This window comes from Humulus lupulus, chromosome 8, assembly GCF_963169125.1.
Source record: "Humulus lupulus chromosome 8, drHumLupu1.1, whole genome shotgun sequence".
In the NCBI taxonomy this organism is placed as follows: Eukaryota; Viridiplantae; Streptophyta; class Magnoliopsida; order Rosales; family Cannabaceae; genus Humulus; species Humulus lupulus.
The window spans coordinates 131,943,070-132,015,158 of NC_084800.1; the positions used below are offsets into that span (position 1 = coordinate 131,943,070).

The 72,089-nt window shown below is 40.3% G+C and overlaps 2 protein-coding genes across 2 annotated transcripts; one reads left to right on the plus strand and one right to left on the minus strand.

Annotated features, from left to right (window-relative positions):
* Positions 1–26,666: 26,666 nt before the first annotated feature.
* LOC133798464 (receptor-like protein kinase THESEUS 1) lies at positions 26,667–29,828 on the plus strand. Its single transcript, XM_062236744.1, has one exon. The coding sequence runs from the start codon at positions 27,088–27,090 to the stop codon at positions 29,623–29,625; it is 2,538 nt and encodes an 845-aa protein (XP_062092728.1). The 5' UTR covers positions 26,667–27,087; the 3' UTR covers positions 29,626–29,828.
* Positions 29,829–30,059: 231 nt separating this feature from the next.
* Positions 30,060–31,785, minus strand: LOC133798465 (F-box protein At2g39490-like). The gene is made up of 3 exons (XM_062236745.1): positions 30,935–31,785; positions 30,677–30,835; positions 30,060–30,504 (listed from the first exon to the last, which is right to left on the minus strand). Exons 1-3 carry the CDS (start codon positions 31,748–31,750, stop codon positions 30,253–30,255), a joined length of 1,227 nt encoding a protein of 408 aa, XP_062092729.1. The 5' UTR covers positions 31,751–31,785; the 3' UTR covers positions 30,060–30,252.
* Positions 31,786–72,089: the final 40,304 nt, after the last annotated feature.

Sequence of the window (72,089 nt, forward strand, 5' to 3'; positions counted from 1 at the left end):
GAGCAAGCTAGTGGGGAAGTCACAATGGGACCAATATTTGACTCGGTGTGAGTCAATGGGGATTTTTGGTATTTAGCACATTACCAAAATATAGGGTAATGGGAATGATTATTTGATGATATATTGAGAGTTAGTGAGATCAGGAGGGAAATCTGGGAATTTTTATTATTTTACCCTAGGGACGTTTTTGGGACCCCGAGCATTAGGATTTGCTTGAGGTTACTTAAGCTTGAAGTAACCTGTCAAAAATATAGAAAAAAGAACGTTCAGTACGTTCTCTCTCTCCCATTATCCATTTTTGACGTCGTTAGCATTTTTGAAGGAAACTGGACTTTTAGGACTTGAATTCAAGCAAGGTTAGAGTCATAACGATTCTAGGGAAGATTAGAAGCTTATTATCCTAAGGATTTAATTAGGATTTAAGTTTTGAGTTTTCGAGTTTTTAAGCTTTGATTGGATTTTATGTTTTGATGAGTTTTTTATTTGATTGAGACTTAGGTTTTGATGGTTTTGGGCAATTGAGATGTTTGGGAACTTTGTTTTTGGGATTTGATTATGTTTGGATAGGTTTTTGGAGGATTTTAAATGGGAAAAAATGAAGAAAATGGCTAGGTTCGAAGTTGACTAATAGGTCAATGCCTTACGACCAGTATTCAGTGTTTTATTGTCATCCCTGACTAATAAGTCAGTGCCTTTCGACCAACACTCACCATTCTAATGTCATCCTTGACTACTAAGTTAGTGCCTTTCGACCAATGCTCATCCCTATTGCCAATCTTGACTAATAAGTCAATGCTAGGATATGTGACTATTAAGTCACCTCAGGTCTCTTAGCCATATCCTCTGTATAAGCATACCTGGTGCTGACCAACACTCAACGTGCTAAGGTAATTCTTAACTAATAAGCCAATACTAGGATATGTGACTATTAAGTCACCTCAGGTTTCTCAGAATAGATAGAAAAGTTATGTTAATTTGAAATGTAGGAACATGAAGTTCCAAGTGGAAGATTTTATCTTCCCTAGAGTATCACCATGGAAAGAGCTGAGGAGATAAAGGAAAGTGATCCCTATATTAGTGGGACCGTTTGAATTCCTAGAAAGGATCGGTCAGGTTGCCTATGGATTGGCCTTATCTTCGGCATTTTCGGCTGTATACAGTGTATTTCATATTTCCATTTTGAGGAAACATGTGCTAGACGAGACTCATGTGTTGAGTTATGAGGATCTGGAATTGGAGGCTAAGTAATCCTGTGAGGAATAGCCAGTCCAGATATGAGACAGAAAGAACAGGGTTTTGAGAAATAAAGTTGTACCTTTGGTTAAGGTATTATATAGAAACAGCAAGGTCGAGGGAGCGACCTGGGAACTAGGATCAGTTATGCTGGATTGATATTCCGGGCTGTTCAGATAAAATTTCGAGGACGAAATTTCTTTAAGGAGGGGATAGTTGTTGTACGCCCTGTTTTTCCCACGGGCTGATTAGCGAGCTGAGCTGCGGCCTAATCATGATTATCTCGTGGACATCCCCAAAACCGGAGCTTCCGTCATAAGGTCGTACCTCCTTAGCTCGAGGTAACCCAAGGGTTTGCCAAGCTTGCCTAAGAACTGAGTCCGGACTCTGAAGGCCAAAGGTCGAGTTAAGTATCCAGCTCGTGGTACGAGCTGGATATGGAGGCTATGACCCTTTGTAAAGTCAACACACGCAAGGTAAACGTGCATATATCAGACATCACGTGTCTGATATGCCCCTGACTTCTCGGACACGCAGTAGGAACGTGCGTATTCAGACACCCACGACTGGGTTGGCCCGTGCGGCCCATTATCTCCTTACCTATTGATTTGACCACACTCATGTGTCAGGTTTAGGAATTAATCATGAATGTCACAGAGTTGATACGATAGGTAAGAAGGTCACGGGATGGCCTTCTTACCAACTCCCAGGTGCCTTCTCCTATAAATATGGAGACCCTAGGAGTTGATAAGGGTTGGATTATCTCTTGTAAAAAATACCCTGTAATCAAATATCCAGTAAATAGCAATAATACTGACTAGTGGAGTAGAAGGATTTTAACCTTTGAACCACTTAAAAAATGTGTCTTGAGTCACCCTTTCATTTCTAAGATCATATGTCTATTTCGGTTCAACATTAGCACTAATCCCTTTCTCTTCTTTTCTTAATTATCTGTTGGCGAAGAACCGCGTCAACAGTTTGGTGCTTTCATTGAGAGCAAGTTCGATTAGTGTTGTCGCAAACGCCTCCAACTATGGTGACTACTCGTTCCAGGCACGGTAACGAGACAGAACAGCATGATGGGCAGGAGGCTCATCATACTGCCACCCCTGGTGAACAAGTTCCTGAAGCCCCGCAGCGGCCAGGAAAGCAGCCGGTGGGCCAAGATGACACCGGAAGTTCGGCCCCCCGGCCACCTAATCCAAACCCGTGTTACTACACGACGGTGGAGATGGAGAACGCTCAGCTGAGGAGCCAGCTAGCAATAGCTAATAAGCAGATCAAGGATGTGCTGGCCCAACTACCCCCTTTCACAACCGACGCTAACGTCGGAGAGAGGCAATGCGAGGCTCCTAAGTCTCGCCGGGGTAACCGGTCCAGGCATAGCCGCTCGGATAGACTTCCGACAGCCAACTCCACTCCTTCATCACACCACCGAGAGGCAAACTTCGAAGAAATGCCTGAAGCCAGGCAACAACAATACAGCCGTTCGGACAGAACGTCCACTCTCAGCTCCCAACCATCCTCGAGGGTGTCCAGAGGAGCTCGAGGAAATTCTCGAAGGAGATCCGGGGAGGGCTCGCAGCATCAGCCCGTCCCCAACAACCGTCCTGCGCCTCGTCCAAATCATCAGGCGCGGGACCAGCGGGTTGGCAGGACTGAAAGGCCCCCACCAAACTTGATCCGTCCCGACGAAACTAAGATCGCCTCTCCAGTCAGGCATCCTCCTTCTCCCATCAGATATCTGTCTCCTCCTTGGCCCGTCCGAGATATCCCAGCCTATGGGAGTAGTCGGAGAAACCCGTCATCAGCTGGACCTTCCCGGCGTAGCAGGGCGCCAAGGGAAAGCCCAAATCCTCACCATCAAAGGCGGACTCCAAGCCTATCTTGCAGGAGCCACTGGACCGACAGTCGCCGGAGTGATCTCTCTGGGGGAGACCTGCGTCAGCGTTTGAGTTCGGCACAAAGTCATCAAACCACCCAAGGAGGCGACCTTCGAGATCGCCTTAACTCTCATAGGGGGGAGCCAGCAGGAGGAGATGGCCACGCTCGCTCAGGAGGGGCCCTGTCCGAAGTACTTAATGGAGGGAATGTCCCAAATAACCTATCTCAAGATAGGAGGGGCAATAACCCACCAAATATGTACAATGGGTCCGGAGCTGTTGAACAGCCCCGGAATAACCACGGACATCAGGACCAAACCCTCGAGCGCCTGACTCAGATGGAGGAGCTGATGAGAAAGCTCCTGTCAGAAAAATAAAAAGATGAATATGATTCAGGGGACGAGATGGAACTCTTCGCCCCCAGTATAGCAGCAACGGTGTACCCATCTGGTTTCCGTATGCCGCACCTGTCAAAGTTCAATGGGGACAGAGACCCATCGGACCATCTAGGGATGTTCAACACCCTAATGATGGCCCACAACATTGGCCCCGAGTTGAGATGTTTAATCTTCCCTTCCACACTGACTGGACCTGCCAGGAAGTGGTTCAAGCAAAGTAAAAGACAGCCAATCAGCTCTTGGAAGACTTTCTCGGCAGACTTCAAAAGGGCATTCCGAGCCTCCTAGGTCGCCCGTGTTTAGGCCGACTCCCTGGCTAACGTGAGGCAGCAGCCCGGTGAGATTCTGAAGGCCTACCTGAGAAGATTTGCGAACGTCGCTACTCGAGCCAGAGACGCGGATGATAGCTCCAAGCTCATGGCCATGAGAACTGGAATCCTCGTTGGAGGAGATCTCTGGAAGGATATACAAAGGAAGGGAGTCAGCTCGGTTAACGAATTCCTTAACAGGACCCAAGAATGGATTAACTTGGAGGAGGCCGAAGCCTCAGCTGTGAGAACCAGCCAGGTCCTCGAACAGCCCGCTGGAGTGGGGACGGAGGTCATGGCAGTGACCCAAAACGTCACACAGAATAACCAGCCCGGTGGAGGCAAAAGAAAGGGAAATGGCGAAAACAGTCAGCAAGGCCAAAAGAAGAATAAGTCCGTAGACAAAGTCAAGCCCGTCTTCGCGACTTATACAGAGCTCACCCAGTCTAGGGAGAATATCTTCCTAGCTAACTCTACTCGAGTCCCCTGGAAGAGGCCGGAGTCATTAAAGCACCACAAGGGGAAGAGAAACACCTCCAAGTTTTGTCGTTTTCATAATGATGTTGGCCACAATACCGACGATTGTAGGCATTTAAAAGATGAGATCGAGACTCTCATCCGATCCGGCCCCTTGGCTCAATACGCACGGAACAGGGTTCCAGCAAGTCGACCTGCTCCAGAAGTCCCGACCAGTCAGCCCGGGCCTCGGGTAGATCAGGACGTCCCTCCTCCCGTGGTTGGAGGAGAGATATCCACCATCTCTGGAGGTCCGCATATGGCCGGTACGAGCAGAGGCGCCCAGAAGAGATACGTGAATGAACTAAGGACTCATAACAGAGTAGAGTTCGTCCCGGAGCAGCGACAGTCAAAGCAGCAGCAATTGGAGAGGCAACCGATCATTTTTCCGGAGGAAGATGCGGGCCATGTCCAGTTCCCTCACAATGACCCTTTGGTCGTGGCAGTTCAGCTCGCCAATCGGAGGGTGAGGAGGGTACTGATCGACAACGGGAGCTCGGTGAACCTCATGTTCTGATCCACGTTGAAGAAGATGGGTTTGACCGTCGCCGAGCTAAAGGCGACCTCCATGATGTTTTATGGCTTTTCGGGAGAGGGATCAGCAGCAATAGGGACGATCGAGCTGGTGATCACCCTAGGAGAAGGATCTTGGATAGTCTCCAAGCTCCTCGAGTTCGTAGTCATCGACTGCTCCACTGCATACAACTCGATCTTGGGACGACCTACGCTCATGGCGTTTGAGGCCGTCACTTCCATTCGCCACCTCACGATGAAATTCCCTACTTCCACGGGAATCTGCACTGTCCATGGCGATCAGCTCGCTGCCAGGGAATGCTACAGCATTTCCATGAAGGGAAAGTCTAAACCCGGGCAGCTGGCAATGGCCATTCAAGATGGTGAAGAGGAATCTCAGGAACCCTTAGCTGATCCTGAGATTGAAAAACCTCAAAGTGCCGAAGGGGAAAATGTCGTCTTAAGTGAGGATATTGACCCCCGAATAGGCGAGGATAGATCCGAGCTCCAAGCGATTGAGGAGCTCAAGGAAGTGAACATTGATCCGAAGAATCCATCACGGATGGTCAAGCTCGGGAAAAACCTCTGTAGCAAGAGGAAGGCGGAGCTGACTAAGTTTCTGCGGGATAACCTGGACGTGTTTACATGGTCCCATGAGGACATGGTGGGAATCAGCCCGAGTGTCATCATGCATACACTTCATCTGGATAAAAGCATTCCCACCAAGTCCTAGAAGCAAAGACGCCTAGGAACAGCTCGAGCTGAAGCCTTGAAGGAAGAGGTGGCCCGGCTCAAGAAATGTGGCTTTATCCGTGAAGCCAAGTTTCCAATATGGGTCACCAACCCCGTGCTGGTCCCAAAGCCCAACGGAAAGTGGCGGACCTGCATAGACTTCTCCGACCTAAATAAAGCCTGCCCAAAGGATTGTTTTCCACTACCAAGGATTGACCAGCTGGTAGATGCCACGGCGGGGCACGAGCTCATGTCCTTTATGGACGTGTACTCAGGCTACAATCAGATCGCCATGAATCCGGCGGACCAGGAGCACACCAGCTTCATGACCCCGATTAACGTTTATTGTTACAAGGTCATGCCATTCGGTTTGAAGAACGCCGGAACTACCTACCAAAGGTTAGTAAACAGAATGTTGGCAGGCCAGATTGGGAAAAACATGGAAGTTTACGTTGATGACATGCTAGTCAAGTCAAAGACTGCCGATAACCATGTTTTCGACCTGGAAGAATGTTTTAAGATACTACGGGAGTATGTCATGAGGCTTAATCCACAGAAGTGCACTTTTGGAGTCGCGTCCGGGAAGTTCCTGGGCTTCATAGTCAATACCCGAGGAATCGACGCAAACCCCGACAAGATCAGATCATTGCTCGAGCTTCCCTCGCCCAAGTTGCGAAAAGATGTCCAAGGCCTGACAGGAAGAGTGGCAGCCCTCAATCGGTTTATTTCCAAGTCCACCGATAAGTGTTGGCCATTCTACAACCTGCTCCGAGGAAACAAGAAGTTCGAATGGACAGAGGAGTGCGAAAGCGCATTCCTCGACCTGAAGGCACATCTGGCCGAGCCGCCCGTACTATCCAAACCCAAAGCAGGATAGCCTCTTTTTCTCCACCTGGCTGTCACCGAGGATGCAGCTAGTGCCGTGCTGGTACAAGAAGAAGACCGAGTTCAGAAACCAGTCTACTACATCAGCAAGAGACTTCTCGGGGCTGAATCCCGGTACCCATTGATGGATAAATTGGCGTTCTGCCTCATCACGGCCTCGCGAAAGCTCAGGCCGTACTTCCAGTCACACTCGATACACATCATGACCGATCAACCTTTAAAGCAGGTTTTGCAAAAACCTGAAGCATCGGGACGTTTGTTAAAATGGGCAATCGAACTCAGTCAGTTCGAGATTTTGTACACTCCGCGAACTGCTATGAAAGTCAGGCCCTGGCCGATTTTATGGCAGAATGCACGGGATTCCAGGAGGATCCCGCAGAAGACTCACCCCAAGTCACCTCACCCCAAGCGTCGTGGAGGATCTTTGTAGATGGTTCGTCCAACGAGAACGGCTCCGGAGCTGGAATCATTTTGATATCCCCCGAGGGACATAGATTCCACTCGGCGCTGAGATTCGGATTCAAAGCCTCCAACAACGAGGCCGAATACGAAGCTTTGCTGGCCGGGAAGAGGATAGCCCAAGAGTTGAAGGCGGGCTCCGTCCAGTGCTTCAATGACTCCCAGCTCGTGGTAAACCAGGTTCTAGGAGAATATCAAGCACGGGGACCCAAGATGGCCGCCTATCTGGCAAAGGTAAAAGCTGAGCTGTCCGCGTTTAAGCGAGGCTCGATCGAACAGATACCTCGGGAGCAGAACGCTAACGCAGACGCTCTTTCCAAGCTCGTCACCTCCGGGGAAACGGAGACCTTGGGGCTAGTGCCAATAGAGTTCTTGGAGAAACCAAGCATAGTGGATGTCAGAACGGAGGTCGAGATGATCGATGCCAGGCCAACCTGGATGACCCCCATCCTTGACTATCTCGTCGAGGGAAAGCTGCCTGAAGGGCGTAATGATGCGCGGTGAGTACTCTATCAAGCTCCCAGGTATACTATAGTAGATGGGTGTTATACCGGCGTAGGCACTCCCTGCCTCTCCTACGATGTGTTCTTCCAAGCGAAGCAAAGGCCATCCTACAGGAGGTGCACGAAGGATTTTGCGGAGACCACACTGGGGGGCAAAGCTTGGCCTTAAAAGTCCTAAGGCAAGGGTATTACTGGCCAACTCTGGCCAAGGACTCGATTTCATACGTGAAGAAATGCGACAAGTGCCAGCGGTTCGCCGTAGTTGCCCGAGCTCCTCCGGTCGAGCTAAAAATGATCTCGTCCCCATGGCCATTTTCCATTTGGGGGATAGACTTGGTCGGCGCCCTCCCTACTGGAAAAGGCGGGGTCCGCTACGACGTGGTAGCCATCGACTACTTTACGAAGTGGGCTGAGGCAGAACCTCTGGCAACGACAACGTCCAAAAAAGTGCTTGACTTCGTGGTTAAAATAATTATCTGTCGGTTCGGCCTGCCCAAGAAGATCATTTCCGATAACGGCACTCAGTTCGACAGCGACCTATTCACCGAGTTTTATGAAAGGTACAGAATTGTGAAAAGTTTCTCCTCCGTGGCCTATCCTCAGGCTAATGGCCAGGTCGAAGCTGTCAACAAGACTCTAAAGGCGAGCCTCAAGAAGAGATTAGATGAAGCGAAGGGGGTCTGGCCAGAACAACTCCCCCAGGTCCTATGGGCATACCGGACCTCGCATCGGACTCCTACGGGTCATACTCCTTTTTCCCTAACCTTTGGGAGTGAGGCAGTCCTCCCCGTGGAAATTAAGGTGCTTTCGCATAGGGTCCAATCTTATGACCAGGACCGCAACCACGAGCTACTGTGCAATTCCCTTGACCTAGTTGATGAAAGGAGAGAAGATTCGCAACTCCAGCTCGCCCATTATTAGCAGAAAATCACTCGCTATTTCAACTCCAAAGTCAAAAAGCGCGCCTTTAGCGTCGGCGACTTGGTCCTAAGGAGAGTTTTCCTGGCCGGGAAAGATCCCAAAGAGGGAGTCTTGGGACCAAATTGGGAAGGACCGTACCAGGTCATCGAAGTCATTAAGGAGGGAACTTATAAGTTAGCTCGGCTTGATGGAGGGACAGTCCCGTGGACTTGGAACGCCATCCATTTAAAGAAATATTATCAATGATTCACTTGTAAGGCCTAGGAGGGCCATTTTTTTATGTATTAATGAGAATCAGCTTTTTGTACATGTTTGCAAGTGTAATCTAAAGTGACCACGAAAGACCCTTTCCCAGTTACTTGGGGGGGCATATGGTACCTGGATATAACCAGGTCTCCTTAATGACTTAGAAGTTGATTCATATTGATTGACCGTTGTTTTTCTTAAAAAACGCGAGATATTGATAAGGGTTAACGCTAACTAAGTCCTGTCCTGGATATAACCGGGTCATAAAACTTAGAAGTTGATTTAAATCTATTGATCGTTGTTCTTCCTAAAGAGCTCGAGATATGGATAAAAGTTAACGCGAACTAAGTTTTCAAAAATAAGTTCCTGGTCATAACCGGGTCATAAAACTTAGAAGTTGATTTAAATCTATTGATCGTTGTTCTTCCTAAAGAGCTCGAGATATGGATAAAAGTTAACGCGAACTAAGTTTTCAAAATAAGTTCCTGGTCATAACCGGGTCATAAAACTTAGAAGTTGATTTAAATCTATTGATCGTTGTTCTTCTTAAAGAGCTCGAGATATGGATAAAAGTTAACGCGAACTAAGTTTTCAAATTAAGTTCCTGGTCCTAACCGGGTCATAAAACTTAGAAGTTGATTTAAATCTATTGATCGTTGTTCTTCCTAAAGAGCTCGAGATATGGATAAAAGATTAACGCGAACTAAGTTTTTCAAGAAATTGTAACCAAAACGCGTAAAGGCAAGAAAGAGGATCAATTGAAAGCATCGAATCAAATTGTCTCGAGGTGGAAGCACCTCATGCAAGGGTTACATAAAAAAAAGTATAATATTAAAAAATAGTGAAGGGCACAAGAGAAGAAACGCCCTAAGCTCCGCCAGGTGGCCCCTTGGAGGTCGCGGTCTCGCCTTGCTCAGCTGCGCCAGAGCCTTCCCCGGTCTCAGAAGGCGCCTCTTTATCAAGGCGAGCTTGGAACTTCACCAGCAAGCACTCCCAGAGGCTCGCTGACATGAAGGAGAAGTCAGCATCTGGATTGTAGGCCCAGCAATGGTAGAACAGATCTTCCAAGGACTTTTCCGAAGTTGTCCGCTCGGCCTCTAGGGCAGCCTGGGTGGCCTGGACCTCAGCCTTCGCGGCATCTAGGTCTGTTCGCGAGGTGGCAAGGGAGGTCTCGAGCTCTTGGACCTTCGAGCGGGTTTTTTCCAACTCGACCTGCGAGGCCGCCAAGGCATCCTTAGCCGCTTGCAGGGTAGTCTGGTGCTCGCCTCTCATGTCCTCGAGCTGAGTTTTGGTCCTGGCGATGCTCCGGTGAAGGGCAACGGCGCTCTGCGAAGGTGAAAAGACAACTGCCTTAGAAAAAAGAGAAAAAACAGGGCAAAGTGTAATAATAAAAAGCCATAAAAGGGTAAGTCAGCTTACCGTCAGGGTCATGCCCAGTGAAGACTCCAGAACGCCCACCGGGTTCATTGTCTCGATGGCCCGGAGCTCCTTCTCGGTAAACTTGTATATATGGCTAACGGCGTAGTTCGCCGACTCATACACCGTTCCCCGGAAGGCCTCGGGGATCTTCCCCAGGTCCTGCGGATTGACTGGGATGCGTACATCGGAGGGTACAATGGCCGAAGTCCCGAGCTCCGTTCCTGCGTCCCGGACGGCCGCCAAAGCTCGTGGAGGGGGTGGAGGCATGTTGCTTCCCCCCGCAGCAGGAGGAACCACTCCCGCGACCTGGGCAGCTGGGGCTTGCTCCTTCTCCTTTGCAGGAGACTTGGCGGAGGTCCCGACGGCGTGCTTGGACGTCCGAAGCCTCTTCATTTTTGGCCCAGCGGCCCCAGCTGGGGGGTTCCCCCCGAAGACCGCACCTCTCAGGCTTTCCTCGGGCTGAGACATCTCTTCTGTCAAAACAAAAACATGGTTAGTACGAGAGTTAGCAATCATGCAAAAACAAAAACAAAGGGGTAAAGAGAAAGAAATTCGAGTATATGAATACTAAGGGAATCCTACTCCCCGAGCTAGAAGAAGAATCTAAGTTGATTACTTCCCGAGCTGGCACAAGTTCTGGGTCCGAGGCTGACTCAGGGATAGACTCCTCTACATATTGCCTAAGCCCCAGAGCTACGGCACCCCTCCGGAGTGATGGCCATGTCCGAAGGTTGGTCCCATACTCCTCGAATAGGATCGACCTAAAGGCTAGGGTGTTATCTACTACTATGGTACCCCTAGGCCGGCTATCTTGGTAGTCCAGCACAAGCTGGTCGACACAATGGAGCAGGGTTGTGTTCAGGTCCGGATCACTTCGGTGACGATGGACGAGCTGCCTAGGATTGAACCTAGCCAGCCGGGGGTCTGCTGTGGCCCTATCTAGATTCCTAAACATGTAAGGGTTACCTTGGCCAGAAGGACCCGCGGCTGCTCCAGATTGGATCCTCTCCTCGCCCGTCCTTTGGGCGACCTCCAAAGCCCGCTTCCTGTTCCTCACGAGCGGAACTTCGTTGTCCTCGTCCTCCTCATCTTCATCCCTCGCGACCTCCTCCATGATGATGGGTCTGGTGTCGCGAGCAAGGGGAAGCCCCCGGGGCCTCTTTAGGTTCAAAGTCTGATTTGGGAAAATCATCTTGCACGCCACCATCGTCTCGTCCGTTACGAGCACGCGATAATCTTTCTCACTGGGGGGAAAGCCCGCCAGTGTCTCATATTGGGCCCCGAGGGTCACAGATTTCTCTGTCCTCGCGAAGATGGCTGCAGGATTAGTCTAAGTCAGAAAGGGATACGGGAGGAGCTAAAACGACACTTAACTTACAAGCTAAGGATAAAAAACACTTACGAGGAAGATTGAAGTAGTGGAGCTCGCAGTTTCTGAACCCCGTCGACATGAAGAACTGATCCTTGAAGTCATTGGGGTGGCTGGGCAGCTCGATGACCGCAGCTGTATTGGGAAATCAGGTTAAGTAGTAAAACACATCGCCTCGCCCCCGCTGGTTCAGGCTAGCCTTGAGGCAGAAGAAGTACAAAATGTCCGCTGGAGTGGGGACCTCCCACTCGTGCTTCAAAAATAAATATCTCAACCCTGCCAACAACCGATAAGAGTTGGGGGGGGGGGGGGGGGGGAGCTGAAATGGGGCCAACCTCACGTAATTCAGGAAGTCAGCAAAATACTGATCCAACGGGAGGAAGGCCCTCGCCTTAAAATGCTCGCCGCTCCAGGCCGCGAACGATTCGTCGAGCGGCGCACAGCTCCGCTCGCCTTCCGCGGGAGGTCGGGCAATCACTGACGTCCTCCCCAGCGCAATGTTGTGGGAGAGGAATATCTTATTGATCTTCGTCTGGTCGGTAATCTTTGAGATGATCATCTCTGCCTCAAAAAATGCATCAGGAGCCACCTCGAGCTCCTTCTCCACTGCCGGCCCAAAGCGGGGGATCGGGGAGTCAGGCATCACCGCTTTTCTTCTGTCCTGCTGGGAGGCCGAGCTGCCGACGGTCTTCTATGGGGCATTCCTCTTTGGTGCCATCTGGTCGCCTAGCAAACAAAAGAAAAGATTTTAGAAAAGGCGACCTAAGCATGGGGAAGAATCAAAGTGTTATTTGCACGAGCTGAGGTAAGCCCAGCCCGTGGAGAGTGAGACCACGCGGTTTTATGAACACGCGTCTGTGCTCCCAACAGATCCCAGATTACTCAGAATTCGTGTGTCAGGAGGGTCAGGATAGAATTTGCCTTGGGGGGAAAGTTTCAATAGGCAAGGAAGGCAAAACCGCCTGTGAAGCATGTCCCCTAAGCTACCCTGTTTTGCACCCAAAGTACCAAAACTTCTACCCAGAAATTTTCCCCAGAAAATGCATCCTGTAAACCATACTCCCAAACGTTTTCCTACAGCAAAAATACCCTAACCTAAAAGGCTTTCACCCTTCATACCCACAAAATCCAGTAAACCCTTGCATGTGGCTACAGTAAATATTTACCTAAGCTACAATGAAAAGTATTTTCAAAACACGCATGGTCAGGAGACTTACAGTGTTTGGCTGGGAGGTGGATGAAGGTGTCGCCTAGGTGGGAGCTTTGTCGGAGTGTTTGTTTCCAAAGCTTTGAAGGAGTCCTTACGCCTGAGCTTCTTGAACAACTGAGAATGGCTGTCACAAAGAAGAGCGTTTCTTTTTCTTCTGAGAAGAAGGAAAGAAGTTCTGAGAAATTTCAAATGAAAGGGTGGCCCATGCATAGGGTGGCCACCCCTTTTATATACGTGAAGGGTCACGTATAGAGGGCCGTTGGATGGCCCTGATGAGGGATCCGAGGCCCTCCACTCGAAATACGAAACGATGGCTGGGCATAGGCTAGGCCATTAAATGCGGTTCTCGTAAGACGTACCGTCACCAACCACGATGTTCCGCGTATCAGGCGCCTGCGTAAGATGTGGAATGTGAAGAGTTCATGGGGAAGCCTAAAAGCCCCTACTGTGGCCTTATCCGACGTGGTATACCACGAGCAGGGGCTTGGGGGGTAGATGTACGCCCTGATTTTCCCACGGGCTGATTAGCGAGCTGAGCTGCGGCGTAATCATGATTATCTCGTGGACATCCCAAAAACCGGAGCTTCCATCATAAGGTCGTACCTCCTTAGCTCGAGGTAACCCAAGGGTTCGCCAAGCTTGCCTAAGATCTGAGTCCAGACTCTGAAGGCCAAAGGTCGAGTTAAGTATCCAGCTCGTGGTACGAGCTGGATATGGAGGCTATGACCCTTTGTAAAGTCAACACACGCAAGGTAAACATGCATATATCAGACATCACGTGTCTGATATACCCCTGACTTCTCGGACACGCAGCAGGAATGTGCGTATTCAGATACCCACGACTGGGTTGGCCCGTGCGGCCCATTATCTCCTTACCTATTGATTTGACCACACTCATGTGTCAGGTTTAGGAATTAATCATGAATGTCACAGAGTTGATACGATAGGTAAGAAGGTCACGGGATGGCCTTCTTACCAACTCCCAGGTGCCTTCTCCTATAAATATGGAGACCCTGGGAGTTGATAAGGTTGGATTATCTCTTGTAAAAAATACCCTGTAATCAAATATCTAGTATATAGCAATAGTACTGACTAGTGGAGTAGAAGGATTTTAACCTTTGAACCACTTAAAAAACGTGTCTTGAGCCACCCTTTCATTTCTAAGATCATATGTCTATTTCGGTTCAACATTAGCACTAATCCCTTTCTCTTCTTTTCTTAATTATCTGTTGGCGAAGAATCGCGTCAACAGTTGTAATGTCTCAAATTTCCTAATAAGGCTTAGGGCCTTGATAAGGGGGTCAGGATGGAAAATTATGGAAATTATGTGATAATATGATATTTATGTGCATCATTATGTGATTATGTGAGTTATATTATAATATGACTTGATATGCATGCTTAGGTGTATTAAATATGTATGTGTGCCCATTTCTGATTAATTGGGCAATTGTTGTAATTTGTCCCGTTATGGGTATAGTTGACATATATGCGATATATGTGTGAGACCACATTATTATGTGGATATATTTGGGTTACTCGGCACGAGACAATCCTAGGGAGCAAGCTAGTAGGAAAGTCACAACAGACCCATATTTGACTCGGTGTGAGTCAAGGGGTATTTTGGGTATTTAGCACATTACCAGAATATATGGTATTGGGAATGATTATTTGATGATATATTGGGAGTTAGTGAGATCAGGAGGGAATTCTGGAAATGTTGACTATTTTACTCCGGGGGGCGTTTTTGGGACCCCGAGCATTAGGATTTGCTTGAGGTTACTTAAGCTCGAAGTAACCTGTCAGAAATATATATATATATATATAAACGTTCAGTACGTTCTCTCTCTTTCTCGTTATCCCTTTTTGACGCCATTAGCATTTTCGAAGAAAACTCGAGTTTTAGGACTCGGATTCAAGCAAGGTTAGAGTCATAACGATTCTAGGGAAGATTAGAAGCTTATTAGCCGGGGGATTTAATTGGGAAATGACTCAATTAGAGGTAATCCAAGATTTAAGTTTTGAGTTTTTAAGTTTTGATTGGATTTTATGTTTTGATAAGTTTTGTATTTGATTGGGACATGGGTTTTGATGGTTTTGGGAAATTAAGATGTTTGGGAACTTTATTTTTGGGTTTTGATTATATTTGGATAGGTTTGTGGAGGAATTTAAATGGGAAAAAAATGAAGAAAATGGCTGGGTTCGAGGTTGGGTCGCAACCTTGTTCTTGGAAGCCGCGACCTATGTGAACCCAGAACCAAGAGGGGTTCTGCCTAGGGGGCAAGTCGCGGCCCGCGCCTTGAAGTCCAGGCAGAGGGCTGTCTGTCTGGGAGGCGCGTCGCGACCCCCAGGGCCAAGTCGTAGCTCGCCTATGCAGTTTTGGCCAGGTTGGGTTTTTAGTCGTGGGAACTTAAGCTTAAGGGCTCGGGATCGATCCTACTACCTGGTTTGGTAGGATTCGACGTCCCGGGGGCTAGGACTCAGTCCGAAAGTCTTTATTTACTCATTTTTTATGGGATTCTATATTATGGTAGTGACTAGGTGATCGCTAGGGGTTCAGAATCAGGATCGTGTTCGAGGGTCGTTTATTGGTAACTTGTGCTTGGACCAAAGGTAAGAAAACTGCACCTAATATGTGATACATGTGATTATGGCATGCCATGAATGTTGAATATGGAATTGATCAGAGCTTGAGTCTCTGCAAATGTGCATGATTATGATTATGCTTGTGATTATCGATTAAGCATGCTGAATGCCTTATATCTGGATATTTGATATATGATATATGCCTGTTTGCATTACCTCATGGAGGAAACATTAAATTATCAGCCAAGAACGGCAATAGTACTAAGCTCTGGACGTAAAGCTCTAACTTATCAGTCATGAGCGGAAATAGTGCTGAGTGCTGGTCAAAGAGCATTGAATTATAAGTCAAGAGTGGCAATAGTGCTGAGTGCTAGTCGTAAAACTCTGACTTATCAATCATGAGTGACAATAATGTTGAGTGTTGGTCGAAGAGCATTGACTTATTAGTCAAGAGCATAAATAGCATTGTGCGTTGGTCGTATTGGTTAGGTTAACCAGAAGCGTCAGGTATGCTTATACAGAGGATGTGGCTAAGAGACTTGAGGTGACTTAATAGTCACATATCCTAGCATTGGCTTATTAGTCAAGAATGGCCTTAGCACGTTGAGTGCTAGTCAGCGTCAGGTATGCTTATATAGAGGATATGGCTAATAGGCCTGAGGTGACTTAATAGTCACATATCCTAACATTGGCTTATCAGTCAAGAACGACCTTAGCACGTTGAGTGCTGGTCAGCGCCAGGTACATTTATACAGAGGATATGGGTAAGAGACCTAAGGTTACTTAATAGTCACATATCCTAGCATTGATTTATTAGTCAAGATCGGCAATAGCGCTGAGCGCTGGTCGAAAGACACTGAGTTATTAGTCAAGGACGACATTAGCATGGTGAGTGTTGGTCGAAAGGCACTGACTTATTAGTCAAGGACGACAATAACACTCTGAATGTTGGTCGTAAGGCATTGACTTATTAGTCAAGCAGGGCAATAGTGAGCTAAGCACTGGTCCATATGATCTAGCCTAACTAGAAGCACATCATACACTTGACCGATCTATTAGTCGAAGACAGCCTAGCGCCGAGTACGCTAGATCAGCTCGAAAGCTGGTTATACAGAGGACACGGCACAGGGCCCCAGGGTGACTTATTAGTCCCATATCCTAGGGCGTCAAGCCAGAAAGATTCCAAAATCATTTATTTGTACTTGCCTGCATGCATGGATAGGGTTATTACTGCTAGGCATGCTTATTATGATTTGGTGACATGTTATTAACTACTTATGAGCATGTTTGAGTTTTCTTGCTGAGCCTCGGCTCACGGGTGCTATGTGGCGCAGGTAAAGGTAAAAGAAAGCTGGACCTTCCTTGAGTTGGAGAGCTTAGGTGATGATGTGTACATATGCGACTACTCGACCACCACGACAGAGTGTTTAAAGAGGAACTAGGTATAAAACCTGTTATCCCCAAAATTTAAAAATGATGATGTGGCAATAAAGGTGACAAATGGCAAGGAATGGTTGGGTAATCTGGCTTAGGAGTGGTCCGGTAGACCGGTGAAGATTTTTGACTGACCAGTCAAGTGTCATGTCCGACCGGTCATATGCTTGTCGGCCCGGTCAGGTGCTTGTCTGTCCAATCAGGTGCTTGTCCGCCCAGTCATGTCCTTGGCCGACCAGACAGGTGCTTGTCCGCCCCGTCAGGTGCTTGTCTGACCAGTCAGGTGCTTGTCCACCCAGTCAGGTGCTTGTCCGCCCAGTCATGTGCTTGTCCGACCAGCTAAGTGTTTGGCCGACCAGACATGTGTTGGCCGACCAGTCAAGTGTTTGGCCAACTAGTGGACTGCTTTGGCCCTTCATTTTTCCTCCTGGGTGTGATGTGGACCGACTAAACAGAGCGGGGCTACGTAAAAGATCCCAGTAACGGCTTCAACAAGAATTGGTCATACCTGCGATGGAATCTCTCAGATTATCCCACAAAAATAGTGCTTTGTTGTATTTTGAATATTATTACTAATTGAATATAGTGAGAATAGCAAAATATCCCGATGATGGGGGACTTCATTTGTACGATCCCGAGCCTATAAATATAAGGCTCATGGCATCATAAAGAGGATTCGATTCTAATTTTCTAAGAGAATATTTGTATCTGAAGAAATATTGTATTCATTTCATCTGCACTAAAGAAACTCAGTTGACTCAGGTTCATCTGATCTTGAGTGTACATCTATAATCATAACTATAAGTGGACTAGGCTATTACCAACACATTGGAGCTGAACCACTATAAAAATTGTCTGTGTCGTATTTTTCTCTTTAAGGTTTATTGTCATTTTGACGTCTACACGTCGTTGGCCAAAAACACGGTCAACATTTTGGTGCTTTCATTGAGAGCCTGAAGAGAAGAAACACATGACTTTCATATCAAGATGGCACCCAAGAATACCAATGTGGCATCCAAAAAGTCAGGTATGTCAAAAGTGTTGGAAAAAGCTTATACATGATCTTTATTTATTTTCATGTATATCTAATATTAAACAAATTAATACGAGATAGCCTAAAACATGTTTCTAAAATTGAATTCAAAGAGAAACAAATAATATAATACTTACAGTATACGCAGCGAAATTAAGAGTCCTTCCTTCAGTTTCTCTAACTCTTGTATCCTCTTTGTCGCAGAGTATTATCAAGAAACTGAACCGATCTTCTATTTTCTTCACGATCTTCCAATGTATCCTTAGAACCACCTAGACTAGTGTGGGCAATTCTCAACACATGAGATAGATATAGAGAGAAGAAGAGAAAATAACAAAGTGGCTTAGAAAAGGACTTGTGTTTAGAGAGAATATAAAACTATCAGAAAATCTGACTTATGACTTATCTGTCGTCTCTAAAATCTTCTCTCTAAGCACTCCTTTTATAGACTCAATTAGGCCATTTAATTTAATTAAAAAATCAATAAAATAACAGCCATTTTGAAGCCCTAGGTCGAAATTATCATGGGCTATAGGCCCGTGAAATTTCTCATTTTGATTATAAGCCCATTGGACTTAAAATCAAGGCCTGTATTATTTTCTATTGATTTAATTAATTGAATAATTATTTAAATCCTTTATCAAATTAATTATTTATAATTTGAACCTTGATTTAAATTTATTTATTAATTTAGATACCAATTTATCTTAATTAATAAATCTGCCATAATTTCTCTTTTCTTCTCAAAATTACACAACTCTGTGAAACTATCCAAAATTGACCTGATCAACTTTGATAATTCTAATTGATGATTAAATCAATTAATTGAGACTATCTAGATGATTTTATCCAAGGTACAATGGGGACCATGGGCCTATGAAATCAAGCTCCAATAAGTTATCATAAATCTAACAAACAAATTTACTAACTTATTAATTCCTCGTGACTCCACTATAGACTTGGAATTGCACTCTTGAATTCATAGAACACTCTATAACAAATATAGATACGCTATTAATTATCCATTGTTACAACCATAATTGTCACGCAATCCTCTATAGACGGTCTACAATGAGATAGGACTAAAAATACCGTTTTACCCCTCATTGTATTTTATCCTTAAAACACTTAGTTCCTTGTAAATGATATTTCAGTAAACTAATTTAATTACTGAAATGAGATCTCTATCATTTAACACCTTGAACCAAACTAAAAGGAAACCATCATTTCACTTCTTCATCAGAAGCTATAGATGTTCATATCTATGATTAACACTCCCACTTAATTGTACTACTGAGTTCCCAAGATGTAAGTATGGCTAGTCCGTAGGGTAAGGTGGTAACGAACAAGTCAAAGAACTCAAATAATACAATCAGTTAGAATACTAACCACTTAGAATTGAGATTGAATTGACCTATGGTCAACTATATGATATGACTAGAATAGATAATAACGGTATGTTTACTTATCTTATCAACTGTCAATATCGGTCCTGTCCGATGTAACAAATACATCCGATCTTATCTACTTTGCTAATGTTCTGGAAAGAACATAACACTGTAATGTGTAAGTAGATCATATCATAGATTGGCAAGTCAGTGTAAATCCGGTGCACTGACTAATCTTAGGACTAACTTATTTTGAACATATAATCATATTTATATTCCACTGTGATAACGTCACTATAAATAAGATTAGCTATATGCTCGGGATTTAATAGAAGTTTATATTAAACAAATAATCATGAAAATAAAACATGTGAGCAAAGTGATTGACCAAGTCAAAAAATGATTTCTATTCTTTTATTGATATTAAAATGAGATTACAAAGAATTTGGGTTTTAATTAGGGCATAAAACCCCAACAAAAAGAGCCTGCTAGATCTGAAGAGCCTGGACCGCAAAACCCAGAGACTGAGCCCAGGGTGTTTCTCGAGGAGACCACTCCAGAAGTTGAACAACTCCAGGAAGCAATAGGCGCTTTCCAAGAGGAGATGATGAAATTCAATGCTCGACAGGAGTCTTTCGCTGAAGAGATGGCCAAGCAGAGAGCTGTGTTAGAGCAGCAAAGACACGATATGGAGGCCAGAAGCGAAGAGCTCAGAAAGCGACAGGAGGAAGTCGACTGAAGACATCGTGAAGAAGCACTTGCTCTAGAATCGGCTACCCAATTGACCCAAGCCAATGCTCAAGCCGCGGCACAAGCAGCCACCCAGGGAGCAAGAAATAATAATGTTGGTCGGAGGACCACTGACAGAGCCAATTCTCGGGGACCGGACAGAAGCAGGAGTAACCCCCTGGTCAGGAAGATGATGGGGATCGATCTAGAACTGCCTCGACGTAAAGGGAGAACTCTAGAACCCCCTCTAGGAGCCACCGATCAGAAACTTCTAGATCAGGGAGTCACCAATCGGGCAGTAAAAGACTCCACCCAGGCAGGATCAGACCAGGACTCCTCGAGATAAAAGGACTTCACAATTCAAAGATGGGCATGGTCGTGATGAGGCTGATAGTCATCACACCGACCAATCAAAGGAAAAGGGGGGCAATGACCAACAAGGAGGAAAAGACTGCCCGGGACGTACCGAAAGGCCTCCACTGCACCCCGGTCAGCAGCATAGTGGGAGAGAGCAAGTCCCGCGTAGTAAGCCATCTGAAAAATTGAAAAGTACAGTGTTCGATCGGGCAGGAGAGCATGCTTCCCGGAAGGATCTAAGGGACGTTATCACCAACAAGAGGAGGACCGTCCCGGTCGAAGGGCAAAATCTGAACCGCCCTGCCAGTCAAGTAGAAATACTTGATGATAGTGCACCAGATGGTAATGCCCGACCAGGCAGTCAAGACCTTGGAACTTCATCAGTTGCACCAGCCATCCAAGCCCAGCTTGACATGCTAACAACTGCAGTGCAAGGTTTGTCAAAACGACCTTCCGGGATAGATGCGATAGACCACCGGAGTGGCAGCCCGTTTTGTGCCCGGATTAGAGCAGCCCAGCCTCCGGCAAAATATAAAGCACTGATTCTGCCAGTATATACAGAAAAGGCAGATCCCATCAAACATGTTGGGAAATTTGAGGACCGGATGGAATTTCTTGGAGTAAGTGACAATTATCGATGTAGAGTTTTCTCGACTACTTTGTCAGATACCGCCCAGGAATGGTATTGGAAGTTTAAACCGAACTCCATTACCTCTTGGGAAGCATTCAGGAAGGAGTTTTGTAGACAATTCAACACTGCCCGGACTCCACCAGTTTATGCCAATCACTTGGCAGATATCAAACAAGGAAAAGATGAGTCTTTAAAGAATTGTATAGAGATTCATGAGAGAAGCCAATAGATCAACTGCTGTAGGAGACGAGGGGAAGATGGTTGCAATATCCGCTGGGATAACTTATCGGAGCCCTTTGTGGGATAGCATACATAGAAATCCAATTTCAACACTTCAAAAATTTCTTGACCGAGCAGACAAGTATATGAAATTGGATGATGCAATCGAAAAAGAGGAGAATGACATAAACAATTTGGACGGATCAACTGACCCTCCTAAGGATGGTGGAAAGAAACGTGGAAATAACGGGTCTGACCACCATGAGGAAAAGAAAGCAAAGTTGAGTTCAAATGAAAATCCAACCAAGTATGAGCCTCAGTTCACTAATTACACAACTCTCTCGGTCACCAGAGCAGAAATATATCTTGCTAGTCATGAAGAGGTTCCCTACAAGAAACCTCCACCCATCAGGAAGGAGATGAGGAAGAGAGATATGAATAAGTTTTGTCGTTTCCATGGAGATTATGGTCACGACACGAATGAATGCAATCACCTCAAGGACGAGATATAATTTCTTCTCCGGTCGGGCAAGTTGAGGAAGTACCGTGCAGAGACATCCCAAGGAGAAGGAGGCAGCAGCAATCCTAGGTTCAAACGACAAAGATCTCCGCCCTTGCAGCCTGGGCCTGTGGAATTTACCTTAGACACTATATGTGGAGGTCCACACTTGGCTGAGGATAGCAACAAAGCAAGGGAGAGGTATGCCGAGACACTTCGGCATGAGCGGGAATGCTAGGATCAGGAGCCACTGGAACGACGAGCGTCTGTGAATATATTATTTCTAAATACCGCTTTCAGAGTGGTAGTTTAATTTCAAGTTGTTTAACTTGTTATTTATATTTGGTTTATGAGCTGGTTATTTGTTGATCAGTCATCTATTTTTGAACAATTTTTGTTGTTTAAGACTCGTTATTAGACACATATTGTCTTTTTTTAATTTACGAGTAATAAAAGAGATTACGCGCAGCATGGTCGATTCTTGCTACAAATGTGCATGTGTGTTAATTATCCGAACAGTGTTCAACTGGTCGGTAAAATCGGACAGTGTTCAACTGGTCGATACATTCAAGCAGTGTTCAACTGCTCGAATATTTTCCATATATTCTATGTGTTTCACGAGTAATTAACTACTCGAACAGATTCAATCAAGTAGCAAGTGACTAAGGATCTTTCAACCCTCGATCACTTAGGGGGCACATGGGGTATACTGGTATATAATTTAACACAGGCAATAAGAGCACGAGTTAAGATATCTGTTTTTAGGCTGACTTGTAAATTTTCGAAGTCCAAAAAGGCCATTAAGCTAACTTGTTTGACAAAGCTTAAGTAAGTTGGAATTTTTTTAAAATTTCAAGTTAGAAGCAAATATTCGTGTGACAATAAACATTATGCTCATAAAATGTTAGAGCAATAAGAGTGTGAGAAAGTATACTTAGTATGGACTTATGAAATGTCTAGAATTTCTAAGTTAGAAAACTAAGTACTCATGCGAAAATATAAGGCATACATCAGAGTGACTTTACTATTCACAAAAAACTTATAACTTTTTAAGTCTAAAAAGACTTAGAAAGTTTCAAGTGAACAAAGGAAAGTAAAGTATAATTGCATGAACCATAAAGATTTTGAGCAAACCCGAGGACATAAGGGCATGCATCCGAATGATTAGGTTGTGGTGTCCGAGTAGCCAGGTGCATAGCGAAGCAGCTATGCGTGTCCGAGTGGCTAGAGGTGTGTCCGAGCGATGAGGCTGCATGTGTCCGAGCGGCAGCGTGCGCGGCCGAGCAGCTGCATGCGTCCGAGCGGCTGGGTGCTGATCCAAGTAGATGGCGTGCATCCAAGGAGCCAGGCAACAAGAGGTGTCCGAGCGGATTTGGTGCGTTTCCGATCGGCTGGGAGATGGTGCTGCATTCGAGAAGCTGCATCCGAGGTTGCGCATCCGAGTGGATGGAGGAGCATCCAAGGGGCTGGCGTGTGTGTCCGAGCAGCCTGGGGTCTGCATCCGAGCGGTCATGCGCGTGTCTAGGCGGATGGTGGTGGGCGTGTCCGAGCAGAGCATGCGTGTCCGAGTGGCTTAGATGCGCGTCCGAGCAGCTTGGGGCATACCCATTGTCTGAGCGGTTAGATGAAAATGTCCGATTAGCCATACACATATTTTCCAACAAACCATTTCCGAGGAACTAGGCCTATCCTATCCTATCCTATCCTATCCTATTAGGCATACCCATTGTCCGAGCGGTTAAATTTCAAGGGTTTAATAAAATTCAAGATAACATCAATGATTATCCTATACCCGCGGGCCCGAAAGAGCAATGGAAATGAGAAACTGATAACTACTGTTTTCATGAAAGGAAAAGTTCAATCGTGGGTTTAATACAGAAATGAAGGTTACTGACTGGATAAAAGCTTTTGGATGACCTCAAACACATTTTGCTAGAGAAAACGTTTATCATACGAGTACATCGTATAATAAATTTGGGGGGCAAATGTTATCCCCAAAATTTGAAAACGATGACGTGGCAATAAATGTGACAAATGGCAAGGAATGGTTGGGTAATCTGGCTTAGGAGTGGTCCGGTAGACCGGTGAAGATTTTTGACTGACCAGTCAAGTGTCATGTCCGACCGGTCATATGCTTGTCCGCCCAGTCAGGTGCTTGTCCGCCCCGTCAGGTGCTTGTCCGACCAGTCAGGTGCTTGTCCGCCCAGTCATGTGCTTGTCCGACCAGCTAAGTGTTTGCCCGACCAGACATGTGTTGGGTGACCAATCAAGTGTTTTCCCGACTAGGGGAGTGCTTTGGCCCTTTAGTTTTCCTCATATTGTTTTGTTGACCGACTAAACAGAGCGGGGCTACGTAAAAGATCCCAGTAACGGCTTCAACAAGAATCGGTCATACCTGCGCGGGAATCTATCATATTATCCCACAAAAATAGTGTTTTGTTGTATTTTGAATATTATTATTAATTGAATATAGTGAGAATAGAAAAATATCCCGATGATGGGGGACTTCATTTGTACGATCTCGAGCCTATAAATATAAGGCTCATGGCATCATAAAGAGGATTCGATTCTAATTTTCTGAGAGAATATTTGTATCTGAAGAAATATTGTATTCATTTCATCTGCACTAAAGAAACTCAGTTGACTCAGGTTCATCTGATCTTGAGTGTAGATCTATAATCATAACTCTAAGTGGACTAGGCTATTATTAACACATTGGGGCTGAACCACTATAAAAATTGTCTGGGTCGTATTTTTCTCTTTAAGGTTTATTGTCGTTTTGACGTCTACACGTCGTTGGCCAAAATCGCGATCAACAAAACCTATTTTGTCGCTTAGGTCAGCTGGTTGTAAATCTTTCGTTGTAATTAACCTTTTAAATGTATTTTGGGATCTCATGTATACATTAAACGTTTTAGTGAAACGTTTATATCTTTGATTAAACTTTTTAATTCTAAACTATTAATCACATTTAGTTACGTGATTATGGCAAAATGACTCGTTTAGCGAGTTTATCACTATTTAAAATACACAGTGTAACGGTCCCTGGGTAGTAGGGCATTACAGTAATGAAGAGGAAAATGGACTATAAGAGCAGGAGAAGATTCAAACTCTACAATTTGAGAAACTTGAGGATAAGAGGTACTTGTATGCTCAAAGAAAGGATCAATGTGAATAAGATATGATTTGGTCAAGTTGTGAGTAGTGCTAGGAATAGAAAAGAAAGGTATATGCTCAACAAAAAAAACATGATGAGATACATATAATTTTTGAGAAGTTGGATCAATACAACGGTATCCTTTTACCATCACCATAACCAAGGAACACACAAAGTGTAGAGCGTGATGGCAATTTTGTACGCTCTACACTAGGACGAAGGACAAAGCACGTAGAACCAAAGACTCTCAAAGAAGAATAGTCAGGGATATGTCCATATAGTTTTTCGAAAGGAGACAAACCTGAAGTGATTGAAGATAGAATCTTATTAATAAGGTTAACTATAGTGAGAATTGCCTCCCCCCAAAACTTACTAGGGACAAACGATGACAACAAAAGAGAACGACCAGTTTCAATAATGTGCCTATGCTTTCTTTCAGCAACACCATTTTGTTCAGGGGTATCTGTGCAAGAAGTTTGATACACACTTCCATCTAAAGTAAGCAAACCACAAAATTTATTTGAAGTATATTCACTACCTTGATCACATCTAAATCATTTAATAACAGAAGCATGTTGAGATTTTACATAAGCTCGAAAACGATCATAAATATCATAGAAATCAGAATGACATGTCATAAGAAAAACCCAAACTTCCTTCGCTGATTCATACTTAGCTAGTTGGATACCCATTGAGTGTTCTACAGAGTTGTTTATCCATGTGGTCATTTCTTAATTATCCACTTCCCAATTTTCTAGCAAAGTTGCATAATTGACTTTGTCATTTGTAGGTTTAACCAAAGTTCTAGAGACATAGCCCCACATCTTTTTCCCTTTCAATTTTTTTTCATCACATAGTACCAATAAGAATAATTATTTCCATCTAACCTCACGCTAATGGATTGAAGGGAATCATCTCTATTACTAGCTATTTCAGAAACAAAAAACAAACTTCCAAACGCTAACTCAGACAAATGTTCCCAAATTTTACAATATGACAAAACCTTAAAATTTTAGAACGAACACAAATATTGCATACCAAGTTGCTGCAATGGTAATCCGCGAAAGTTATGGTTACGCTTAAGAAACTCAATTCCATAAACTCATTCTATGCAAAGATATAATCCATAGAACTCAAAGGGAGATAGTAAAAAGATGAAGAGAGAAAAAGAGATGTTAGACTATATTGTAAAAAGAGAGCAAAAGATTCTAGGTTACAAACTAATTAGCCAAACCTTTTATAATAAAAACAGGCCTTTTATAATAAAAAAATAGTAAAATAACATTAATTAAAAAAAACTAAAATACCCTCCAATAATAACTCTAACAAATAGAAAAGAATAGAAGTAGTAGCTTGCAAATAGCAGAAGCTAGAAAGAAAAATTCAAAACCCAGATGGTCAACAGGGAATCCTAGATCCTCTGACTGTTTGCTTTGAAGATAGGGAAGGTTAAGTGTTTTGGACATTAAAAAGTTTTACACCCCCAATAAAGCTAGCTACGTTCACCTTCTTCAAGATAAACAAACAAATAAAAAGAAGAGAGAGAGATACTAGTGAAGTTTGACTTGCATATGACCATCTATGAGCCTCCTCTCCTCTGCATATGGATTTCATTTTATATTAACATGTATATAGAAGATGCCCTCAGACGACAGAGCATAAGAGTTTAAAAAAAGATACAACCGTTTCTTTTCTTTTCTGAAAGATATTTAAAGATCTTGGACTTCTTTTTTAAATATTCATATATGGTTTTCTGCTTTGTTTGATAGTAAAGTGTGTACTTGTAAACATTTATTAATTAAGTGTCATGAAACTGTTTCCCATGCTGATGATAACTGTAAGTGCTAATAATTTTTGAAGGGTGATTGTACCAAAGTGTTATCATCTTCTTCTTTCTATTCCTTTTCTTGTAATATAAATTTAATTATAACTAGTATAGTTTCTGATGCATATTTTAGTATTAGATTTGTTAGGCTGGCAAGGGCATCATAGCATGCCTCTTAGGCCCCTCCTCTTGCCTTAATTGCCGCGAATACATGGAAAAAGAGACAACACAAGTTCAGTTAAGTCAGTTGCCCCAACTTCCCAAACCCACCTTTATTTTTCTTTTAAAGCACTTTAAAGCATTAGTTGGTCCATTTATTCACTCACAGACCACATCTTCGAAATAGCAGCTTTCTTCACTATGATTCATTCCACACAACCACCCCTCAAAACACCCTCTTTTTCCTTTTAACATTCACCAAACTCTCTCTCTCTCTCTCTCTCTCTCTTTCTAAATCACCGTTATTTTCTTTACTCATATCAGTTTCCAATCTAAGGAGAAAGTTATATAGATGTGTATTAAAGTTAATATATATATATATATAGTTTGAGTACTTTCATTGTTGTGTGTCCTGTTTCTACTATATACTACAGTAGCTAAAGAGAGAAACAGTGTTGTTTAATTAAAAGCAAAGATGGATTCCTCCAATTATAGGTACGTTATCTGCATTTTTGGTATTTTACATGTTACATTCCTTCCCCTTGTATGTGCTTCTTTTCTTCCTCAAGACAGGTTTTTCATTGACTGTGGAGGAAGTAAGCTGATGGAACTAGAGGATGGCAGAGTTTTTGAGCCTGACTCTGGGAATCCACATGTGACTGTGCCAACAAGCTCTACTGTTGTTGTTTCAGAGCTCCAGATGAGTCCTTCAAACGACATGAACCTGTACAATTCTGCTCGGGTTTTTGGAGAAGCTTCGACTTATAACATTGCCACTAAGGAAGCTGGTCGCCATTGGCTGAGATTGCATTTCAATCCGGTTGAGAATCCACAGTATGATTTGAGATCTGCTGTGTTTTCAGTTGTGGCGAATGGAATCACTCTACTCCACAGGTTTTCTCTCTCAAACACCGAGTACTCCACCCCTTTTATCAAGGAGTATGTAGTTGATTTGAGCGGAAAAAGTTGGAGAAAATTGGTATTAAAACTAAATCCATGGAGTGGTTCGGTTGCGTTCATCAATGGAATGGAGGTTATTTCAGTGCCAAACAAGCAATTTCCTTCTACTGCATTGCCTATTCCATTAGGGACTTCAGTTGAAATTCCTGCTGATATAGCTTTTGAAACGGTTTATAGAGTTAACATGGGAGGTCCTCTTATAATCCCCAAGAATGATTCACTTTGGAGAACATGGGAACCAGATGGGCCATTTCTGCTCAATGCTGCTTCAGCAAGGAGTGTTGCTAAAAATCCCAGCTTAGTAAAATACCCAGATGGAGTTTCAGCTGAGATTGCGCCGAATTGGGTTTATGCCACAGCTCAAGAAATGGCTGATGCAAATGTCACTAATCAGAAATTCAACATTTCATGGTCATTTAAGGTTCAAAATGGTTTCTCCTATTTTATTAGGATGCATTTTTGTGATGTTGTCAGCATAGCTCTTGGAAATCTGGTATTCAATGTTTATGTCAATAAGCAATCTGCTTTAAACACTTTTGACATCTCAAGCAGAACAATGGAGTTGTTATCAGCAGCCTATTATGCTGACTTTGTGGTAAATCTTCCTAAGAACTCGGATAAGATTTTGGTCCAAGTTGGTCCTTCAAACTTAGGAGGTTTTCCATCAAATGCAATCTTGAATGGTTTAGAGATCATGAAAATGAGTAGTCCTATTGGCAGCTTAGATGGAAACCTTGCAGCTGATGTTATAGATTCCAAGTCTTCAAGCAACAAGAAGTGGATGGTGCTTGCTGTTTCTTCCGCCTTAGTTGGTTTTGGAGTTTTGGTGCTACTTTTTGCCGGCTTCTTCTACAGGCGGCGAGTTGATCCAAAGAAGCCAAGGCGTCAATTTTCATCGTGGTTATCATTTCCTACTCACATGGGAATCTCCAACTCAAAAGTTTCCATTGGTAGCTCTTCTTCAACTGCGCATTCCTTCAGTTTAGGCCGCATTCTCTCTTTCGCTGAGATCAAAGAAGCTACCAATAACTTTGATGAGAGTTTTCTTCTAGGAGTTGGGGGATTTGGAAAAGTTTACAAGGGTGTCTTGGAAAATGGAACTGTTGTAGCTGTAAAGCGAGGAAACCCGAGATCACAACAAGGACTTACTGAATTTAGAACAGAAATTCTAATGCTATCCAAGCTTCGCCACAGACACTTGGTTTCTCTCATAGGCTATTGTGAGGAACTCAATGAGATGATTCTTGTTTATGAGTTCATGGCAGGTGGTCCTCTCAGGAAACACTTGTACGGCTCTAACATTTCTCCACTTACTTGGAAACAACGGCTAGAAATCTGCATAGGAGCTGCAAAAGGGCTGCATTACCTTCATACGGGAGCATCAGACATCATTATCCACCGTGATGTCAAGACAACAAACATACTTCTTGACGAGAATCTCACTTCGAAAGTGGCGGATTTCGGACTCTCCAAGCTAGGCCCTACTCTTGATCAAACTCACGTGAGCACAGCAGTAAAGGGTAGCTTTGGATATCTTGATCCAGAGTACTATCGCCGCCAGCAGCTCACGGAGAAATCAGACGTTTATTCTTTTGGAGTAGTACTAATGGAGGTCTTGTGTGCTAGGCCTGCTATAAACCCCACTCTTCCAAGAGAACAGGTTAACATAGCAGAATGGGCTATGAGTTGGCAAAAGAAAGGGAGATTGGAGAAGATTATAGACCCCCATTTGATAGAATCAATAAACCTGGATTCCCTTCGAAAATTTGGCGATACAGCTGAGAAATGTTTGGCTGAATATGGTGTTGAGAGGCCAACAATGGGAGATGTTTTGTGGAATTTGGAGTATGCTCTTCAGCTTCAAGAGACTTCCGTACAAACTGTCTCAGCTGAGAATAGTGCTAACTATATTCCTGATATTCCAGAATGGCTTCCCCAAAAAGAAGCTGATGACAATGGTCATGTTGCTGTGCACTTCATGAGTACTGACCAAGGATCTGATGCAACTTCTAGTGCTGTTTTTTCACAGTTGATAGATCCAAGAGGTAGATAGATAAATATATAGCTTAAGACCAAAGAGAAGGATTTTTTTTTTTTTTTAACTTTAGCTTTTGGCTTTTTTAGTCTATGTATCATGTATGAGCTCACTAGGCTTTATATACCCCCCAAAAATTTACATTGATTAAGCTTATTGTAAGCAAAATTTGCAAATCAACAATTTCTTTTATTGTTCCCCATTATCAATTTTTTAGTTCATGACTCCAGAAGTCTTGAACCAGTTGGCAATCCTTGGACACTGTTGGGAAATAATAAAAGGGGAATTATTACAAACATGGACAATGTCTCTAACAATTTCACACAAGTGTCTCGATATTGGATGACAAAAAATATATATATTACAACCTAGTCTCTTTAACATGCTAATTACAAAAACCTAATACCAGTAACACTAGATTATATCGAAGTTATGCTGACAATTTTTGAACAAAAGACACACAACTTGTCAACCTATCACCATTCAGAGTTCAAAATTATTACACACGCATCCTCTCTATAATATAAATTTGACAAACTTTTAACTTTTCACCCTTACAGTTTTACATAAATTTCCTAAAAGTTACCAGTAATCCTTTTTCATTTGGATTTATTAAAAAATAGATAGTTTAAAATTTTGTAAGTACTAAAGACTCATTTGAGCATGTTTAGGAGTAGGTGCTTCTGTAGAATGCTTGTCCAAATTCTCTTCTGATGCTGCTATAATAAGTGGCTCTACTGTGACCTGCTCTTTTATTTTCTTAATCAATGTAATCTCATCCTCTTGCTTCTTAAAACCCTCAAGTTTGACCACTTTGAGATGACCAAGTTCTGTATGCCTAGTAGATTTCTTTGAGATTGTACTCAATCTTGGCATAAAATAGCTTTGAGGATCAACCTGCAAATAAGTAAGTGACAAAAAAAAACATTATGCCAAGTTTATGAAATCAATATCTTATATGTCAATTTTTTTTTTCAAAGCAGTGGTTGAAAGTCATCTGTTTTTCAAATATTCCCAGATAATAGTAAATTTTAAATGAAAAAATAAATAATAAAAAAAAAAAGCTTACAGTTACAAATAGCCTTTCTAAGGCAGGACAAAGTTTTAGAAAGGCTATTAAGGCATCTGTGTTGTAATCTTCCTCTGAGTAATCGATCCACCAAAGCTCATGCAGCTTGTAGAATTGAAAAGTCTCTTCCAAGGGAAAAAGTGAGGGCCATATCAAGGTCTGCAACAAGTAAATTTTCATATAGAATTTTATATTATGTAATGATAGAAGTTAAGTATAAAGAAGAAAAAACATGATGAAGTCGGTTTGAGAGCATACCTCGAAAGTCCACCTACAGAGAGTAACAACTTGAGCATTTTTTATTGTTAACAAGGCAGGGTCAAAGTCACTAGTTCTACTTATGAGATTATCTGTACTAGGACCTTGTCTGAAATCGAACATGGCATCTGCCAAATTAAAATGATATTCAGGCCAAATCCTAGGGAGTTTCCCTCTATATCGAAAGGATCGAAGTTTGGAAGTTTTAAGGTGAAGATACTCTAGATGAGGACAATCCAAAATGGTCAAGTTTACAATCTTTGGACTACTGGACTCAATTTGGACAGATTTCAAGCCATTACACTCGATGATTTTCAAGTTCTCAAGGAAGTGAAATTTAGAGACCATAGAAGAAACAACCTCCTTGGTGGCAAACCCAACTGATTTTAGATGTAGAGTCTTGACATAGAAAGTAGTGGAGCAACAAAGACTTTTAGCAGAATTTTGGTGATTTAGCTGCAGTTTCCAATCAAAATGGCTTGGAAATTCTTTCTCCTTAGCTGAAAAATCAACTCTGAGTTTATCGTCGGCTGCAAGTGTAACTAAGAGTACTTTGTTTTCGCCATATTGTAACCGCAGCCGCCTAGATTGCCTTAACGGATTGAGTTTGTTAAAACGAGTGAGGAATTTAGTGACAGCAGTGTCAATGCCGACTACTGTTGATTGTTGAACTGAAGCTAAGTTCCACAGGCCTCTCCATCTTCTTGAGATGAAGCTCGTTTCGAGTGCAGTTTCGCTAGGAAGGAAAGAAATTATTTGGCAAAGGATTTCATCTGGTAAGCGGCCAAACAAATCTTCTGATTTTTCCACTTCCATATTTTACAACTTAGTAGAGGTGTTTCTAGAGAAAAGTTGGTTGTTTCGTATTATTTCATTACTTTTTTATAGTGTCTTTCTAGTAAGGATTCGTGCCTCGTACTTTACAGCCTACCCAATTTTCAATTCAGATATACAAAGAATAAGAGTCAAAGTTCTGAACAGTTAACATGATCTTGACTTTCAATGTAGTAACCGCATTTTGTGGCCAAGCCTATATTGACAAAGACCTTTATACTTGTACATGTGAATGAAAAAGATTAAAAGAGTTAACTTACTATTATAGTATGTGAATCGAATGGGGTTTTAAAAGCTCAGCTTGAGATTGAGTGTGAACTTATTTGATGACATGAAGTCTTCTCAATTTAAAAGTAAGACTATGTCAAGAGATCAGAAATGATATTTTTTATGACTTGAAACAACTTGGCATAGTAAACTTATTTGGTATTTTAAGAAAAGAATCTATTTGGGGAAATGCAAATCCTAATTCTTACTCTTTGAAATTAAACAAAGTTAAATGCTTTCTTCTCGATCAAGTAATGTAGCAGACAAACTGAAATGGTTAAATTCTACAACAAGAAATGTATAGAACAGAAGATAAAATCTGGTTTCTTTTCTCCCAAATTTTAACTTAACACATCCTAACAAATCTAATGGATATGTCTAGGCAGATGGAATAAAGACAAATCCATTTAACTTGGATTTGTAATGAAAATGAACATTTGGGCAAATCAGTTGAGAGAATTTACGTAGTCAAATGTGTTCCATCACCAACCCTGTCCCTGATCAGGATGACTTTTGTGCATGACTCCAAATTGTCATGGTTATAAGTAGACGTGCTTTTTCCCTATTGTTATCAAATCAGATCTATCTTTGTTTATAGTACTAAGACACTTGTAGCAAAATCCATATGAGAACAACTACTCCCATCTCAATGAGGTTATATCCACCGCCTTATCTAATGTCATCATTATATCATATACTCTATCCTAAGACCTAAGGTGTATGAATTTGAATAATTTCTATATCTGCATTCCCAAATTCCAATGCATACCCTATCTTCTTCCCGAATATACTGTTCTCTACATTTGAAAACAAGTGTGTCCATTAATAAAATTGGGTCAAAAACCATTCACAAAAAATTAAATTGAAGACATCAGTGCATGATATGAACTTGGACCATTCAGACGTGTATTTATGTATGAATGCATGAAGTGACAGAAATTATTTGTTTTTAACGTTCACATTAATTCACCTCGATTCTTTTAAGCTCATTTTGGGAAGAAAAACAAGGCACTAATTAGATCTAACGTTGCGCAAACATGTGAGACTTGGGAAAGTTGTCCAAATATCACATGTGTTGAATTTTCACTTAGTATGATTATCGGGTCAACTTAAAATATTAGTTAAATTCAAAGAACCTGAATAGTGGAAAGGGTTTCTAAAAAAAAATAGACTTTACCACAATAGATAATATCATGTTTTCTTTTTAAATTTTTTAAATAAATTTGGTAGAAATAAGAGCGCTATCCCTCTGTGTATGTGACCATAAAACCCACCTAAACCCGAACGTTTGAATACATTAAACGCGTCTCACCGAATGTAACAGTGTATTGGTAAATTTAATGTTATAAGCATGCTAGTTTAGTGAAGTTTTTTAATATGCTCATATAAGTTATTACGTTAAATATATGATAATTTTAATTTTTTGGACAAAAATATTCTTAATATTCTAACATTTTTTTTCTCTCAATTCGAACTCTCTCTCTAATACTTCTCATTCTCTCTCTCTCATTGTAATATTGTACATCTCGAAAAAAATACCAAAATTTTAAAAGGAAAATTTGACTTTTAATGCATTAAGTACTGTATAATAAAATTATACCAAGCCAAAAAAAACCTCACATTTTATTCTAGTATTCTTTGATTTCCCAAATATGTCCCTATCATAAATTTCTCTCTCCTTTTCTCTCATTGTCTTCTCCCTCTGTATCTCTCACGTTTTCACTCTTTATCTCTCAAGCTCTTGTACAAAAAAAAATAAGTAACTTAATCTATGCAAATTTTCGAGCTTATTTCAAGGCAAATTGTGAATCATTTCAAGGCAAGGACTTCGTTTTGGATTTCAGATAAAAAATCATATGGGTAATAAGTATATATTTATTATATATAGTGAGGAAACTTGTTTATCAACATTGCTTTTTCTATTTCGAACAGATCTGTGTATGCCTTCATGTTTTATTGTAATTTTTCACTGTCGGAATGAATTTTCGTTCCTTTCTTGGTTTTTTTTTTCTGGGTTTTTTGTCTGCCTCGATAGGACTCGATGGTCCTTGATGGACCTCGATAAACCCTCATATGTTTATATTATTTGTCTACCTTGATATGCCTCGATGGACCTCGATAAAACCCTCACATCAGGGGGGAAATGGCCACCTCAATGAGACTCGATGGTCCTCGATAAAAACCTCAAACTTTAGGAACAATGGGTACCTCGATGAGACTCGATGGTCCTCGATGGACCTCGATAGAGGCATAGAACTTAATTTATGTAGTGTATGCCTCGATGGGACTCGATGGGTTGACCTCGATAGTTTGATAGTTTGACCTCGATATGAATCGATTTTATGCTGTTTGATGTTATAGTTTTAATTTTTGACCCTTTTTTTTTGTTTTTCTGATTCAGATTCGTCTGTTTCCATATTTGTTGCATTCAATGGTGTTTGGGAATTGGAAAATAAGGATTGGATTTTCAGGGATGCTAAAAATCAAGTAATGCCTGTGGAGAAGGGTGTGACGTATGAGCAACTGCTTGACATTCTGTACGATGAGCTTGAAGTAGATAAATGTGTGCATGACTTGAAAATTGAGTTCCCGTACACATGCCTATCACAATCCGTCAAACCTATCATTATAAAAAATGATAGGCATGTGCGTGCATTCATTGGGTTAGCATCGAAATCTGTAGAGAAGCTGATTCCTCTATGTTGTGACATTGATTAAGAATGGAGGTATAAGAAATGCATCGGCTTCTGCCAGCGTTAATAAAGAAGTTTGATTTAAAGAGAACATTTCTCCTCCATGTCATGGTTTCAAAGGAACTCAAGGTGAGGTTGGAACATTTGTTCCCGAGACAAATCCAGACGTCATAGTCCATGATGATGTCCCAGTTAGAGATCCACCATATTTGCATGACACGGGAGAGTACGATCCTTATGGCTACGATCCTAATGTCAACGACGATCCATTTGCTGATACAACATATCTTGGTGGGCCAGATATTAGGGTAGATTTGCCAACACAGAGCTCAGATGTTATGGTAGCTGAGGAGCACAGAATAGAAGATCGGCAAACACCTGGGACCAACAGTAGTCGTCCAGGTCCAAGTAGAACCGATGATAGTCTTAGATGGACTTAGGTGAAGATCATAGAACATGGAGTGCTCCCATGTTCACCAAAGAGGATATAGAAGCCTCACATCAACATCATTCCTCAACCAGCAAAGCTTCAGGAGAATTGCACCTTGGCAAGTTCTTTCAGAACAAGCTTGAATTGAAAACCAAAGCATCCATATTTGCGATGAAGAATAATTTTGAGTTTATGGTGAAGAAATCTGGGACTGATGTGTGGTACATTACCTGCAAGGATCCTGATTGTGGTTGGAGATTGAGGGGTAAGAAAAAAATGTGATCTGAAATGTTCGAGATTACTGTATACAACGAAGTACACACTTGCTCACAAGAAAATAGAGATAAGGATCACCGTCAAGCATCACCGTGGGTTGTTGGGAACCTAATCAAGAGGAAATTTGCTACCGATGGTACTCGGTACATGGCAAACAACATTAGGGAAGACATGGAGCACCATTTTGGGGTCAAAATGAGCAATGAGAAGGCGTGGAGATGCGGAGAAAAGGATCCTTGTATGTCAAAGGGACACCTGAGGAATCATACTCCAAGTTACCTGGATACCTGTGTTAGTTGGAGCATAAGAACCCAGGTACAATTACTGATTTTGTAGTAGAAGATGGTCGTTTCTTGTATTGCTTATTTTCCCTCGGTGTTTCTAGGTGTGGTTTCCAGTACTATCGTCCTGTAATTTGTGTGAATGGCACATTCTTGAAGAATAAGTATGGTGGCCACATGCTCTGTGCTATTGCGTTGGATGCAAACAACCAGTTGTTTCCAATTGCGTTTGCATTGGTGGACAGTGAGAACCATAACTCTTGGACTTATTTCATGAGAAAATTGAAGGAAGCCTTAGTAGACGTTGAGAACCTTGCTTTTGTATCAGATAGGCATAAAATCATTAATCATGCTTTGGAGCTTGTGTTCCCAGATGCCTATCACGGTGCATGTTACCATCATATCTATATGAATGTGGTGGAAAAATTCAAAACTGACCACGTGCAAGACATCATGGGGTGTGCAGCGTACGCATTTCGAAGAACGTAATTTCACAAGTTCTTTGACAAGATTAAGGTAATTGATCCGCCCATTGCTCAATATCTAGAGGGAATTGGCTTTTAAAGGTGGAGTAATGCTTATTTTCCTGGTAACCGATACAATATCATGACGAGTAACTACGCAGAAAGCTTTAACAATAAAACCAAGGAGGCAAGGAGCTTTCCAGTCGCCACTTTTCTTGAATTCATAAGATTCACTCTTCAGTCTTGGTTTGCAGATAGATGTGAAAGAGCTGCAAAAGCAACAACTGTGTTATCACTTGAGATGGAAAATGATTTGAAGCAAATAGGTGATAAAGCAATTTTCCTGGATGTCCAAGTCCTTGGTCATCATTAATTTATTGTGGTCGATGGTAATTGTTGAGCCCAAAAGAGGGTGTTTTAATATTTAAACTCACAAGTGCACGAATCGTTTCGGAATATAATGTTCATGTAAGTACGAGGTCGAACCCATGGGAGTTGACTAACATAAAAAGAAACTATTTCAAACAAAGCAAGAAGATTCTAACCTAGTTCCAAATATTTGATGAGATTTTGTTTTAGAAAAATAAAAGACAAGTAATAAAAAGATTGAAGATTAAATAGAAAAATGGTTTTCAAATGAGATATGTAAAATAAGATTATTAAGATATTAAAATCCACAAAATGCAAGTTCAATAATATTTATAAGTATATTGATTCCCAAGTTTAGATATAGTTGAAATAAATCACACTATATTTTTTCAAAATACATTTTCTATTCAAGCACAAGTTACTTTAAAAAAGGTAGGATTTTTTCTTCACTTATAAAAGATATAATTTCTAAGCATTAGTTGTGTTACAACCTAATGAAACTACAAAAAATCAAAGAGATTATATTTAGGCAAAATATGATACTTATGCTCTAAGAATTAGATGTGAACAATTTAATGAAAAACATTTAATCAAAGAATATCATATTTTTGCATAATGAAGAACTAAGTGTAATATGCTTTAACAATCAATAATAGATGAAAAATGCATATCTTTGATAGAAAAATCCATAAACAATGTTGCACAAATGGAAAATCAACATACAACAAAAATATTATCTAGTTACATTTTGCTTCATCATCATCTTAATAATCTTGAAAAAGATTAGAAGCTCATAACTAGATTGAAATAAAAATTACAAAATAACATACTTGACATGCTCTTCAAAAGATGAAAATGGTAGAGAAAATAGTGAAAAGAAGAGAGAAAAATATGGAGTGTAGAAGAGGTTGAAAAGATGAAGAAGAGCCCCCTAAATGGTCTTACAAGACTCTATTTATAGGCAAAATATGGAGATTAAATTAATCAAATTAAAATAAATAAATTGATTAATTTAATTGTGTTGGGAAGTGGTAGGATAAATAGAGTAAGTGTAAGAGTATTGGAAAGATGAAATGTTTGGTTGGGTAAAAGATTAGTGAAAAGCTAGGGTAAAAAAAATAATTAGGAATGTTTATTTAAGTAAGAAAAATAGGGAAGAGTGAATTGATATTTGAGTGAAAAGAAAAGAAAAACATTGGGAGAAAAAAAAAATGATTTTTTGGCCTTTTGTGATTTTGACTATTTCAGAAAAAAGGAGTAGTTTTTTTTTCTTTTTAGGTGGGCCTTGATGAGTGTCTTCGGGCTTGGCTGATGGTGGAACGGCTAGGAGCAGCTGGGTTCATTGATGCTAGAGGGTTGGGTGCATATGTGAGGTGCTGGCGTTGGCTGAGGAGCAGCAAGCTGGGAAGAGGCGTGGGAGGCAGGAGCTGCTGGGAGTCTTCATTGTTGGGCCGAAGGGTACTGTAGCAGGCGGGCCCAACAGCTGGGCAGAGGAGGCATGGGCTGGTTGGAGCATGGGTGAAGGCAAAAATGCCACATTTTTTCTTATCTTGCTTTCTTGAAAATGCCATATTGTCCTTCATTTTTCTTTCTTTTCAAGAGAAAAAAATGTCATAAATTCCCTACAAAATAAATATAAATTAAATTAAAATTAAATATTTTCATTAATAAAATATACCATATAACTCCCATGAAAACATTAATTAAAATTTAATTTACATAACATTTAATTTCAATAAAATCATATTTTTAGCATTCAAACTATCAATACTAATTTTAACTAATTCAATTACAACATAACACAATAAAATATCTATAAAAATATATAAAAATCTAGAAACTTACAATAAGACTAATAAATGCAAAATTACTTAAAAACTTAATAAATCAATTAAGAACTCAAGAACTAAGCAACAATTAACACATAAAAAGTTGTACAATAACTCTATTTTGTAGAGTTATCAGTAATGGTGATGGTGAGGTGAACTTGGCCACAAAATCATGCTCTTGTTGCATGTTCCAAACCATTGGGATACCCTGTGTACATGCTTTTGCTGCAACCAGAAAAAGAAGCATAAGCATTTACTCATTGTGTTCCCCTTACTATAGAATCGAGGCATTGAGGGACACTTATAAAGATACTATTTACCCTATTGGGAACGAGAATGAATGGGTAATCCCTGATCACATAAGAGATACGGTTGTCGGCGTCCCCGTTGAGAAAATCCCTGTAGGAAGGCCCAGGAAGCATAAAGTGGGTAGGCGAAAGACAAACTACTATGCTTCATGCGGGGAAAAGATCGTCAAGCCACGCAAGTGTAGCAGATGTGGTGGCAGTGGGCACAATAGGAAGTCATGTAAAGCTAGGATTTAAAATTTTGTGTAATGTAATTATTCAATTGATTTTGCTGCATTTAGTATATTCAGTACTTCTTCTAATACTTTGTTGGTTTTGATCTAAATATTTGCATTTATTATTATTTAGATATCGAGGCTTATCGAGGCAGATTTGGTTTGACCCATCGAGTTTTGTCGAGGCAGACACATTATGTGAATTTAGTAGTTTTTTATTTAATAACTTTTTTCAAAAAATATTGTTTGATAAAAAATAATATACAAAACTAACTATATGCTATATGATACAAGAGGTGTATCAAGAAAAAGAACATCACGGGGACAAATTCTGATAGAATAGGTCCACACACCACTTGGTCCTGAAATGCTGGATGTTCTCATCGATAACGGTATCGAGTGGTAGCCTAGCAACCAAATGCTCGATATGTTTGATGGCAAACATACCACAAGCTCCACTGCATATAATCGATTTTGTGTCAATAGAAGATAAAAATAACTTTAATATTCATATTTCAAAATACACTAATTAAATAGGGTAATACCTTGTCTTAGTCTAATGACACTCCTTAGAAGGAATACGAAAATATGAAAAAGGCTTTGCGTTCTGCTCATGAGATGTCTGGAGGTCCTCATGGTCATCAAACATTCCAAAACACAATAACTGTAACGACCCAAATTTACTAATAAGGCTTAAGGGCCTTGATTAGTGTGCCGGAAGGGCATAATTGTGAATTTGGCCCGTTGAGGGCATAACTGTATATATATGTGATAAATTGTCGAGACCACATTATTATGTGGATATATTTGTGATCTGTGACTCGAGACGATCCTAGTGAGCGATTTAGCGGAAAAGTCACGGCGGGGATTTATACCCGGCTCGGGGCGAGCCTGGGGTATTTCTGGGAATTTAGAGAATATATTGGAGTCCATTTTGACATTGGGGAAATATAATTGGTGATTAGTTAGGTGTCGGGAAGTAAGTGGTAAATATTAGAAACACTCGAGGAATTAGCGGGAATTGGGTGAAATGACCAAAATGCCCCTAGGTTGATTTAAAGGCTTAGGATAAAAGGGAGGGTATCTTGGTCATTTGAGTTAAAAACTGGGATAAGGATAACTATTGATTTATGCCTTAGTGGGAAAAGTCTAGAGTCTGAAAGAAAGAAAAGAAGGAAAAAGGAAAGAAAAGGAAAAGAAAGGGAATTAGAAGTCTGTTTTTCTCTCCATCGATTTAGGGATTTCTTCACCATTTCTTGGGGTCTTTTGGAGCTGAGGTTCAGAGGAGAGCTAGGTCAAGCTTAGCAATTGGGTTTCTGAGTTAATCTTGATGATTAGTAGAGGTTACTCATCCATTTGAGGTAAGATTTTAAGGTTTTCTTCAGGTTCTGGTTTTGCTGTTGAACTAGATTTCTAAGCTGAGTTTGATGGGAAATCTAGGGAATTAAAGCTAAGGGTTTGAGGAGGAGGAAGCCAAGGAAGTGTAGAGGATATCCTAACATCAAACTTTCCAACTAAAGGTAAGAAACTTTGAACTTGGACACTTGAATTCTGAAGTTTTGTTGTTTGGCTGAGTTTTTGAGCTCTAGGTTCAACTATGGTGAATTCTATGTTTAGGGATGCATGTGATTGGGTTATGTGTATTTGGATGCTTGGGATGAGTGGAGGATGTTGATAAGCTTGTTTTTAAGTTTGGTTGAAGATTGGAAAAGTTTTGGTAAGGTTTGGCTCGAGAAAATTGCAGGAAGGAAAAATGCAGGGTTGTTGTTCTGTGACTAGCGCTTCAACGCTAGCCTTTGGGCGTTGTAGCACTAGGCCAAGTGTTCTGAGGGTGTTTTGGTTCTGTTTGTAGTGCTGTAGCGCCCTCCTTAGAGCGTTGTAGCGCTACCCTGTTTCCAGAAAAGGGTTTTTGAGTTATTTTCAAGGGTTTTTGCCTGGGGGTTTGGGGTTCGATTCCACCACCCCATTTGGTGGAATTGGGGCTTCCCGAGGGCTCGGGATTGGTCCCGAGGTTAGGTTTTGGACTTGAGGTTTGGTGATGATTATGATCTATGGTTGTGACTAGGTGTGCACTAGGGCTCAAGAGGGATCGTGCTCAAGGATCAAAGTGAACGAAGCTAGCGAATCTAAAGGTAAGAAAACTGCACCCGGTTATGTGTTTGTGATGGGACTAAGTGCTCCCGATATCTGTATAATGTCATAGATGGTATTATGCCATGGGACATGTGATAAACGACCTAAGGGTGCCGTATACAATATTTGCACACAGGGCGCGGCTTGGCCACTGCTAGCCGAGGACAGCTTAATATTCACTGAGCTTGGTTTAAGCAGGCCGGAGTCAGTGGGATAAATAGAGGGTGCGGCCCAAGGGCGCTAATGTTGGAAATGTGCCCTGAAAGCATATGTAGTAGACATTGTTTTTATGAAATAAATAAATGAATTGAATTTGTTATGCATATATTTTATGGACTATATTATTCTATGATAATATTATGTAAATATCAGGAAAATTCGTAAGTTCATATATGTGATCTCAAACACGTATTGGTACGAGAGGATTGTGTTTAAGATAAATGAACTTGAATAGTTCGCAGTAAAATAAAGTTATGGAATCTTTAGATTAATTACTGCAAGTACGGTCCACTAGTATTATGAATACATGTGATCTAGATCCAGATCACTAGTGTGGTAGGACACTTTAGTGGAGGTGCTTTATATATTAGAGAATATATAGAACTGGACCAGATATGTTTATTAATACTTAGTTAAATACCGTTTCGAAGTATTAATCAAATATATCAACTGATGATCATATACAAATAGATCTTAATCCTGAAGTTACTATGAACTCCTGTTTATGTTATATGAGTTCTTTGATTCACTTGTTAGCGTCTGTCAGAATGATCAGGCTAGAAACTTTTGTTTTGGGAACTCATTAATATAGATGGCTGGGGACATAGTATACAGATATGGAATCTATGCCTTCTCGCAAGAGATTGAATGATGGTTCTCTTAAGGGTTGACTTTTAGGACTGAAAGGTTATTGAGCTCAAATTTATGATTTAGTTATGAATTAACCTTCACTAGTAGAGTCAATGGTACTTAAGGAAACAAGAGATAATTAAAAGGGTAAGACGGTAATTTAATTCCCGATTAATTATGAACCATTATTAGAGGGTCAAGTTGTATGCAATGATTATATCAATGGACGCTTTATGATTATAAAGTACTCAGTAAATGAAATGTCTATAATTACAAGAGTGCAGTCTCATATTTATAGTGGAATAATCATGAGATTAATAAATTAAGATTATTTAATTAAAGAGTTTAATTAATAATCTCAAATTTATTGGAGCTTGGAATTATAGGTCCATAGGTCCCCATAGCGGCTCTATCAACACTGTTCAAGGTAAGAGATGATATGAAGGGAAAATAGTTTGAAGACATATTTAAGAAGAAATTTGTTCTTTAGGCCAAATATGCAATTATATGATAATAGTGATTAATTAATTACAAATTAGTTGTAGTTAATAAAATTAATTAATATTTAATTATTGTATAATTTTCGAAATTATATTAAATAATTAAATTAATTTCGAAATTTAATTAAATAATTAATTAATTATAATTTTCGAAATTATAATAAATTAAATATTTATTTTCAAAAATTTTGGATTTAATTAATTGGTAGAATTAATTAAATATCTTTATTTGAGTGGGAGAAAATAATCTGATAAGTTCAAATTGGATTTGAATTTAAAAGATTAATATTTATTCAAATAATTAATTATTTTTGATAATTAATTAAAGAGATAATTAATTTGAATTAGTTATCAGGTTGTTACATCTTATCTGACAAAGTAATTTTAATAAATAATTAAATAAAATTTGAAAAACCAATATCCCTAGAAATTAGGAAGCTACACGTTCACACACAGTCCATGGACTGTGTGTGGCGTGTAGGGCCAGCATTTTCAGGGATGGGATTCTCATTTTTGTTTAATTAATTAATGGATAATTCAAAAATTGGTTTTTGAATTTTTTCATTAATAGAATAATTAATTAATTAAAAAGTAAATTGTAAAATGGTTATAGATTTTTTTTTTTAAAATTTGAATATTTTCTTTTAAATATGACTAATAAGAAAATTATTCAGATAAGTGATGTGAGACAACTCTGTACATTCGCTCTGTGAAAAATAGAACGATAGTTTTCTCTCCCTAAAAATAAAGAACAAATTCTTAGGCCTATTCTCTTGATCTCATGTGTTGAGTACATCAAGTAGAATCACAAATAAACTATCATTCATTCTCTAAGTTCCCACACATTTCTTGAGGTATAGAGAACGCTTTGGAAGATCTTGGTGTGAGTACGTGGGAGCGGCTTGGATAGGAAGAGCGTTCTAAATACGAAAAGATAGCAAGGATACTTGATAGGCTTCAAGAGGTATGAATTCTATCCTTATCTTGTTTATGATTAATGTATGTATATTAATGGATCCGCATATTTAAAGGTAGTTTAAATATGTTACAAAAATTTTGTTGTACATTGGGCCAACCACACCACCATTCCGCTGCGTATTAGGAAACTCGTTCCTAACAGCTAACCCTAGTTATCATCTGTGAATTGATTATTGATATAAAATGATATGTTTGGTATGATGAATACTTGATTCTCATGGATGCTTAGACTGTTGAGAACATGTTTATGTGATATGAGATATTGGTTTGCATGTTGATTGATTATGCTCTGTTGTTGTGTTTTCTTGCTGGGCCTTGGCTCACGGGTGCTACGTGGTGCAGGTAAAGGCAAAGGCAAGTTGGACCAACCTTGAGACCGAGAGGTGCGGGGCTGAATGCACATAGCCAGCTGTTCGGCCGCCATGGCCGAGGAGTGGATCAGGACAAGGAATATCTAACAATCTGTTTTGCCTTAGAATGGCTAACTACTGAACTTAGATTTTGAATCTCTTGTAAATGGTTTTAATCTTATCATTTTTGGGATCCCGTGTAAACAAAAAATGTTTATTTATTAAAGATGCGGCTTTTGAGACCAAAATCTTTTAACCCTAGTTCCACTGTAGTTTCTGTAACATGTTTTTAATTAAATGACTTGATTAGCAGGTCTAGCACCTTTATAAACACACAGTGTAACGATCTTGGCTATCCAGGGTGTTACAATAACAACGAAGGCAACAATAAGCACCAAGGCTTGATCACTTCCTCCAACAGAGTCGGACTAAGCATGCTATGGATAGAATCATAAATGTTGATGCACCACATTGGAATGGAGACTTCAATGGCGATCTAATGTGCGACTTTCTTGGCGTGCAAGGAAAAATATACTTCACTCATATTTTGCTAGGATATGAGGAATTGATTATCATTGCCCTTCAACATTTTCAGCACATCGTCGTCCCATGTATACTTAGTGCCAGTCTCTCTAAAATGATTCCAACGACCTAGGCACACTTGGGGGAAGGTGGTGTTCATGATCACAGCATCCTGCCGAAATGCAGCATGATAAAAGTGGCGTCGGCGGCGTAACATGTGCAAAGCGGCATCAATATGTTGAAAAAACATGAAAATTCATTAGTACCATCAATATATTTTAAGATTGAATTGAAAACATAAATGTAATTTACATAACGAATCCCAAAGCCAAGTCTGGACTGTGTGCAATTGGAAGAACCATGCCACACCGTGCGTCCCAGTATGGACGTTTCGATCTCTCTTGTTGTCGATATTCTCAATGATCCACTTATGGAAGCTCTTCTCTTGCTGCGGGACGCACTTCCTCAAAGGTTCTGCAACTAGCCCCTGTTTATCTTGTCTCATCCTATTCGTTGGGTCGGTGAATTCATCAAAACGCTTGGGCCTACGTTTCTTCCTAACAACTTCAAGGCCAGCTGCCTCCTCAGGTTGTAGTACGTGTACACTGGGACTTTCAGCATCACTGGCAACTACAGATGTCTAGGCCTATGAAGTGGAGGGTTGATCACCAGGCTCGTAGTCCGCAGGCAAGATATCAGACTCTGTATCTGATTTTACATCGGTGGATCGACCTGAGACCACTGAAAGTAATTGTGCCAACTGAGCCATGATCGTAGTCTGATTCTGAAGTAAGGTTGCCTGGCCCTCCTCAACCCTCTTGAGCCTCTGCATCAATTTCCCATAATCAGGCTGGGAAACCTGACTAGAGGAAGGTGCACAGGCCTGTGAAGTGCCCTCCTCAACCCTCGGGACATCCTCATAAAAAATGGAGGCTTCCTTTGCAACTTTTGCCAGCTTCTCTGCCTCCTTCTTAGGTACTACTACTTCCTCCGCTGCAGTCCCAGCCTCCCCAACAATTGATTCCAACTCAGGGAATAACTTGGAATCAACTTCTGGGAGGCTATTGTAGTAGACTACCTCACCGGGACGTGGCTTCAGCATGGAAAATACCACTAACTGCATGGTTGAATAACATGTGTCAGAAAAACTTTAATAAAATAAATCGTTAATCAATTAATTTGTGACATTTAACAAGATAAAATGGAACTTACTCGACGGTTGGCGAATATAGGAACCAATTGAGCTGTCGAAATAGTGATATTGGTCTTCGTAGCCCAGCTAAGCATCCTCAGAATCTGGTTCCCACTGAACTTACTCCCAAGAGCTGGCATGGCCTCAAAAGCCCAGTAAAGAAGTGCGGGTGCATAGCCATAGAAACTATACTTCGTGTAACGCCCTGGCTAACCCAGAACAGTTACGGTGAACGGTGGACTGGAAATTTGACTCACTACCTGAGTCCTTTGGTAAAAAACGTGCTCTAAGTGTAATTAACAGGTTAAGGTATAAAACCAATAAAAAGGAAATGGAGATTTTTATTACAAACTGCTCTGCAGAGCTAAACAAAACATTTACAAGTGGTTCTCAGTACCAAAATGGTCATTACTGCTTTAGATTTACAGTCCCGCCGACCTAAGCGGCAAAAGTAGGGTAAACCCCCTAGTTCCTTTGAGAACTCCTTGGCCGTGGTGGTCAAGCGGCCGCATATGTACACATCACCACATCAGCTCTCCACTCAAGGCTAGGTGAGCTTTTCCTTCCCTTTACCTGCACCACATAGCACCCATGAGCCAAAGACCAGCAAGAAAACATAATACTTTTCATAAACAATATCAAATGATTATCATTATAATCACACTGAACATAAAGTTTCCGAACAAACGAGTGAACATCACATGTTCTTAGCGGGGGAGAGTGGCTGCTAGGTAAGCCACTAGCCTCCAAGCACTTATTTCATTCATCGACCCTCGGGGTCGGTCTGGCATTAATGCTCTTTGAGCCATTCAATGCTAATGCCTGATTAGATCTAATCTCTGTTGGCTTGCGTGATCCACGCTATGGCCGTTCTGACTAATAAATCAGCGCTATGTGACCAGTGTCCAGTATCACTGCCGAACTTGACTAGTAAGTCACAGCTTCACAGCTGATACTAACACCTTTGCCAGTTCTGACTAACAAGGCAGTGCAACGTGACCAGTGCCCAGTACCACTGCCGAACCTGACTAATAAATCACGGCTTCACAGTTGATACTAGCACCTTTGCCAAACCTGACTAATAAGTCAGTGCTATGCACAAGTGAACAACATATGCTAAGCATTCCATGTTCAAACCATGTCCATATTACACAATCAACATGCCTTACAAACATCCATGCATGTCTCACTTGGGGTGCAGTTTTCTTACCTCGGGTTCCGAGCTAGAACAAATAAAAGAGTGACCCTGAGAACGATCGACCTTTTGGTCCTTTAGCAGTTACCTGGTCATAAGCAAATTATGGGATTCCATCAATAAAATGAATAATAAAAGGTTCCCAAACCAAAACCTAACCTCCGGGACCTCAAACACTACTCAACCGGGTAGTAGGTTCAATCCCGAGGCCTTAGGTTTGAATCCCCAAGCCAAAAAGCTCACTTTGGCCAAAAATGCCTTAAGGGCTGCGACCCTCCTTGGCCAGGCCGCGGCCCACCCCTCAAACAGAGGTGCCCAAACTCAGCCTTCACCAAGGGTCGTGGCTCTCCCTGGCCATGCCGCGGCGCAACCCCCAATTCAGCCAAAACCCCTGTTTTTCTTCCCCTACGACTTCTCTTAGAACCAACCCTTCAAACCCAATTTAAACACCACCCAAACCTCCAACAAAACCCCTAAACTTGTTCTATATCACACCCCTAGAAAAACCCAAGACAAACCCCAACTAAAACCTCCATCAATTCCAAAAATCCCCCACAAAACACAAGCTGAAAACTATCTTTAAAACAGGGCAAAACCAGAAAAATAATGGTCAAAGCTTACCTCAAACTTGGTATTGAACCCTCTCCAATGGCTGAACTAAATCCACAACCTTAGCCCCTTGATTTCCTAGCTTAGTTACACACCTTGAGCTCAAAAACTCCAAAGAAGAAACAAGGGAAATGAATGTACGGGAAGGAAGAGACTCTCACTCTGTTTTGGTTCTGTTTACTCTACAGCCTTCCAAGCTTCATATATATCCAAGCCAAAAGACCATTATACCCCTAGGTCTTTAAAAGTTTCTAAAGCCAACTCAAGGGTAATTTTGACACTTTCCACCTACACCGTTAATCATAATTAACGCTTCCCAATACCCGCTAATCTCAAAATTCTCAAACACCAATAATTCACCTCCTGTTACCCTTTAATGCCCGGTAACACTCTAATAATTAAAAGCACCCCGAGCCCGGAGCTTAAGCGCGTTATGACCAAACCGATATTTAACATTCCTTGATCGTCTCATGCCAAATAGCTCGAACAAACCCACATCATAATGTGGTCTCAAGATATATCACCAACATGCGTACAAATAATCAATTTACCCTCAACGGGCCAAATTACCATCACACCCTTGTGATTAGAAATATGGACCCACATGCATGCATTTCACATCATATCATAATATAATCAACATATACATGCATTTATCAATTAATAACATAATCAAGCAAGTATGGCCCTCCCGGCCTACTATTCACGCCGTTAAACACATCGGAGAATTCGGGGCATTACACTTAGCCTCCTTCTGTTTTTTGCTTGAACCCTCTTTCTTCTTCTCCTCGTAGTGTTTCAATTGCTTCTTCATGTCCTTCTGAACTCCTTTGATAACCTTCTTAAATGAAAACTTCCCCCATGGATAATTGAAAGAGTAATCAAGATCCTCAACCATCTTCAGGGAATCACCCCATATCGTTGTTGTCTTCTTTGGGGCATTCAGTACCCCCTCTATCAAATATCACAAACCCAACTTAAATGCATCTTCTAGGTTTGTCAAGGCCTTCAATGCATCTTCCAATTGGCTGAAACTAACCTTCGAATGACCAATAAAGTATTCATGGATGATTCGATCACTTGAAAGATGCTCTCTCAACTTGTCTGGGGACGGGGTGTTCCCTAAATTCAGGGCAAACTTTGCAATCCCAAATGTGCAAAGAATGTTGCCCAAGTAGAAGTGGCCCTCTTCAGCCTTCTTGCTTTCCACCTTCCGCAACATAAGCTGATGCAGCAAAACCCCAGAAAAATTAAACGACTTAGCCTTGAAGAATTGTCCCAACGGGCATGCCTGTGCCCGTTCAATTAGCTCGTGCCTCTTAAATTGCTCTATAAGTGTTTCCAAGTAAGAACTACCCCTATAAGTGATACGACCAGGAAAGTGCTTCTCCAATGGCACAATCAATTCAGGCATCTGAAAAAAAAAACAAAAAAAAATGTTAAAAATGGAAAACAATTTGGTAACTATCGAGTCCTATCGAGGCCTATCGAGGCAAGTGCTAAAAATCAGCCATATGCATGATATCATCTGGTTACTATCGAGTCCTATCGAGGAAAGTGCTAAAAATCAGCCATATGCATGATATCATCTGGTTACTATCGAGTCCTATCGAGGCTTATTGAGGCAAGTGCTAAAATCAGCCATGTACCCCATATCATCGAGTCCTATCGAGGCCTATCGAGGCACAGTCAAATCCAGACCCTAACATATACTATTGAGTCCTATCGATTTCTATCAAGGTGCATAAAAGATCTCGAAAAATAACCCAGATTTCTTCATTCCCCAGCCCCGATCTATCCTATGAACAAAAATCAACAAAAAACCAGGCACATACACATATTGCAGGTTAAAAAGGAAATCCCTCACCTTTGCTTTCTTTGGGGTTGTTTCCTCAAAGTTTGGTTGGTTTTCTCGACGTTCTTCTCCTTTGCCTTCTCCGATCATCAACTCCAACAATTTCTGAGCCATCGTAGCTTGTTCGTGGTCGTGGAAGACAATGCTTCTCCAATTTGCTTGGGTTCTGACGGATTAAATTGGGTTTGAGTGTTTTTTTCCTTCGGGACTAAGAAAGTGAGAGAGAGAGACCGAGAGAATACAAAGAGTCTATGGGAAACAAATGGCAGGGGTATTTTGGGTACTAAGGTAATTAGTAGGACCAAAATAAGACTTATATAGTGATAGGGTATTTTTAAAATACAATCCCCTTACATGCATTAAAAGTCAAATTTCCCTTTTAAAAAAATTATCTGAAATGGACATTTGAGTGAAAAAAATATGAATCTCCAAAGTTTTCATCAAATTTCAGTGCAGAGCATCGAAAAAACATCGTTTTGGCTAAAAATCAAGTTTTCATGATTGCATCGCAAAAGCATCGAAACACCATCGATTTTGCATCGAAAAAACATCGTTTTGGCCAAAAAACAAGTTTTCATGACTGCATCGCAAGATCATTGAAACACCATTGATTTTGCATCAAAATTGCATTGAAAAAGCATCGTTTTGGCCAAAATCAAGTTTCATGATTGCATCGCAAGAGAATCGATTTTGCATCGAAAAAAGCATTGTTTTGGCAAAAAAAATAAGTTTTCATGATTGCATCGCAAGAGCATCGAAACACCATCGATTTTGCATCGAAAAGCATCGTTTTGGCCAAAAATTAAGTTTCAAGATTGCATAGCAAGAGCATCGAAATTGCATCGATTTTGCACCAAAAAACATCGTTTTGGCCAAAAAAACAAGTTTTCATGATTGCATCACAAGAGCATCGAAACACCATCAATTTTGCATCAAAAAAGCATTGTTTTGGCCAAAAATCGAGTTTCATGATTGCATCGCAAGACCATCAAAACACCATTGATTTTGCATCGAAAAAGAATCGTTTTGGCAAAAAAAATCAAAATTTCATGATTGCATCGCAAGAGCATCGAAACACCATCGACCATCGATCATTGATGGTGTTTCGATGCTCTTGTGATGCAATCATGAAAATTTGATTTTTTTTTTTGCCAAAATGATGCTTTTTCGATGCAAAATCAATGGTGTTTCGATGCTCTTGCGATGCAATCATGAAACTCGATTTTTGGCCAAAACGATGCTTTTTCAATGCAAAATTGATGGTGTTTCAATGCAAAATCGATTATATTTCAATGCTCTTGCGATGCAATCATGAAAACTTGTTTTTTTTTTGCCAAAACGATATTTTTTCGATGCAATTTCAATGCTCTGCACTAAAATTTGACGAAAGCTTTGGAGGTTCACTCAAATGTTCATTTCAGATGATTTTTTTTTTAAATTTTGGTATTTTTTTCGAGATCTACAAGATTAGAATGAGAGAGAGAGAGAGTAAGTGTAACGTCCCAAAAATGCTAATAAGGTTTAGTGCCTTGATTAGCGTGCTGAGAGGGCATAATTGGAGGTATGTGTGATTAATTGATTAAATGCGTGACTATGTGGCATGCATGATTTATATGATAATATGAGTATATTAATATGCAGGTTTATGACTATTAAATATGCATGTGGACCCGTTCTTGTTTATAAGGGCATCTTTGTAATATTGGCTCGTTGCAGGCATAAATGTGATTATATGTGTTAAATGATTGAGACCACATTTTTATGTGGATATATTGGCAGTATACTACTCAAGGTGATCCTAGTAAGCCGATAAGCGTAATAATCACAATAGGGTTTAATACCCGGCTCGGGGTGAGCCTAGGGGTATTTTGGGAAACATAACGTATATCTGGGATTTATCGAGTAAGGGGTAAGTATTTGGTAATTAGTTGGGTATGTCAGGATTAATTGGGAAGTTTTAGGACGACTCGAGGAGTTAGCGGGAAAAGGGCAAACGACCGTTTTGCCTTTATGGGCGATAAAGGGCTGAGTTTTTCACTAAAGGCATTTTGTTCATTATGTTAGAGGATATAGATAGGAAGGTTTCAGAGGTTAGCTAGAAGCAACAGGAAACACACACACATTCTCTCTCTCTTACACTTTCTCTCTCTCTCTCTCTCTCTCTCTCCCTTTGGAGTTCTTGGAAGCTTAGGGAAGTTCTTGAAGAAAAGTTTGGAATTGAGCTGGGAATAGATGAGGAGTAAATCCATTAACTGAGGTAAGAATTTTGTCTTGATTCTTTTGGAAATTCAGTCTGTTAGGATAAGTTTTGACAGGGTTTCTGGATGTTGATTGATTGCTGAATTGGGGTGGTAATTGCAGTAGGTTTTTGGGTGATTATGATGCCTAGGTTGTGTGGTTAAGAGTCCTAGACTCAATTCTGGGATTGGTACAAGGTTTCAAGGCACTTTTGATGAATTAGGTTGAGAAAACGCTGAAAAGCCCAAGGATTTCTAGGTTCACGGAGGTGCGTCGCGACCCAGTTAATGGGTACCGCGGCTCGCGTGACCCCAGGAGCCCTGGGGGCTTGCTGTTTCATAGGCGCGCAGCGACCCAAAGGGGCTAGTCGCAGCTCGCCTACCTTTGGGACTTGGGGGCTGGCGCCTTTGACTTGGGGGCGCACCTAGTGATGCAAACGGGGCGGAGAATTGGAGGGGAGTGCTCCCCCCGTCCCCGTCCCCATTTATATTTCTAATCCCTTTCCCCGCCCCATCCCCGTCGGGGAAGAGGTGGGGAATCCCCTATTAGGGCAGGGAATCCCCACGGGGAACCCATTTATTTAAAAATTAAATTTTAAATTAAATTTTTATAATGAAAATCGTAAATTATATGTAAATTAAAATATTGCACAATATGTATTATTTAAAATATTAAACACTATCCTAAATAAAATTTAAAATATTAAAAAATTTACTACTATAATACAAAAACACATAAAGAAAGATATAAAATACATATAAAATATTACAAAAATATATAAAAATTTAAACGGGGCCCCGTCGGGGCGGGTAGTGCTATCCCCCTCCCTACACCATTTAACATTCGGGGATTGAAAGTTATCCCTGTCCCCCGCCCCGTTCCCCATTTAGACGGGGATTCCCTGCCCCATTAGGGGTGGTTCCCTGCGGGGCCCCATCCCCATGGGGAAAATGTACATCCCTAGGCGCACCGCGACCCTTAAGGCCAGGTCACAACCCGCCTAGGCAGCCTTAGCCAAAATAGGAATTTGGGCTCGGGGATTTAAACTTAAGCGCTTGGGATAATTTCTACTACCCGATTTAGTAGAATTCGAAGTTTCGGAGGCTAGTAGTTTATCCCAAAGCTTTTAATTGGTTTAGAATTTTAATTGTTATCCATTTTCGCATTGTGACTAGGTTATACAACAAGGGATTAGGATTAGGGATCGTGCTCGGGGCTGCCATATGCTAACTGCTCGGGACTTGAGGCAAGAAAACTGCACCCGGGTTGTGAATGGGGCTTAAACTCCTGCTAATGAATATGTCATGAATGTGAACATATCTGTAAATGAGAACATCTGGATATGCAACCATTGAATACTTGTTGTGCATTGTGCTTTGTGATTATATCTATTTATAGACCAGCCTAAGGGTGCCGGGGGTCGATAGCAAGCGTGCAGAATGCAGCCCGACCTAAGGGTGTCGGGGTCAGCTATAAGACCAAAGGGCTCGGCCTAAGGGTGCCGAGCCTAAACATTATATAATAAACTGAAATGTGAATTGCGCTTTACTATTTCTATTGATTGATGAGTTTGGTTTATGCATTGGACTGAGCTAAATGTACTGTTAGGATGGTTACTTATATCATGTTACTGATTAAATCTAATGATTTATGCTTGCTGCTTTTATAATGTTGCCTAGTTGTGCATGTTGATTTAAGTTTTCTTGCTGAGTCTTGGCTCATGGGTGCTACGTGGTGCAAGTAAGGGTAAGGGATAGCCGGACCAGCCATGAGTTGGAGAGGTTCAGGGGCGGTTCGTACATATGCAGCCTGCCCGATCGCCACAGTCAGGATAGCTTGGGAGGAACTAGGGTTGTCCTCTGTTTTGCCGCTTAGGACAGATAAGTTGTATTCTATTTGTTTTTTTTCAAGTCTGTAAACTGATTTTGGGATTCCATGTATAAACTTAATATTCTAATGAAAAATAATCGTCTTGTTGACCAAACTTTTTAATACCTAACCTTGACTTAATCTTTAATTACACATTTAAGTTCAAATGACTCGCTTAGTGAGTTAAGCACTATTTTAAACACACAGTGTATCTTTCTTGGTTAACCAGGGCGTTACAGTGAGAGAGTGAGGGAATGAGAGACGTTAGAGAGAGAGAGAGAGAGAGAGAGAGAGAGAGAGAGAGAGAAGTTCAGACTGAGAGAGAAAATGAGTGTTTGAATAATAGAGGTATTTTTGTCCCAAAAATTGAAATTTTATATATTTGTGATAGTAACTTATGTTGGCATATTAAAAAAATTCACTAAGTTATCATGCATAGAACATGAAATTTCCCATGATATATTCCTTGAACAATTAAACGTAGAAAATCTATTATAAATAACCAACTAATATATGGTTTCTACTATATAAGAATAACATGTATTTTATTATAAAAAAATTTGGTCTCAATTTGAGCTTGTTATAAATAGGAATAACCTCTAAACTCTAGTAAATTATAATTTTTTTAAGTCTCATATTAAGAATATATACGTCTATATAGTAATAGTTATACATACAGTCAAGTGTCATTCATGACCCCTACTCATTGTATACGAGATTAATTGTATATAGATATGTAGCAATAACTCTGAAAAGTAAACCAATATGCCAAATCACTTTACATAAATAATTTTTTAATAATAATTATTAGGGAGTTCTTACAGTTATTGCTATTAAAATTTATATTTTTAGGTGTTAAAGAATTTATTTATTCACTTATAACATCTCAATTAGAATACAACTAGTTTGATCCCAAAATTATTCTTATATAGAGATTTTACTATATAACCATTAAAAAGATATGTCAGTATGTCAATTTGTGTCATCAATTTTTTGTTATTTGCAAATTCTTAAACAACGACATTGGTAGTTTAATCTTTCTTGTTGGTTTATAACGCGATGTGTTTCTCACTTCAAATTGTATTATTCTTCATTTGGAAAATGACATCATAAATTTAGCTACTTTGAAATCAATTTTGAAATTATTTTAAAGATTAAGGGTTTATACCTTTTTGGACCATGTGTTTTGTCCTATTACCTGTTTGAAACCCGTGTGTTGAAAAAATATTTTTTGGACCCTGTGTTTTGTAAAATGATTTAAATAGACACATGAATCTGATTTTGATGAATAAAAAATTGAATATAACAACACAGTTATTAAGAAGAATGGTTGTGTTTTTGCTTTGAGTTGTTAGTTTGTTAAATTATTAATGATTTTAGCTCAAAAAACTTTGATCGAAATCGGGTTTAGGGGTCTATTTTAACTATTTTACAAAATACATAGTCTAAAAAGTAATTTATTAAAACATAGGGTCCAAACAGATAATGAGACAAAATACAGGGTCCAAAAAGATATAAACTCATATATTAATATATGTGTTGGCCGCCTTTTCGCTATCAACTTAAATATGAGAGGTTAAAGAAATAAACAACAAGAACACAACATTTTTTATGTGGTTCAGGCTTTTAAAGAGCCCTAGTCCACGAGTCTCTGGTATTAAGAGGAATGGAAGCTTGCTAGGGAAATCTTTAATGGTGTTTCTCAGGCAGGGTTTATATTGCTCTGAGTACTAGGCTTTCTTTCTATAAAAATTATGAACCCTTTACAATGAGATTCCTAGCCCTATTTATAGAGGTTGGGGTCATTAATTGTTAATCATTTTCAATTAATACACATTGGGCTCACTAATGCCCATTCCTCCCGTTATTAGGTGTATTAATACCACTTTAATGCATTGGGCTACATTAACTAGAGACCACGGCCCAGGCGATAAACGTGGGGCCCACTGCAGAGAGTTACATACTTTATGGGGAACATGCCCCTAGAACTGTCAGGGTATGCCGCATGTATTTCCTTGTCAGGAGACATAGTGGGAATGCGAATTGTTGAGTCATACAATTAACAACAATGTGAATGGATCGCCAAAAAGGTTGTTAGGCGATCTTTTGATGCTGCAAACCTACATCGATTGACACTTGGCTAGCCTTTAAGGTCTCGAAGACAATGTCCTTGACCTAGAAGACAACTATTTGTAAGGAAATCGAGGACTACCGACCAGTTCTCGGGGCATGGCCTCGGAGAGACGTCCATGCCCTACCTTTATCCGAGGGACGTGGCCTCTAGCCGAGACATCCACCCTCTGAGGATTGACCCTCGAGGTGTGGCCTCACTTGAAGAGATATGTGTCCTCTCCACGTGCCCTACTCAGATTGCCACGTGTCCTTTGGCAAAAACACGGACAACATTTTCCCTCTAAGTCTCTACTCGTCCTCGGACAGTGGAAACTTAAAACCAGGGAGAAATTGAATAGTCCTCAGATATAAACATTTAGACTTATACTGATGCCACTACAAGATTTCCTGCCACGTGTTAAGTCCCCATTGCTGGGCCCATCAATCCGTGCAATTAATGAAGGGTCAGGTTTGTGGCTCGAAACATCTTTTTCGTACCCGAGGTGTTCTTTCAGCCTATGCTCGAGATTTCCCTTTTCCAATGACATTGATCACGATCCACACCTTTCTGATCTTTGACCCTTGGGTCGCTCACGAGTGCCTATGTCTTAGGTAATCCGATGTTCAGGGTGAACTTACTTCGCCCCCAAGCACTGGACCTATAAAAAGGTCGAGAACGAACTCTCCAACGTTACTTTAGCCTATTTTAAACTTCCTGTGTTTTCAACTCTTTAGCCTTTCTCAGTCTCCCAAACCATTCTCCCGCCTTGAATCCTTTATAATTCTTCTGTTACTCTGGACGATTGGCATGAAACTTCTTACTTCTGGGCAAACAACAAGCTATTCTTCAGGGTTCGCACACGATTCATTACCATCCAACGCTTCATTTCGAGTAAGTGCCTCTGAACTGTGACTCTATTTCTGTATATGTTTGACAACTTAGGATGCATATTTAGGAGTTGTTTTCGAGCCTTTTAGAGGTTGCTTTAAACTTATTCGTCGTCGAAAATGGTCTAAACGGCTTATTTGATGTTATGAACCTTCGACGAGAATTTGGAAAATTTCTAGATTCCGGCGATGTTCATCTCTTTGGGCCAAGATGCTAACTACTTGGTGTTTGTTTCAGATGTGCAAGGAGCTTCATCAGCTCCACCAACAAGGTTTCTACATCTTCAACAATGAGATTCTTCATATGGCCCGAGAAGCAGGATGACACCCCAAGAAGGGGAAATAAGTGGCTGGTAGCAGCCAAGCTCTTGCAGTACGGGAGAGTTCGGAACCGGTGGTGACAAGACTGCTCAGGGCTAGTCTCTCGGAGGAAGAGGCCAATACGGGCCCAACGCCTTTAGACTCCCCTTACCCTGCCATAGGGTTTGAAGTGGTAAACATTCCGAGCAAGCTATGGCATAAAGGCGATGTTGGGAAACTTATACATGATCTTTATTTATTTTCATGTAGATCTAATATTAAACAAATTAATATGAGATAACCTAGAACATGTTTCTAAAATTGATTTCAAAGAGAAACAAAAATAAGAATACTTACGGTATACGCAGCAGAATGAAAGAGTCCTTCTTTCAGTTTCTCTAACTCTTGTATCCTTTCTGTCGCAGAGTATTATCAAGAAACTGAACTGTTCTTCTAATTTATTCACAGTCTTCCAATGTATCCTTAGAATTACCTAGAATAGTGTGGGAAATTCTCAACACATGAGATAGATATAGAGAGAAGAAGAGAAAATAACCAAGAGGCTTAGAAAAGGACTTGTGTTTAGAGAGAATCTAAAACTATCAGAAAACCAGTGATTAAACTTATGTTTTGACTTCTCTCTAAGCACTCCTTTTATAGACTCAATTAGGTCATTTAGTTTAATTAAAAAATCAATAAAATAATAGCCAATTTTAAGCCCTAGGTCAAAATTATCATGGGCTTTAGGCCTATGAAATTTCCCATTTGATTATAAGCTCATTAGACTTAAAATCAAGGCCTGTATTATTTTCTATTTATTTAATTAATTAAATAATTATTTAAATCCTTTATCACATTAATTATTTATAATTTGAACCTTGATTTAAAGTTATTTATTAATTTAGATACTCATTTATCTTAATTAATAAATCTGCCATAATTTCTCTTTTTTTCTCAAAATTACATAACTGTGAAACTATCCAAAATTGACCCAGTCAACTTTGATAATTAAATCAATTAATTGAGACTATCTAGATGATTTTATCCAAGGTACAATGGGGACCATGGGCCTATGAAATCAAACTCCAATAAGTTATCATAAATCCAACAATAAATTTACTAACTTATTAATTCCTCGTGACTCCACTATAGACTCGGAATTGCACTCTTGAATTCATAGAACGGTCTATAACAAATATAGATACGCTATTAATTATCCATTGTTACAACCATAATTGTCACTTAATCCTCTATAGACGGTCTACAATGAGATGGTACTAAAATACCATTTTACCCCTCATTGTATTTTATCCTTAAAACACTTAGTTCCTTGTAAATGATATTTCAGTAAACTAATTTAATTACTGAAATGAGATCTCTATCATTTAACACCTTGAACCAAACTAAAAGGAAACCATCATTTCACTTCTTCATCAGAAGCTATAGATGTTCATATCTATGATTAACACTCCCACTCAATTATACTACTGAGTTCCCAAGATGTAAGTATGGGCTAGTCCGTAGGGTAAGTTGGTAAGGAACAAGTCAAAGAACTCAAATAATACAATTAGTTAGAATAATAACCACTCAGAATTAAGATTGAATTGACCTATGGTCAACTATATGATATGACTAGAATAGATAATAACGGTATGTTTACTTATCTTATCAAATGTCAATATCGGTCCTGTCTGATGTAACAAATACATCCGATCTTATCTACTTTACTAATGTTCTAGAAAGAACATAACACCACAATGTGTAAGTAGATCATATCGTACATTGGCAAGTTAGTGTAAATCCTGTGCACTGACTAATCTTAGGACTAACTTATTTTGAACATATAATCATATTTATATTCCACTGTGATTATGTCACTATAAATAAGATTAGCTATATACTCGGGATTTTATAGAAGTTTATATTAAACAAATAATCATGAAAATAAAACATGTGAGAAAAATGCTTGACAAAGTCAAAAAATGATTTCTATTATTTTATTGATAATAAAATGAGATTACAAAGAATTTGGGTTTTAATTAGGGCATAAAACCCCAACAAACTTTGACATAGTCATTTTCCAGAAAAGTAGCATTTGTAGAAGTAAACACTTTCTTTTCTGAATGACTATAGAAAAGTCAACCCCGAGTACCTTTAGGATAGCCAACAAACATGCAAACTTCAGTTCACAGTTCTAGCTTTCCCTCCTTTTTCCTCAGGCGTGAGTGGGACACCCCCAGATTCTATAATGGTGTAAACTAGGTTCACGACCATTGCAGCGTTCTAAAGGTGTTTTGGGGATCGATTTAGATGGCGCGACATTGAGAATGTCGTTCGCGGTTTCAATTGCATGTCCCCAGAATGAAGTTGGTAGAGTTGAGTAACTAAGCATGCATCTAACCATTTCCAATAAAGTTCTGTTCCGGTGTTCTGCTACACCATTTTGCTGCGGAGTACCTGGGGCAGTAAGTTGTGATAATATCCCAAGTTCAGTTAAATGATCTTGGAACTGCATATCCAAATATTCTCCACCCCTATCAGATCGCAAGATCTTTGACGTGTTACCTAATTGGTTCAGAGCCATTGCTAGGAATTCCTGAAACTTTGAAAATGTTTATGATTTCCTATGAATTAGGTAAAGACATGATTATCTAGAGTAATCGTCAATGAAAGTGACGAAATACTCAAAACCAGCCCGGGCTTGTACATTCAAAGGTCCACAAACATCTTAATGAACAAGTCAAAGTGGTTCTTTGGCCCTATCACCCTTTGCAGAGAATGGACGCTTGGTCAGTTTTCCTTCTAAACAAGATTCACAGACAGGTAATTCACCTAAGGTGAGTTCCCTCAAAGGTTGGTCCTTTGTAAGTCTTTGAATCCTATCATAGCCAATGTGACCTAGTCTCAAGTGCCATAAATACGTCATATTATTGTTATCGGTCTTTTGACATTTATTGGTCCTAGGTTTAGCTACTTTGAATAAATCATTATTAAGAGCGAGGGGTTTGTTCGGTCGCAAAATATAAAACCTATTTTCCAAACATGCAATACAAAATTGTGATCCATTGAAAGAAATAGATATATTAGAACTTGTGAAAGTCATAACAAATTGTTCTAATTGCAACATGGAAACTGAAATGAAATTTCTACTGAAATCCGGAATAAAAAAATACATCTTTTAAAATTAAGTATTTATTTATGAACTTCAGACGAGCTCTTCCTCTAGCTTGGACTGCAATGAACGCTTCATTCCTAACTCTAAGCTTTAAGCCGCCTTCGTCCACTTCCTCCCACGATTCAAGAAGCTGTAAAGTGTTACAAACATGGTTAGTAGATCCAGAATCAATAATCCACACAGAGTTATCATTCTCTAAAACACATGTTTCCAAGATAAATGAACTATAATCATTACCTTTTTTTTTCGCTGCTAGAAACTTAGGGCAATCTCGTTTCCAATTCCCCTTCTCTTTGCAGTGAAAGCACTTATCTTTACCTTTCTTATTTTTCTTGTTATTCCCTTTAGGCGTTTGTGCACTCGTCTTTGCAGCCTTTGTAGGCTTGGGTTTGTTGTTTTGTCCACCTTTCCTCTTGTTTCCAGCTTTCAAGGACAAAGCTTGGTTAGCTTCAGCCTTAGCTGGATCAACAACAACAACAATAGTCTTATTTTCTCCTCCTTTACTAGGTCCACCCATGATAGACTCAAAAGTCTGAAGCTCGTTCATGAGATGCGTCAAACCATAATTGAGTTGATCACGAACGTTCAAACATGATGCCATCCGAGAATTCACGGTGTCATCACGTATGTGCGGAGACGATGCTATCCAAGCATTTATGGTGCCACCACGAGCATTGACGGTGCCATCACGAACGTGCGGACATGGTGCTCATTCTGGGGATTCCTCAATCATGACGAATTCAGAGTTGTCACCAATCAACTCTATGTTGATATTCTTCTTCCAATTAAAGAAGTTTTCTCTAGTTAGTTTCTCCATCGAAAGTTGAGAAAGGATGGGAGTAGACACAGACACTACTTAACTTAAAACTACAAATTATCAATAAAATAGAAATCAATCACATTTGCTCAATAAAACTTCTATTCACACAAATTTAAAGAAATAGCACAACATATACCAAAATATTTAAGATATGAGAAAAAAATACAAAAAACAATCATATCTCTATTTCTTTAGGTTTTTAACTAATCTATGATATCCTTGTCCCGGTTGGCGAGAGTCAAAAAATACCACTAGTTAAATAGAGTTGTAAACTCATTTAATAATGGACACCACTATTAACAACCTACTAGTCGATCAAAATAAGAAAATAAAATCTCTTATTTTATAAGCTAGACCCACGGTTTCGATAATCATAGATTTAGTCCTAGTAGTCACTATAGGGGTGAGTCTAGTAGAATTTGACCTATAATTATCTATCTTTCGAAATCTAACATTGTCAAAATAACTAATGAACACCTTCCGTAGGGGGACGAATCAAAGCGCCTCGAGGCCCCATTAAGCTATTGACTATGTTAAACCAACGGTGGAGATCGAATAAAATTCTTAAAACAAGTTCATTATTAAGTTAAAAATAGTATTTTATTATTTAATTTTAGAAAATTAATGACTATGGTTTTTCCAAAAAAATTAAACAGATTAAAATTTTTAAAACCAAAGTCCTATCATTTTCTTTTAATTCTAAAGTGTCACATTGAAACAAATTCTATTAATTTAGAATTAATTTGTTGCTAATCAATATTTAGGTTTAACTAATATAATGAACCTATACAATTAAGTTCAACTCAAGTAAATGGGCCTTAACAATCGGACTTGTATGGAGGAGGGTTGGATCCAGTATGTCGTTCTCACTACAAAGGCCCTCAATCTTCCATAAAGGTCTAAAAGACAGGAATTTTAACCTTCGTTTTATTAATTATTATTAATTGATTAGGCCCACTATAGTCATGCAAAGCAAATGGGCATTCACAAGTGAAAACGCCCACAAGAGAGGAATTTAAACTTTACATTTTCTAATGGGCCTAAATAAAACATATCATTTTATGAATATTTTATTTGGCAAAAACTATATATCTAACAAACATATGGGCCACTATATGCATCTAAGCCCAATTGCAAAAAATACCACATATAGTGCAATCAGACATGTTATAATTGGATGAGTCTAATCATGTTACGATATGAGTAATTATATGAATTTATGCAAAAATACCACAATTTATTTCATTTGCAAAAATACCACAATTAATTATCTAGGATTTATCAAAAAAATTCAAATTAATTAAATTTTTACAAAAAAATAAGTCCATTTAAATGAAATTTATCAACAATTAACAATAGTTAATTTAAATTTCATTTATCAACAATCAACTTGGTTTTAGGTTAATTTGAAAAATATTAATTTAATTTAAATAGGATTTATCAATAATTAACCAAAGTTAATTTAAATATCATTTATTAAAAAAATATTTTATTAATTGGTTGAAAAAATTGATATTTTTAAAAATTTAACAATTTTAAAATTTTAAAATCAATATATTAACTGCTTTTTTTTTTTTTTTAAATATCTTGTTTTGTTACAACTATTAGCTAATATCTTAACCATTTTAAAAAAATATATAAATAGTTATAACAATCCTAAAATATCTTAAAGCAGTTAAACAAATTCAAATATCCATAAAAATATCTAAATAACAATATTCAAATTTCAAATAATTTAAATATTAAAAACTATAGAATAAAAATATATTTATATTTTCAAATAAAGATTTAATAAAAAAAATCAAGAATTTAAATGAAAATATCTTAAATATCTGATACCATAATTCTAATATTTTAATATATTAAAAAATTTAAAATGAATTTGTTAGTCTATTTTTAAATTTGAATTTGAATAATCTTTGTAGAAAATATCTAATTATTTAAATCTCAACTAACAAAAATATCTTATTTTTTTAAAAAAATAATTTTAAATACAAAAGAAAATCTAATATTTTTGGATTTGATTATAAATAATTTATTTCCACAAATTTTATTTTTCTTTAATTTTCAATTTTTTTAAAAAAAATATGTCTAGGCTAGGGGTGCGGTTGCGCGTGTGCGTGCGAGCACATGGCAGTCATTGCAAATTTTTTTTTTGAGCAATTTTTCAAACCAAAACCATTTTCTAATCAATTTTTAACATGATTTACACAAAATAAAGCATGTATAAAAATTAATAGCATAGAAAACTCAACAAAATAACCTAAACATTGCTAATAATCACATAAAATCAATATGCTTCATAAAAACATGAAAACCATCCAATTATTCAAACACATCAAATGATCCAAATTTTAACATGTTCATGCATGAAAATAAAGATTACCAAAGGCTCTGAGGCCAGTTGTTGGGAAAACTTATACATGATCTTTATTTATTTTCATATAGATCTAATATTAAACAAATTAATATGAGATAACCTCGAACATGTTTCTAAAATTGAATTCAAAGAGAAATAAAAATAAGAATACTTACAGTATACGCAATGTGAAATAGTCCTTACTTCAGTTTCTCTAACTCTTGTATCATTTCTGTCGCAGAGTATTATCAAGAAACTGAACCGTTCTTCTAATTTCTTCACAGTCTTCCAATGTATCCTTAGAATCACCTAGACTAGTGTGGGCAATTCTCAACACATGAGATAGATATAGAGAGAAGAAGAGAAAATAACAAAGAGGCTTAGAAAAGGACTTGTGTTTAGAGAGAATCTAAAACTATCATAAAACCAGTGATTAAACTTATGTTTTGACTTCTCTCTAAGCACTCCTTTTATAAACTCAATTAGGCCATTTAATTTAATTAAAAAATCAATTAAATAATAGCCAATTTGAAGCCCTAGGTCGAAATTATCACGGGGTTTAGGCCCGTGAAATTTCCCATTTGATTATAAGCCCATTGGACTTAAAATCAAGGCCTCTATTATTTTCTATTGATTTAATTAATTAAATACTTTATAAAATTAATTATTTATAATTTGAACCTTGATTTAAACTTATTTATTAATTTAGATACCGATTTATCTTAATTAATAAATCTGGCATAATTTCTCTTTTCTTCTCAAAATTAAACAACTCTGTGAAACTATTAATAATTGACCTGGTCAACTTTCATAATTTTAATTGATAATTATATCAATTAATTAAGACTATCTAGATGATTTTATCCAAGGTACAATGGGGACCATGGGCCTATGAAATCAAGCTCCAATAAGTTATCATAAATCTAACAAATAAATTTACTAACTTATTAATTCCTCGTGACTCCACTATAGGCTCAGAATTGCACTCTTGAATTCATAGAACACTCTATAACAAATATAGATACGCTATTAATTATCCATTGTTACAACCATAATTGTCACTCAATCCTCTATAGACGGTCTACAATGAGATGAGACTAAAATACTGTTTTACCCCTCATTGTATTTTATCCTTAAAACACTTAGTTCCTTGTAAATGATATTTCAGTAAACTAATTTAATTATTGAAATGAGATCTCTATCATTTAACACCTTGAACCAAACTAAAAGGAAATCACCGTTTCACTTCTTCAGCAGAAGCTATAGATGTTCATATCTATGATTAACACTCCCACTCAATTGCAGTACCGAGTTCCCAAGATGTAAGTATGGGCTAGTCCGTAGGGTAAGCTAGTAACGAACAAGTCAAAGAACTCAAATAATACAATCAGTTAGAATACTAACCACTCTGAATTGAGATTGAATTGACCTATGGTCAACTATATGATATGAATAGAATAGATAATAACAGTATGTTTACTTATCTTATCAACTGTCAATATTGGTCCTGTCTGATGTAACAAATACATCCGATCTTGTCTACTTTACTAATGTTCTGGAAAGAGCATAACACCACAATGTGTAAGTAGATCATATCATAGATTGGCAAGTCAGTGTAAATCTTGTGCACTGACTAATTTTAGGACTAACTTATTTTGAACATATAATCATATTTATATTCCACTGTGATTACGTCACTATAAATAAGATTAGTTATATGCTCAGGATTTAATAGAAGTTTTTATAAAGAAATAAGCATGAAAATAAAACACGTGAGCCAAGTGATTGACCAAGTCAAAAAATGATTTCTATTATTTTATCGATAATAAAATGAGATTACAAAGAATTTGGTTTTAATTAGGGCATAAAACCCCAACAGGCGCCTTGCAGAGGATTCTCGAGAACTACGGGGTAGACGATGGTGAAATACTAGTGAGCCTAGCTTGAGAGGACGAGAGGCCGCACGAGAGCATTCATGGGCTCGGGCCCTAGAGCGTCTCTCTTCTTCAAGCAGGTGCAGCCTTGCCGCTGCACCAATACTATGTTGACTTTCTTAAGTTTGTCGACATAGCTCCTTTCCAACTGTCCTTGAATGGATATCGGGTACTAGCAGAGCGATACATTTTGTACAATAGATAGAACTAGCCTACTCTATCTCCCACTAAAATATTACACATCTACAGCTTCTGACAGTGCGTAAAGAATGGGGAAAAAGGGGAATACTACACCTTGATGAAGCACATGGTCCCAGGGAGAGGCTACAAAGCCCCGTGCGGTAACGAGAATCATGCTCGGGCCTACAAGGACCAGTTCTTTTGGGCGGATGGTTTCCCAACAAGGACCAATCCCACTCTACTCTTGGACATCGCTACAGTTGGTAAGTACTTCTGTCCTCGCGTTAGTTAGTACAATAGTATTTAGTACGCGACTCATCCATGTTCGTGTTGTCTTAATCAGGTTCGTTTTGCTGTACTCCCTTCATTGACTCTTTCGATGAAGGCTTCGGGAGATGGAGTCCATTCGCAACAAGGAGCTAGAACTTGACTTCCTTGTCACTGATGCCCACCTCTAACAATACGATCTTCTGCAGGCGAGACAGAGCATAAATCCAGTGGTGTTAACCAATTCCGGGATTCAAAGCAATCTTAGAATGTGGCAAGGCTACACACGGAGTACACTGCGGCCAAGGCATAACATCAGTACGTACAACACCTTTGTGAGGAGCATGCGAAAAGCGTCCTCGCCATCAAGGCAGCCGCAGAGGCGAAGGAAGACGAGGAGCTTGAGGCGGAGCTCAAGGCAAGGATTGAATCATCTTCTGTGCCTTAAGGTAAATCTATAATTATACTTTACTACTCTAGGCATGTAGGGGAAGGAAATAGTCCTGACCATTCATCATTTTCTCCCTCCCTTCTCGAATGCGGCCAAGTCTCGGGGCATCGCTGGTCTACGGAGGAGTGCCAAGATTTCCAGGATCTCATCGACGTGTTCCTCCGCAACCTGAGGAGGAAGAGGTACCCTCTAGGCTTCATGCCTCTTGAAGAGACGACGACCATGCACGCCTCTTGGTTTTTTCAGTATGAGACCAACCTAATGCAAGGGATGGCTCGACTCATATGCGAATTCGCTCATTCTGACCTCCATTCCGAGGAGCCTGATTGTGGTGGGGCTCCCGAGGAGTTTTATTTTCCTTTCTACACATGTTTTATTCTGTTGTGATTTTCCTTTCTTTTATTGAGACTAACCAGGGTGTTTCCTTTATGCAGAAAGTATGGGCCTTTCTAATTTGGTGCGGTCGAAATGTCAAAAGGTGTCGGGGCCTTCTGAGATTGACACCTCGATCGCTCCAACAGCAGTGTCTCCACACCAACACTGACTGCCCAAGCACCCTCTGCCGCTGCTCCAATTGCCCCTGCCCCAAGCACAAAAGTTGACGGTGAGGTCATTGACCTCAAAACCTCCTCCCCCCTTGATGAGGGATTCTCCGGGAAGGGGAAAGAGCTCCCCTCTAACTCCCCTCAATCCAAGGTGCCTTGGTTGGTCATCTTCTCAGAGCACTATGAAGGGGATGACTCAGAGCTGCACAGGGAGGTCATCGAGCACTACAACGCTCGTATAAGATAAGGCAACGGGGACTCCCAACTCCTGGCCGAATACCTGCGCGAGGACTGGCCAAAGGAACCCCTTATTTCTCCTCGCCACAAAGAGATGGAACCTTTCCTCGTTGGGAGAATAGGAGATAGGGCCTTACCGCTCGACACGAAGCTCATGCAGGGACTAACAACATCCTTATGCGAGATGCTCGCCAACAGCTTCATCTGTTGCAGAAGTGACAATGAAGTGGCGTTGGTGGTTACCAGCTGCCACTCTTCCACGTGGGTAAGTCTCTTAATTTATGTCGAAGTTTCGTGTATATTATTTTTTGTCTTTTTGGCTGACTTGATATTTTGATTTTACAGACTGCGGCCCTTAATCAACGAATTGGGGACCTAGTGCTGACGTAGTCTCTCGAACTGAAGAAAATTTGAGAGGAGCCAGACCAGGTCCAGGTGGATCTTGCTCAACTTCAGGAGATCGCAGTCCCCCTGGAGGAACATTCGTGGCTCCAGAAAGAAGTGGAGGACACTAGGGCCCGAGTCTGCGAGGTGGAGAACCAACTAGTCATCGAGAGGTCAAAGCTGTCTGCCTTGGAGGAAACATCCTCAAAGTTACTAGAAGATGCGGTAGGTCGCACGCGGACCATGGATGAGGAGCTGGCCCAAGTCCACGAGGAGCTCCAGTTGAGCCGGGTGGAGTCTCTAGCCTGTGTCGATGAGTTGGTGAAAAACCAATAAAGAACTTGCCAAAGACCTCGATGTGATGGTCGAGGACGTGCTCTTCGTTGCATGGCAGAGAAATAGACACATGGATATATTTTTCACAGAGGATCCCGACATGAGGACTAAGTTTGAGGCACGTCTTGAGGAGGACACTGCCCACACGACTCAGGAGAGAGAGGCTTCGACGGCGGGTCGTGCCCCCAAAGCTAACCCAGTTATCGAAGTTGGTGGTAGAGGTTCCCCCAGGCGAAGGGCCCCAGTACCTTTGCCTCGTTTATAATTTTTTTCTTCTTTTTTAAACTGAGAAGGCCTGCGTGTCATAGCTTATTGGGGTATAGACGAACAACGCTCGAGCCCCCGAGCACAGTTGTAACTATTTAATGCAATGACAACCTGTACTACTTTTAAGCTCCTTTGGTTCTTTTAGTTCATCATAACATCACATTCATGAGAACACAAACCCTAAGTCATGTTTTACTTGGTTTGGTTCTATAAATTCAACGTGACCTAGCTACCACGAGAATAAGCACTCGAACTATTTTAAACGCTTGGTTCTATAAGTTCAACGTAACATTACTGTTACAAGAACAAGAACTCAAACCATTTCAAACACATGAATTGGTTTTATAAATTCAATGTAACATGACTGCTATGAGAACAAGAACTCAAACCGTTTTAAACACTTGACTTGGTTCCATAAATTCAATGTAACATGACTGCTATGAGAACAAGAACTCAAACCGTTTTAAGCATTTGACTTCAGCATTTAGTGTCTCTTGTAGGCTTGCAGTCCTAGAAGTAACTTTAGCATGAAGTTTAGCATTAATCTAACACAGCTCAGCGTCCCCAAGCTCCTATGGATCAAGGTGGAGCTGGCCTGTTGTCTCCCTGTGCCTCTGTAGTCCAAAGACTCAGGAGTTCTTGTACATCAATTGCTTGCCCCAAGTATGCAATACATGGGAAGTCAGTTAAGGGCCTTTGCTCTGCCCCTGAGTGTGTATCTCGGGGCTTCCGTTCTCCTTTAAAGATAATCTCACAACTCCCCGGGCTCTATGCCCTCGGGAGGTGAAGTTAATTTGCACTAGCGCTACTAGAGGGTTACTTTTAGTGTCTTTTCTTCCAAGTATTTAGCTCGGATCTCGACAACGTCTCAAGACTATGACTCGATCAGGGGTTCCCGGGCATAATGTCCACGGGAAGTATCCGAGTACAAATGACTCGAGCATCCGTTCACATCTCGACGATTAGGATTTGGTTATTACTCATCGGGCGCGTGCTATCCTCGGGAGGTAACTTGAATCTCTAATTTTGTGTTACTGGACTTTTTACGTTGGGTTTTCTCCAGTTTTTTTAGCTATGGGATCTCGCAACACTAGGGGTGCTTCACTCGTCGACTAGCCAAGCTCCCCATGTCATGGATTTGTCGACGCTATAATATTCAAGGCATTCAGAGGACTTGGGCATAACTCCTCGGGAGCGATGTCCATGGGAAGCATCCCAAGTCTGCCATGAATACTTGGTCATCCATTTGCATCTCGAGGTCAAAGACTTGTTCAGTGCTCCTCGAGCTTGATGTCCACAAAAGATAACAAAAGTCTATTCTCGCGCTACTAAGATTGTCTAATTTCTAAGTGCTAAGCCCTATTCTGCTTGGAATAAGCTTAGTCTCCTAGGCTAGACTCAATTAGTTTCCAAGGTTTTTCTATACTCAGGGTGGTGACACTAGGCTTACTCCGCTTGACAAGCTTAGTTTCCTTGGTCGCTCCCTGTTGTTGCTTATTTTTTTAATATACGCAAGTGCACGTATCATACAAGAAGTACTCACACAGGTGAGGTCGAACCCAAGGGAGTTGCAGCCAAGTACTAACCAAATTGGATTTATATTTCTATTTGGCGACAATAAAAATTGGTTTTTTAAATTAAATTGCAGAAAACACAACAAGCAAAATCAACAAATAAGAAATTAAGGGTTTAACAATGGATGTGAAGATAGGGATATGATTTCAATTGCTTCGATTACCCAATTGTTAACATTAGTTAACTATTCTTCTTCTTTCAATGAGATGACAGATTATAAAATCACCTAAACTCTTTTCAGATCATTTAGGTTCTAAATTGCATTGTCAACTATTGCATTTCTGAGATAGCACAACAAACAATTCGCATTAAGTAATAATCTACAAGTCACATAAGCTATGCGAATACTTTCGTTTCGCATCAAAACCTATGTTCATTCATTTAGAGCATTCCTAATATTCACTTTTCAGATTTCACATTAGGATCATGAATCATGCTTAAGGTGATCAATCTCAAGCATACATTAAGCACAAAAATGAACAAATCTCATAAACAAGCAAGAAGAAATAATCAAATAGCATTAACCATGGGATGATCTCAGTCAATATCCATCAAATCCCTAATAGTAGTTTAGCTCATAATCTCAATATTCATATCCATAATCAAACTGAATATAAGCAATAACATAGGAAATCAAAGAAAAAGAGAATGAAACGAGATGGGGAATTGTCACAGATCGCCCACGTTTGCTCCAATGTTCGTCTTCTCTTGTTTTTCCCCTCTTTTTGTCTGTCTCTCCTGTCAAAATTGCGATCCTCTTTTCAGAATGAAGACCTCATTCTATATCCTCCCAAAATGAAGAAATTTCCCTTAAAAATTCTGAGGTGTACGGACGCCAGCGCCGCGGCTCTACTCGGCAAATGCTAAATCTCGAGTTTCTGGAAAGGGGCTCGCTGCGGCTCTAATACGCAAGAGCGCCGCGGCGCCAATTCTTGCGCCGCGGCCCTAATTAAAATTTTCAGCAAAAGCTTGATTTCTCCACAATTCACTCCAAAAGCCCAAAACATAAGCTTAACCTGAAATCAAGCAAAAACAAGCATAATTTCGCTCCAAAAACATAAGAACTATTAAAAAGACACTGATAAAGATACTTAAAAAGATAGTCTAAAATTAGCCTAACACCTGTAAGTCGTGGCGTTGCCCTAACTCCATGCCCCCCAAGTGATTAGAGACTAGTATGTGTTCACTTGTTTAGGCCAGTGAGCGGGTGCTCTTATATGTTCCAATAGCAGAATAAAGGAAACTAAGAAATATGAGCAGACAATAAATTTCTTTCCTACTGTGTTTTATATACACAGTTTTCATTAAATGTGTCCAAAGGCTACAAAGGTATTACCGAAATTGACAAGGTTCCTTGCTCATATCACTGGTAATACCGGTGAAGATGCTCGACATTCCAGGCATGGGGAATCAACTCCCCACTCAGTCGAGCCAATTTGTACGTTCCCTGACACACAATGCTCTCAACTTGGTATGGGCCTTCCCAGTTAGGTCCCATGAGTCCTGCATCGGGCTCTCGGGTGGCTAAGAAGACTCTTCGCAACACCAGATATCCGAACCCAAACTTTCTATCCATTACTTTAGAGTTGAAATACATGGCTACCTTCTGGTGGTAGGATGCTACGTAAAGCTGAGAAGCTTCACAGAGCTCCTCCACGAGGTCCAGGGATTCTTGCAATAAAGCATGGTTTATTGCAAACTTTCTACCCAAACTTTCTATCCACGTGGTCAGGTCATACATATCGCGTCAGTGCGTGGAGATTGCTTCCTCAACTAGGAGCATAGGCTCATACCCATAGGCCATGGAGAATGGCGAGTGGCTGGTAGAAGTCTTGGCAGTGGTGCGATAGCTCCACAATGCCCTAGGGAACTCCTCGGGCCAAGCTTATTTTGCCTATTCCAGCCTTTTCTTCAAAGTAGATTTGAGTGTATTGTTAACTGCTTCCACTTGGCCATTAGCCTGCGGATGGGCCACGGAGGAAAAGCTCTTGATGACTCCATGTCGTTGAAATAAGTCTGTGAATACTTCGCTATCGAACTGCAACCCATTTTCAAAGACTATCTTCCCCGGGAGCCCGTACTGGCAAACGATGTTCTTAATGAAACAATCCAAGGCCTTGTTAGAGGTGATCGTAGCGAGTGGCTTGGCCTAGACCCACTTTGTGAAGTAGTCAACGACCACTATTGCATATTTCACTCCCCCCTTCCCTGTAGGCAGGGACCCGATAAGGTCGATACCCAGACTGCGAAAGGCCATGGGCTGGTTATCTGTGTAATCTAATTTGGAGGTGCTCGGGGATGTTAGCAAAGCGCTAGCACTTGTCACATTTCTTGACATAATCCATCGCGTCTCCATTCATGGTGGGCCAAAAGTATCCTTGCCTTAAGATCTTTTTGGAAAGACTTTGCCCCCTGCGTGGTCCCCGCAAAAGCCCTCGTGTACTTCTCAAAGTACTAGACTTTCCTCTTGCTTGGACACACATTGGAGCAAAGGCAAAGAATAACCTCGCTGATACAGTTTACTGTCCATGATCATGTACCGAGGTGCCTGATAGAGCAGCTTTTGATCCACCTTCTTATCTGGAGGCAACTCCCCGAAGACAAGATATTTTATTATTGGCTCCATCCACCCATCTTGGGGCTGTATAGATTCCACCTCGTCGAGAGCTGAGATGCTTGGAGAGTTCAAGTAATCAATGGGGACCACATTGATCAACTCAGCATCTTTGGTGGTGGCCAACTTAGCCAGGGCGTCAACATTGGAATTCTATTGTCACGGCACCTGCTGAATAATGAATTTTCTAAAGTTATGCAGTTTTTCTTGAGACTTCGCCATATACACTGCCATTTTTGTCCCCCAAGCCTTGTACTCTCTGAGTACTTGGTTTACCACGAGTTGAGAATTGTTGAAAATTTTGAGGCCCTCGGCTTTGAGCTCAAGTGCCACTCGCAGCCCACTGATTAAGGCTTCGTACTTCGCTTCATTATTTGAGGCGCTGAACCCAAAGCGAAGGGCACTGTGCACTCTGTGCCCCTCGGGGGAAACCAAAATGAGTCCAGCTCTAGCAC

Bases quoted from the DNA above. Each gene is read 5' to 3' on its own strand.
- LOC133798465 (XM_062236745.1), bottom strand. From the start codon at position 31,750: ATGGAAGTGGAAAAATCAGAAGATTTGTTTGGCCGCTTACCAGATGAA. The intron at 30,836-30,934 runs GTATGCTCTCAA...TACTTGTTGCAG, and splicing joins TCTGTAGGTGGACTTTCGAG to ACCTTGATATGGCCCTCACT. The intron at 30,505-30,676 runs GTAAGCTTTTTT...ACTTATTTGCAG, and splicing joins TAGAAAGGCTATTTGTAACT to GTTGATCCTCAAAGCTATTT.
- LOC133798464 (XM_062236744.1), top strand. From the start codon at position 27,088: ATGGATTCCTCCAATTATAGGTACGTTATCTGCATTTTTGGTATTTTA.